The sequence below is a fragment of the Esox lucius genome, chromosome 22 (assembly GCF_011004845.1).
Source record: "Esox lucius isolate fEsoLuc1 chromosome 22, fEsoLuc1.pri, whole genome shotgun sequence".
In the NCBI taxonomy this organism is placed as follows: Eukaryota; Metazoa; Chordata; class Actinopteri; order Esociformes; family Esocidae; genus Esox; species Esox lucius.
In genome coordinates this window covers 16,286,318-16,350,440 of record NC_047590.1, presented here as the reverse complement: position 1 = coordinate 16,350,440, position 64,123 = coordinate 16,286,318, and the positions used below count along the sequence as shown (strand labels likewise).

The 64,123-nt window shown below is 44.8% G+C and overlaps 2 protein-coding genes across 5 annotated transcripts; both read right to left on the bottom strand.

The window, feature by feature from the left end:
• Positions 1-6,489: 6,489 nt before the first annotated feature.
• impg2b (interphotoreceptor matrix proteoglycan 2b) lies at positions 6,490-30,081 on the bottom strand. 2 transcript variants are annotated; one of them, XM_029116524.2, is made up of 21 exons: positions 29,781-30,081; positions 29,446-29,688; positions 27,846-28,012; positions 27,696-27,724; positions 27,406-27,438; positions 26,810-26,859; positions 23,521-26,405; positions 23,152-23,313; positions 22,218-22,276; positions 22,074-22,094; positions 20,247-20,503; positions 19,937-19,998; positions 17,023-17,224; positions 15,104-16,785; positions 14,545-14,764; positions 13,057-13,267; positions 12,227-12,415; positions 9,958-10,156; positions 9,144-9,223; positions 7,734-7,805; positions 6,490-7,612 (listed from the first exon to the last, which is right to left on the bottom strand). In XM_029116524.2, the coding sequence occupies exons 1-20, from the start codon at positions 29,851-29,853 to the stop codon at positions 7,772-7,774; spliced, it is 6,858 nt and encodes a 2,285-aa protein (XP_028972357.2). In that variant the 5' UTR covers positions 29,854-30,081; the 3' UTR covers positions 6,490-7,612; positions 7,734-7,771. The 2 variants fall into 2 exon arrangements, with proteins under 2 accessions (XP_028972357.2, XP_028972358.2); XM_029116525.2 differs by lacking the exon at positions 27,406-27,438.
• Positions 30,082-37,834: 7,753 nt separating this feature from the next.
• Positions 37,835-57,354, bottom strand: senp7b (SUMO specific peptidase 7b). Of its 3 annotated transcripts, none has more exons than XM_010900389.3 (22): positions 56,990-57,353; positions 56,580-56,687; positions 55,004-55,092; positions 53,598-53,909; positions 53,303-53,403; positions 52,405-52,589; positions 51,593-51,932; positions 49,318-49,442; positions 47,543-47,656; positions 45,447-45,480; positions 44,153-44,374; positions 43,425-43,663; positions 42,384-42,460; positions 42,150-42,266; positions 41,747-41,866; positions 41,300-41,392; positions 39,825-39,994; positions 39,043-39,107; positions 38,891-38,934; positions 38,738-38,806; positions 38,469-38,619; positions 37,835-38,236 (listed from the first exon to the last, which is right to left on the bottom strand). In XM_010900389.3, exons 2-22 carry the CDS (start codon positions 56,685-56,687, stop codon positions 38,093-38,095), a joined length of 2,919 nt encoding a protein of 972 aa, XP_010898691.2. In that variant the 5' UTR covers positions 56,990-57,353; the 3' UTR covers positions 37,835-38,092. The 3 variants fall into 3 exon arrangements, 2 of the variants coding, with proteins under 2 accessions (XP_010898691.2, XP_010898689.2); XM_010900387.3 differs by having other exon boundaries at positions 52,405-52,592; positions 56,990-57,352; XR_829345.3 differs by lacking the exons at positions 37,835-38,236; positions 39,043-39,107 and having other exon boundaries at positions 38,577-38,619; positions 52,405-52,592; positions 56,990-57,354.
• Between the last annotated feature and the right edge of the window lie 6,769 nt (positions 57,355-64,123).

Sequence of the window (64,123 nt, the reverse complement as noted above, 5' to 3'; positions counted from 1 at the left end):
CCAGTGACACTGAACATTTATTTTGAATATGTATGAATTAAGTGAAAACTGTTTTGGCATGTCTTGCCATTGTGCCAGATGACTGGGTTTTAGGCTAAGCTACGCAGGCCTGTATAATAAAATAAGACAAAATGGCAGTAGTTAATTCTGATTTGAATTGGCTCCTATAAAGCACTGTTAAATGCTTTTCAGGGCTACAGAAAGTAGCTTTCAGCCACAAGCCCTATCAATCTAATGTGTACCAGTCTCTTGGCAAATATGTTATAAGACTTGACATACCGCTAACTCAGGAAACTTTATCACAGTTATCCCAGTTCAAATTTTAGAGAATCTATGAATATTCATGACACTATCATAGAATTTCACTCTCAATCCAAATGAGGTATTAGTCAATAACACCCGACAATGAATATTCAAAGAAAGTATTAAAATTAGCACATATACACGTTCATCAAAAAAGAGTGTTAGATGAAGCTTGACAGTTCAGCCTTCTGTTTTTGAAGACAACAACCCCTATTCTTAGGGCAGTGAGTTCACTATCTCAACGTAGTATCTCTGGTTCAGTGATTGTCTAAATTCAATGCACCTGGTCTTCTAGGTCTGTTAAATTATAAACATGTTGTGTCCACAGGGTCACTGCAGGACCCGTATGCAATGGCTTAGATTAACGTACGGTATATGTAGTCATATGTATATGTAGTCATATGTATTACTTCTAGGTTTGCAAATGCTAAACAGCTCAAATGTAATAATGTGCAGCCATGTCATGACACGTGAGTTATTTCATTTAAACAATTCTAGGTGGCAAACCCGAAGTGGAGAAGCTGAGGACAAAAAAGCCAAATGGATTGTGAAAATGTGACCGTGGTAACTGGTACATGTGTTTTGCATTTCATTTGTCAGAGGGAGACTTTTTTAAAACCCTTTAGTCAGATCACTAACAAAACAATGAGAATGATGGGAATATTGGACCTGCAGAGAAGAAGTAATAGGAGGGATCTTTCTTCAGTGAACCAATCAAATGTATTTTATAAAGCCCTTTTCATACCAGCAGTTGCCACAAATTTCTAATAAGGTCATATACCCCAAAGAGCAGACAATAAGATGACAAGGCACAATGGGTAGGTGAAATGTCCTAGACTCTATATATAACACTGTATATGAAGCTTAGGGTTAAAGCCGTGGTCAAGTTAACATTAGTGACCGCTTTTTTAAACTAAACTACAGTTTTTCAATTTGAATTCTGAGCAACAAATACTATAATTGCCATCCCACCTTTTCATTGTCCAGTATTTCTAGGCTGGGCAATATTCTGATAGCCAGGAGTTGTGGTTTGGTCTTGTAACATGTAGTTAACTTGTTGTTGCCAAGTCTCTGTCACCGCAAAACAATATTTCACCTACAACGCAATCAGCAAAACAACAGTGAGCGATAATGTGTTAAAAATGCTGCATTAGGAGAAGGGCTAAATTATACAAAGGCATGCATAGGGCTATCTGTAGTCATTGATACTCTGTGATTAATCTTTGCCAAATGTCTGTCTTTGGCCAAAAAGGTGAGAACGGAGCAGCTATAGCATCCAGTGGACTTCCTACAAGCCACTGAACAGTGAGGAGGGAACTGGGCATGACGTTCCTCTGTCTGGTGAGATCCCCACTTCATGGCTGGCGGTTTGAGCGAGTGACAGTGCTCCACTCTCTAAAGGGGAGACTCAGGGTCTGCAGATGTTCTAGGTCTGAGAGTACTGAGGCAAACCAAATGAGGTATTTTGGGAAGTTGTGGAGGGGATTGAGAGGGTCGGCGTGGAGGTCAGTGTGATTGACGAGGCTCTGGGTCTGTGAACAGCTTAGGTGCGGTTTGGGTATAATTAACCTGCATGCCCCCCTATCTGAGGGAAGAAGTGGATCAGGGTGAGAGGATGTGTTTCTGGCCGTTCACCAGTCTGTGAGGTTCCTCAGGCTGCAGGTCTAGAGGAGCATCTGGATTCTCTCAGGGAAATGAAAGCTGGTATGCCGTCCGCTCTGGAAGTATCGGGCTGGTCTCCAAAGGCGACATCCTTAAGTATCCAGGCGAAGGTGAGGACTGTTCCTTGTTAGTGATGAACACTGCCATTAAGACAATCCAAGCTGAGATAATCCAACCATACACCAGATTCTGGGCCAAGAAAGGCTCGCATTTATTCTCCCCCGCAGGGTAGATGTCATAATTATGGCGTGGGGGGAAAATAGTGGACGCCCTTCGTAACAACACTCTTAGGTCTTTATGTTGCGTTGGAGTAGAGTAACTTTGCCACCTTTCTGTGGCGAATGGCAGCAGTGAAGGGGGAATATGTAGCGCGTGAGGTGGGTTGCAGGGTTGATTGGTTCGGTTATTCTTGGTCTGTACAGTATATCCTGATTCAGCTGTTGAAGGGCCCTATAAAATCTGTTTTTATTTTTGGCGTTATGTCATTAGATTTCTTTTCCAGAATTATTTATTTTGTTCCAGTTTGTTTGCATAGTTTTTTTTTCTCTAAATCAGATGTTTTATAGTATATTCAGAAAACACATTGCATACCCCACGCCATAACTTTTCGAGATCTGTAATTTTATTTTTGAAGAATTAGTTAACTTTTATTTTCAACTGTCTATCTAGCAAGTGGCAATGTTGTTCAGCAGTGTTTCTCTAGTGTACATGTGATAGGGTTTACAGAACAAATACCCAGTGGATTGAGGACATAATCACAACACAGTTCTGCCAGCTAAGCATTGGCTACGTTACGTAATTAACATTTAATCAAGGTTTTTGGAAACTGTGTTTCTGTCTCTGACTGTTTTCATTAGCACAGCTGTAGACGCGCGCGCACACACACACACACACACACACACAAAAAAGACAAAGACAGCGGCATGCGTTCAGTTCATGTTTTATAGCAAACTTTGGCAACTTAATTACTTTTGTTAATTAAGTTCAATATGTTTTAGGATATTGTGGAATTCTAAAGGAATGTCTGGATTCCGTAATTAGGTCCACATTTCTACAATCCCAATTTTTAGTATTCATTGACTCTTGTTAGGGTGGATGGCTAATGAAATCCTTCCTTAACTCATGTAGTTCCTTCATCAGCTCCTGCATGTGGCAGAGGTTAACAGTGGGGGACAGCCCCATTCTATGTCTGAACATCTTCATTGTTGTCCTCTGTTTTTTCATTAAATGTTTTCAAAGTTATAAACACTGTCCACAGACTCTTTCAGCGTCCAGGACGTTCTCTCCCTCCTTTTCAAGAGCTTTTAGTTTGTTTGTTTTCTAATCAAAAGACTAAACCGTCTATCCTTCTAAAATCCTCCAGAAATATTTTTCTGCTGATTTTGTCCTTATTCGTCTTATTGTCATTATTGCCTAATGGTCCCACCACATATTCTTGCTTTGTCTTGCCTGAAGATTGTGATGATTCAGTTGATAATCCATCTCATAATCTCTTCAAACTATTTCCCAGAAATCTTTTTCCCTGGAAACGTTTTGCCACCTTCTCCTATTTCCTCAGCCCTCCCCCTTCATCTTCCCTCTTCTGTTTACTGCTTTAAAGAAGATGAATTACATCCACACCTCGTTCACCTCCAATCTAATGATCCCTCACACGCAAAGCAGGTCTATGCACTGACCACTTTACCCATGCTCTCTCCACATTAAATCCCATTATGTCTTTTCTTTCCAAAACACCTAACAGTGCGTCCTCTGAGCAACTGTCCTGTTATCGCTCTTAGAACAGTCTCCTCAACCCTGCCAAGTCCAACGTCACGAATGGTCAGTTAACTAAGACCACTCTCTCCTGTTACAGTCGCAGAGGCTGTTTTGCACTGTCCTGACTGACTCTTTCTCCTCTGTTCCCATCCTCGTACATCTGTCCTCTGCCTTCAGCACAGTGAGCCGTCAGATCCTCCTTTCCACCCCATCAAGGCAGGGCGTCACAAGCTTCTCTGAACAGGTGGCATGGAGAGGATCTTTGACCTCTCCGCAGGTTCTCACTGGTGCTTCTCCCCAAGGACTCGGTTCTCAGCCCACTCCTCTGCTGCTTATAAACCAAGTCTCTTGGCTCTGTCATACATGCATTATCACATGCTCTGTCCTGTCATCGCTACGCAGAGGACACACCTATTCTCCTTCACCGCTTGTGATGCCCAGGTGGCGATGTATTTCTTCACGTCTGGTGGACATCTGTATTCATCTCTATTTACCTCAACAAGCCTGAGCTCCTCTTCCTCCATGAGGAAGGCTGTTCCGCTCCAAGACCTCTCGACTGCATTGCTCAACTTCACATTGTCACACTCCCAGAGTTCAAAGGCCAATGTCAAGGTGATGATTCACTCCTGCATTCGTAAAGTATGACCTTACCTCAAAGGGGAAGCAATTCAGGTTCTAATCCAGGCGCATGCCATCTCAAGCCTAGACTACAGCATCTCACTGTTGGTGGGTCTACCTGCTTCTGACACAAAAACTCTGCAAGTGATCCAGAATGATAGAGACCATCAGGTATTCAAAGCAAGTCCTCTCATGTAATATTTTTCTATGAACAATCCACTTCCTTCCTGTTAAAACCTGTATTCAGCACAAGAGCATGGTGCTTACTTATGGAGAAGCAAGACGAAATGACCTTCCTATGGTCACCTACATCCCTACTCAAGCATTTTATTCTCCCAGTCAAGGCTCTTCTCCATCCTGATCTTGTAAACAGCTATATCTAACAAGGCCTGTCCCTGGATCTTGGAAGTTTTTCGCCTGCAACTTTTTGAGCCTACTGCACAAACCCTATGAATTGTTCGACTTGCCAATATTACCAGCATCCGCATGAATAAACAGCCACTAGAGGTCGCTGTATATCTGACTTTCGAAAGTCCCAGGTCACGCTTAAAAGCGTGGTGATTTTCTTTCCCCAAAAAATCTGGGGATTGCATATACTGTAGAATATAGTAATATAGCTGGCATATAGTGGACGGTACTAAAAACTAACAAGGATGTGGAAGGAAAATAAATTGCCCTGGATATAAATATTTTTTTGAATAATCCCCATCCTAAAAAACACAAACAGTCCTTCCCAGAGCAAATAAGAAAATATATCACAAAGCAATTATTCCTACCTACAGTCCTCGATTACCCCCAGCAGTACACATTTTGTAAGGTAGTGACAGCCAAGAATACCTGATTCAACAAGTCAACTAATTATCAGGACCTCATTGAGTTGAAATGGGTGTGCTTGTCCGGGCTAATGACAACAGCAACAAACGTGTGCTGTTAGGGGTACTGGGGGACCCGAGTTGGGAACCGCTCTCTGCTTACTATTATTGGTTTCTGTTGTTGTCCAACCTAGCTATATTAACATGAATGCAGTAATTGTAAATTGTTCTGAGGAGAGATTAGAGTTTTCTAACATTACTACAATGCTAATGTATTTTCACAAAAATATCTTCTGATTACTCTGTGTGCTGAACGCACAAAATATATTTTCACTAATAATGAAATAATATAACTAAAATGTGTCACTAAAAGTGTGATTCTTTAAAAGGTCTAAAATAAATCTAAACTGTGTAAATTGTTGTGGACCTAAGTTCTTACAATTCTTGGACACAGGCCAAAAAAATTACCACTTTCTTTGTATCTTAAAACATTACATTAAAATAGTCATTAGTAATACATACATTATTATTGGAAATTGCATTTTAGGACATAAGATATACTCTAATTTATTTCAAATATACATTAGGTGCAACTTAATGTTTAAAGTTATACACTTTAAACAAAATACTGTTTTGGCTTTGGACTATGTCTAGTTTGCTAGTAATAACCAAAATGAAAGTCAGTCAGTCAAGGAAATTTAACAATTCCAAAAATGTGCATTAGATTATGATTATTTTTGCAAATGTTGAATGCAGCCCCTTTGGATCTGGTTTAAAGCCATATGCTTCCCTCTGTGCAAAATTACATTGACACCCCAGCTCCAGCTTCTCTCTATTTGCGTAACTCTGTCCTCTCACTAAGCTTTACAGGAGCCACAACATCAATCACAGCTCTGTTATGTCTTCATTCACATGTCCTCAATGCAATAAGCTTTTTTCCAGACATATGAAAACAAAAGTCTTTCTACCTCAGCAGTGACATGTTATGTCAAGAATACAAACAACTTGTAAGTCACTGTTGCTTTTAGTCATTGTAAGCCCTTTACTGAGCAAATAGCTTTCTTAATTGTGACCTTAGCTGTGTGGTAAGGTGACTTGTCATTCTGTATTTAAGTGAGCCACTGGCTCTATTCCAGCACAGGCAGACTGCCAATCTGAGAGATTACACAAATATCACCTTCATTCAGCATTGAGTGGTCTGTGTGCCTTGAAGTTTGAACTGCAAATATACGGAACAAACCTAAAGAAAATATATGACTGATGTTGAAATTGGCCAATTTACTTTCAGCCCTGAACAAACCAACACCATGCAAACCTTGATTAAATGACAAATGCATGATAATATTGTAAAAAATATTGTAATTTTATTATAAAAAGAACATTTGCAACTGTTTGTCTAAAATACACAAAACTGGGCATTACACTGCCCTGTTAATTTCCAATCTAAGAGAAAACATACAAAACACATAGAAAAACACACCAAAGACAAGATACACATTTAACCCCTTTTGGGTGGCGGAAAATTGGTTAATCAAAACACATGGATGAATACAGTTGACTCTTAGTACTTACAAAGGCTTGGTAATGGAGTATTTATGGCGTATACACAGAATATGTGGATAAACCCAAAGCGGCAGCTATCAGATCAGAGAAATTAGAAGACAGAGGAACATATCTTCATTGGGCATGTCCAAAAGGGGTTACTAACTATCACAATGCCAGTATATAAATTTATATTCATTTAAATTGTTAAATATAAATTTCTGTCTAGACAAATGATAATCTTAAATTTGTTTCCTTCAAATTATCATGTTTAAATAAATCTAGCAAACAGGATATTTGGTTTTCCAAATGTGGAAGTATTCGGTTTGCCTTTGAAACCCACTCAGGAGTTAGTTTACATTCGGGGTGGTGGCCTTCCAGTGACATCCGGTGCACCTTCAGGGTCCTGCCAGGAGCTGTTATGTTTCAGGACACAACACGAAACCCCGCAGTGCAAACTGAACCAAGTGAAGGCACTGACGAAGAAAAGAGAACAAAAGGGGAAGAGACCCACGCGTCCAAACTCGCTAAAAACACAACAGATGAAGACTGTCCTTTGTGTAAGAGGTGCAGAACAGTAAACCTCTTTGACTGTAACACTATCTAGATTTAATGGCTAGCTCAGCAGGAAGCTAGCTATTAGAATAAGGTGATGGCTGTGATGACAGAAGAAAAATAAATATAATGACAAGAATCATGCAAAAGTATTTACAGCACACTCTACCGTTTAGAAAAATATCAGGTAATAGGAATAGAATCAGTGAGACGTCGCAAGAGACCCCAACAAACCACCCCTCATAGAGAAGACTTTTTTTTTAAATAGCTATCCTCATCGTCTGATCATTCTGCAAAGCCCATTAGAAGCACCATGGCGACAGAAGACATGTTCCTCCTTCAAAGTCAAAGACAAAGGCATGTTTCTGAAAGGGAAGAGAACAGGGTGATTTCACATTGTGGCTTACTAACTTCTACAATAAACAGCTAAGAAGTCTTATGTAAAACGATTAAAGGCATTGCCAGTCCAGTCAAATCAAAAATTACCTTGAGTTTCACAGTGAGCAGCTAGCTCTGTGGTTTGTCTATGTATCGGACCTGGCACTTCTGTCGGTCGCTCTGTTTGTGTACACACAAACACACACACACACAGATTTGATTAGTTTAAGGCTTTTCACTATCACTGATATGACTCAAAATGGCACATAAACCATAGCACCCAACACGTAAACACTAGGAATGACTGCTGAGTTTATCGTAAAAAAAACAAACAACAAACGAAACAACAACAACTTAATAAAATAACGTCAACTTCTAATTTTTATTTTCTGCTGTTTCTTCTGCTCTTTGATGCAGCCCAGGGTCAGAAGGATGCCAAGCACTTGGATTATTAAGTAATTGAAAGGTTGCTAGATCAACTCAGTTAACCCCAAATGCTCCCCATTTCATTGCTGTAAATGAGTCTGTGTTCTCAGTCAACTTACCCAGTAAAATAAGGGTTAATATATTCACGTAATAAATGAACCATCTCCAACCAGCCCACCTCTTCATTCGTTTCCTTCCTTCTCTGGCTGGCAGTACACAGTTCCAAAGTATAACCTCGTTACTGAATTTCCTTTCGCGTACCTTTCACAAAGACTCTCTATTCTGTGTTCAACAGACCTTCATAGTATCACTGGATCAGAAGTGTACCTGGATCTACAGTCTTGTCCCCGTCCTAACCCACCTCTTCTCCTTTTCCACTGTTTACTGCTGGGAAGGAACTTAACCAGATTTGGACATCCTGTGTTTTTGTCTGGAATTCAATACCTGGAACAGGTGAATGAGCGACGCCCCCACGACAATTACTACTATGTCTGACAGTCTGACTTAGCGAGCACCTTTGGAGCTCCAACAGAAAGAGAAAGATCATGGCGACACCCGTAATGTGACCTTAATCCTTAAGTAGGGCGCTACATAGTGTGTAGGGGGTCATTTGGGCTCATGACTGAAGGAACACATGCCTGTGAAAAAGCCCTTCTACAGCTGAAGTTCTAAAGCATCCCCAGTGGGAACAGGCAGTCTACACAGGAGACGGGTTCCTCCAACTGTGTGTATCCTGTTCCAGAAACGCCACAGCCAGACAGACAGACCTTCTGTAGTCTGCTGCCTGCCTGTCACCGTCTCTAAGGTCTGGGGAACGTGACCGCACAGAGGACGTGTCCTGGCCTTTCAGCCCTGGGGTAATGAGAGATTTCAGAGTCTGAACCCTGGCTCAGTGCTCAGCCTAGCCAGTCAGCATTACGCCATCAGTAAAAGTACATAATCTTCAGCAGGGGTAGCTTTTGTGTGTCAAGAGAGCCAGGCTACTGTAGTCTGGCTGTACCAATGTGGATCCCGGAACCATGGACAGACTGATGGACGAAAGAACACGTAGACGGACCGACGGACCATATGAATACAGTGGCTGCAACTCACATTTGATGCTGCCGAATGAAGTCTGCAAACCGCAGGTCTTTGTTATAGAGCTGGAACATCCTCAGGCGCTCTTGAATTTGCTGTAGGGACGAAGGGAGAAAGAAAGAATGGCAGACCGTTCTATAATATTTGGGGTTAATGTAAGGGCAGATGGATTTGCGTGGGATTGCAGACCGGCCGCCTGCACCTGGTGTCTTGGCCAGCTCTTCTTTTATAACACTAAGCGCTACATACAAAGCTAAAGACTCAGGGTCAAAATAGAATCTTGTGAAGGACCTCTCACCTAATTCTCAGCTTAGTGAAAAACAATACGAGTACCCACACACTTTCGCGCTACCTTATATAGGCCTAAAGATGATTTTTTAAGGGCTCTGGTAATATGTTAATAACCAAATCCCGGCCTCCAGGATTAAATGACTGAGGGGGGCCTTTTTTATAAGTGAGGGGTCATATCTAATTCATATACCATTTGCAGTGTTTATCGGGAAACAAAACTGGGGGAGCACAGATTCTATCTGGAGGGGCAATGCCCCCTTTTACCCCTTCGTGGAGCTGGGCCTTGTGCTTGCAGGAACTATCATTAACATATAATATGCCATTAACTATAAACGGCTCAAGTACTTTACACTAACCTTCAAATATTAACTAGGAAAAGGCTATTAGAATGAGGGGGCGGATCTTTATTGGCGGATCTGAAATGATCAGCCAGTAAAGGAACCAGTCGTAATCAGTCTGATACCATCTCTCCGTCTCTCTCTCGCCATGATTTTTACAGTCTGTCTAGCAGTACACCACTCGGGGAGCCTTAATGTACCTCCGCGGTGAGCTCAGCGCTGTCGGAAATCTGGAGAATCTCGTCCCGGCTGACCTCCACAGAGATGTTGGCACTGCCCGCGCTGTGTTGAGGCACGCCGTTTTCATAGCGTCGGTAGCACTCAGTCATGGCAGAATCACTCTCATACATGGGGTTGAACTTGGTGGCTCTCTCTAATGAGGGCAAACTGTCCCCATCCCTGTATAATAGGGAAAGTGGATTATTTACATAGAAAAGTACATTTGTTGAATACAGTGGATGTCTGAACACTTAAATAAAACAGTGTTGTATCATTCGGTTTATTGTTTGAACATTTGCTAAGATGTGTACATCAATGCAAAGTATGTTTTTGATGCATATCAAATAGCCTCAAGGATTTGTTTTTGAGAAAAGCTAAATAAATTCCTGCATTTTATGCACTGGTTGCATATTCAACCATCTGCAATATTTCAGCATCAAAACAATTTACCCCACGCCACAATACAAAAAAGGACTCTCGATTTAATCTGCCACACATTTACTGCACAATATGGTTCAATCAAGCCACACGTCAACAAACATGATCCCTCGTCAGTTTATTTTCAGCTGCAAATTGGACAAAATCATTACCTTTTGCCGCAGCAAAATCAAGACTTTTGCCCCTCTGCCTTGTGGGGGTTGACACAATTAGTGATGGACCACACAAAATCCCGGCTTGTGTTTCCCATGCTAAGTTGTTGTCCGCATCAACTAATGGTTGCTTCCCATGTCATTGATTGTTTCAACTGACAGGTTTCTATAACAAAGGACTTAAAATGCTTATAAGGTCTGTTAGGCATCAGAACTGGGGTGAGCACTTTCTGAATCATTCAGTTGCACAACGGTGCAACTGAATGATTCCTCAACAGTGCCATATGACATTTCCCTACCTCTCCGTCTCTCTCTCTCACATTCCCAAAGATTAAGTCTCATTATGTTCCCTGCTGACCGTTGCTCAGTTCAATTGCTGCTTCAAATTTCTTACATATGAATGAACAACATCTGATAATCCACACTGTGCTGAATAGAACCCCATTGGCGAAAAACTTCAAGGAAATTTCCGTCTTTGAAACGTTTGGGCAACAACAATATAACCTAAAACTTTTGTAGAGGAAATATTGCAGACAGCGACTACGTCAAACGGTTTAAATACTAAACCGTATGCCATATGAGTTTAAACACAATACAGTATGCCATATAAGTTTAAACACAATACAGTATGCCATATGAGTTTAAACACAATAAAGTGTGCCATATGTTCTTGAGTTAAACAGTCATACGACAAACAAACTGAACTGGTCATGAATCCAGTCTAGGAGTCTGGGGACTGTTTATTGGTAATGTTGGGAAGCCACAGACCGGACCTTTAAGAAGGCCCCACAGTGCTAACATGGGCATCAGCCCAAGGTCTATCTGTCATAGCCGGCCGTGTGTTACTAGAAGCAGTCAGGCTAAATTCGGCGCAGCTGCTCAGGGAACACGCTTTTATATCGTTTCACGAAACAATCTTACGTCACACTCACATTCACGCAAAGCACACGTGCAAGTACACACAGACGTTGAACGTAGAACTCTCACGGCTTCTAAACACAATCAGCAGTGTTTTGATACTTCCCAGTAAACATGTCCTGATTGGTTATTTAGAGACAACATGGCTGCCAAGGAAGTCTGAGAATCTTTTCTCTGTCTCATGAGAGGGGTGCTCTTTCTGACGGATTCTGGGCCAAGTGCCCGGTTAACTATGCCCAAAGCTTCAGTTAACCAAAATATTTGAAGACAACCATTCACATTTGTATTTTTTTCCACGCACCAGTGTAGTATTGCTGGTTGTCTATTCTACCTGGTAATTCCTTGTATTGACATGGTGTCCTAGGTCTCTCTCAGTCCAAGATAAGTGGTCTAGAATGAAAACCAACAGTACTCTGGGTCCCTAGTTGAGAACCGTTGATGTATATGTTTCTTGACCCAATTTGGGTACTATGGAAGTACAATGGAAGTTCTCAAGGAGAATATGAACATACACATGAATCTTTCCTCACACATTTTCTCAAAATACAACACACTACAAGTATTTGTGCTGTTTCTGATAAAATCATTGTCCTACAAAATTATGATAATAATTGTAAAAGCCCTTTTGTAAAAGCACTTTGTGACAACTGCTGATGTAAAAAGGGCTTTGGAAATACATTTGATTGATTGAAATTGTATTTATTATAGCTACTATCTGAGGACGTATGAGTGTGATGCTAACCGTAGAGGGTCCTCTGAATCATCCTTGTCATAACCGTCTCTCAGCGTCCTGGCTAGGAAGAAGATCACTCCAGAGGCCACCAATAAGAAACCGGCTACCGACGCTATGGCAATGCCAACCACCAAAGGCTCCGAGACGTACTCCTCACAGTGTTCCCCGCGGAACCACCAGTTCTCCCCTACACGACATCTAGAACCGCACAGAAAATTATTATAACCTTGTGAGTATATTCCCAACATATACACAACCACACTTCAATTTACCATCTTTGTGAGGACCCAAAATAACATTCCTATTCGACTCCTATTTTTCCAAACCCATAAACCTAACCCTAGCCTTAAACTAAACCCCTAACTTAAACCTGACTCCTAACCCTAGCCTAAAACCAAACCCTTAACTTAAACCTGACTCCTAACCCTAGCCTAAAACCAAACCCTTAACTTAAACCTGACTCCTAACCCTAGCCTAAAACCAAACCCTTAACTTAAACCTGACTCCTAACCCTAGCCTAAAACCAAACCCTTAACTTAAACCTGACTCCTAACCCTAGCCTAAAACCAAACCCTTAACTTAAACCTATACTCCTAACCCTAGCCTTAAACCAAACCCTTAACTTAAACCTGACTCCTAACCCTAGCCTAAAACCAAACCCTTAACTTAAACCTATACTCCTAACCCTAGCCTTAAACCAAACATCTAACTTAAACCTGACTCCTAACCCTAGATGTACCCCAAACTGTATATTTACACTAAACCTAACCCCTGAGTCTCAAGCATAATAAAACAAGGGCAAACACAACTCTATAAAGTAATCTAAGTGTTAAACCCACCTGCAAATGGCCCCCTTGCCGGGGATGATGTCACACTTCCCATCGTTGAGACAGAAGTCCTCCTGCAGGTCACAGATGCTCTGGCACGGTAGTCCGTCCACACTAAAGTAGCCCGCATTACACACGCACTCCGCCTCCCCGGACCAGCGGTTCACTGTACACTTTGAATACTCATTACACGCCTGGAACTTGCAGGGGTCCGCCTGGTCGCCTAGAAACCACAGAGAGAAGAAAACAGTGTTTTGTGTCCATCCTGTGAACTCAGTTGTATCGTCTGAGAACCTGATGATTCAGGATCGGGTGCTGGGTGTGGTGGTGACGGTTAAAACCCACTTATTCTAAAAACAACACATACAAATATGCCACAAAAAATACATTAGAAGGTTTCTACCTGTAGTAGAAATTGGCAAATGATGAATTCCCCTGACGGCTTTGGTTCTCGCTATTGAATCACGCTAATAAGGACTTGATTGGAGTTTTGACTTTAATCAGAATGCTACGACTCTAACCTTAACCCTCACAAGCACCTTTGTCTTTCCTGATCAAGCCCCCTGTGGAGATCTTACAGTAATGGGTGATGCGATGATTAAGCGTCAATGTTTTACAGTAAATGATTGGCTCAGACAGATTGCTTATTATTAGTATAACACAGCTTATACTGTAATGGATTTATACCAAATGACTGACCCAAAACCATAATGCCACAATGACTCATCAGTACTGTCGCTGGACATGTTCTAGATCTGTCCAGACAGAAGTGTCAACCGCTTGCTGTTCCAGGGGGAATATTATCATAGCGGTTGACACTTTGAGAGCATAATGTTATTTTATTGGGCTGTTTTCTTGGGCTGGGAAAACAACATGATTCATGACTAGACAGTCATCAAATGGCGATGACTCACTAAAGCAATGTCCTGCCAATGTGGTAATGTGAGAGTTTTGGGTTAGAGTCAGTTTGGCAAAGGGGCTAACTAGACACCAAGCATGCCATTGCTTCTGTTGTCAACTTTTACAGCTTTCAAGATCCTATCATGAAGCCCATTGCTGGGTTGGACCTTATGTTATAAATGCAGAAGGCTGCATATGTATGTATTCATTTACAGACCCCTTTTGGGTAAACTCTTTACCTCTGTAGTCTGGTCTCCTTCACCATTAGCATTTACCAGACCCAGTCTGCTAGGTGGTTGCTACGTAGTCTCCAGGACATTTACAGTATTAGGGCTTTTAATCTTGTGCACCATAGTAAACAATCCATGATTAATCTAGATAAATTGCCAATTAATGTGCCAATTAATAATTTTAAACTTTGATGACAGACTGTTAAAGAGGAGTGTAGATGGTTTCTTTCGGCTAAATCTTGTTGAACTGTATTGTTGTACTTTTTATATTTAGATTGCTGTTGCCTTCTTGGACAGGTCTCCCTCGTAAAAGGGAGAAATAAAATACTTTATTTCTGGTGAAATAAAGTATTTTGCAGGTGAGGTTTACCTGATTCCACATCCAGTGAGTATTTGTCTATAGATAGGTTCATGGTCTGGAAAGCTGAATTAGCAAAGTCCTCTAGGATGAGATAGACTGTGTTGGTAACCCCCTGAGGGACTGGCTTCCCAAACTTCATTCTGCTATTCACCACAATGCTGCCGTTTCGGAAATTCAAGATCTCCAGATTTTGGAAGTTGCTAAGGTTAGATTGAAGGTAAGGGACAAGCTGTACGGGAGAAAGAGACATTACTTAAAATTTCACAAAAACATTGAGTTGCTGTATACTGTGTCCCATAGATATCGTGTAGCATTTTACATCTGTTACAATGGAAACATGTACAGATGTAAAATGCTATGAAGCGTGCTACAAATAAATACATTCATTTCATTACAGCCCATTGCATTTGTTATGATACAATGAATGAATGATACAATGAATGAGATTAGTATTACTTTAAAAAGGAATTATCATGAGTGGCCTTACTCTATGCATACTAAATTAGTAATTTTATAACGATGGCCCCACACCCCCATGTTATCTCAGTTAACCCCAGTGAGCCTTTACCAGTTCCAGGAACCTATGCTCCAGGGCTTTGTACTCTTTGGAGCTCTTGTTGAATAGGGTCTCAGAAAACATCATGTTGGTCACCCTCAGGCTGAAAAACACCATCAGATCTTTTCCGGGGCTGGTCGGCATGGCAATGGCACCCATGTTTGATGCATGGGCGGAGTAGCCGCTGCTGTCTCCGTCCATGCGACTTGACCCATCGTAGATGTCGAACGAGTCAATGGTCACGTCAGTGGACGTTACGGGCGTGTCTGTTCCGTTGTCTTCAAACTTGTGGATTGAAGGGTCAGCTTCCATTTCGTATGTGTAGTGATCTGGGGAAGTGGAGGTTAACTCGATGCTGACATCTACCTCTTCAGTCCTAATATCTGACTCTCCTGCTGCCTCAATCGTGTTTTCAGTAGATCTGAGTGTGGGTTGGAATGACGAAGGTAAGGTTGTTAGGACAATTTCAGGTTTCTCAGAGATTTCAGGTGTGTCACTTTCAACTTTGACGTCATTTGGTGAGATTTCCGTGGTGGGTGGATCATGTGTTGCTTCTTCTTCTGGTGCAGAGTCTGATATGCGTGTGAATGGAGACTCCTTCTCTGGGGATGAGATGCTTTGTGACTTGATCACTGGAGCTGCTGTAGCCAAATTTACAAGGATTTCATCTTGAGCTTGGTCCTCCTCTGAGATGTCAAGGACCGGGATTGCTGAGGTCAATGCCTCTGCCACTTCTGCCCTTTCATCCTCGAGGACCTTCACCAGTCTGTCTTCATCCTCAGGATTGGGAACGAAGAGTAAAGGCTTGTCTGTGTAGGCTTCGGCCTCTGGTCGTTCGGCTGTGATCATGTCGAAGATGGATTCCTTGATTGTGAATAACTCTGTGTCTACGAAGGCAGGTGACTCTGTGGTTGCGGGGACTTCCGAATTGTGTGGGCTGGTTGCCCTAGGCAGCTCTTCAATGGAACCATGGCTCTCAGTGGCTGACTCTGTCAACACCGAGGCCTCAGGGGTGTAATACTGAGGATAGGGATAATCGGTAACTTGTGGTAGGATGGTGAATGGTTCACTGGGGTAATAATCTTCATAAATCCCAGAGGCCCCCAGTGTCTGCATGGAGAGCTCCACGGTCAGGGTTTCTGCACTCCAAAACACAGGGGCTTCAGCGGTTGTTGTGTAGTCAGGGTGGGTACTAATGTCCTGGGTCACTGGCAGTCTGTCCAAGAAAACCTCTTCTGGCTCTTTCTCTGAGGCAGATTCTGCATGGGACTCAAAAGGCCCTAAATCTTCTGGAGATTCAGGCAGAACAGAATCTGTGATCTCTTCAGCCTTCTCCTCCTCTCTCTCTCCCTCAGTTGGTTCCACTTCTGGATCTAATAAATGCACCTCCCCCACCACAGAATCCCCCTCCTCCTGGTCCTCTTCCGCCTCAGAGTGCAAGGTCTCCTCAGTTTTCACAGGCATCCATGGTAAGACGTCAGTGCCTTGGTCATCCCCAGAGGAACTGGAGCCAGAGCCATCATCCAAATCATGGTCTGCTCTGGGAGGTGCTGGGACTGGGGGCTCTGTGGTTTGCGGCTGTGAAGGGAGGGGTGTGGAGGGGCCTTCTGCACCACTGTCCCCATTGGAAGCATCCGAGGTTTCCTGAGTGTTGCTGAGAAGAAGAAATCCCTCTTCTTCAATCTTTCCATTATCTATAAAACAGGAAAAACACATGTAGATGTTTACTGCTGGAACTGGAATCCCCCTCTCTTCAGGGAAGTGAAACAGAGTGAAAACACAGAATAGGGGAATATCCATGATGTAAACAATGGGTAATGGTTTCCAAATTGTTTTCTATGTGATAGTAATAGGTTTTTGGTTGTGTGGTAATATATGTTTGACTGTACACAAGGGGATGTGAACGCTGTGTTAGAAGCAGGACTGCTCACTCTCGGCAGGGCCAAACGTTGTGACCGGCGGCGAGGTGGTTTCATCTAGAATGATTACATCGTTTTCACTGGCCACCATATTCCCAGGCCCTTTCCACGGTTCCACAGGAAAGAGGAAATCATCCTTCTTTAGGATGATGTCATCAACATCCAAGTCCTGGCCTGGAGCATCAGGTGGTTTCTCTGCAGCAAGAGCGTTGTCCTGAAACACCATAAAGAAAACAGAGTGCAACATTTTTTCTTTAGATACATTTACATTAGCTCAGACTTTAATCAATGTTCATGTGCATTGTTGTACCTACTCTACATACTCTATAGATTAAAACGATAGACTGGCAGACATAGAGGATATCCAAAAGGCCAAGAATATACCTGGATTAGGCTGGTAAGAGACAAAATAATCCACAATCCTCTACACGAAATTGCCAGGAAGAGACATAAGAGGCGGATATGACCCAAGCTTGGACATTATGTAAACCTAGCTGCACCTACAATAATCATATACATAAATGCCTACAGTTTCCCATGCACAGATGAATAAGTGTACTCCGGGTGACATATATGCTCAGAGGTTATTTACACTGTTGCTATAGAAGTGAAGAAGTGGAACACATTCTCCTAAACATCTTAAATTAATCACAGCGGAGGAATTTTTATTGGCACACATCAGAAACATTTGCACACAAAGGCAGACCCTCTGTGCATGCCTAGCTGAAGCAGAAAGATAGAAGACCTTGATATGTGTTGATTCATATAGTAAATAATCCAAAACAAGAACCTTTAAATAAACAAATGGAGTAATAAAACATCAGTGAAATGTGTTTCTATCAATATGTGATTTAAGAATGAAAGCAACAGCACAGGGCATTTAATCTTATACTGAATGTACATATTAATATCCCCTACTTAAAGGAGCAATAGACATGTTACCATTCAAATATTCACACACACCTCATGTCCCATAATGAAAAAAGCCCCCCTGCAAACAGCCTTGAGACTCAGACCGGCAAATTGGGTTGTGTTCACAAGTAAAGCAGGCCATCCAAATGATCAGCGCTTTGTTGTCTTTCATCAGAAGATAAACATGTTCTGTTATGCCCTGAGGACAACCATAAAGTTCTGTTTTGTCAAAGTGGACCCATTTAATCACGAATGGACTTCAGATGTGCTTTTCTGTTACTACTAGTAACAGGCATGTGGCTGTCTGACAGACCTTAGTAAGAGGTTGCCATTACCTGAGAGTAAGAGAGAACACATGTTGCTGAAGATGAATTGGACAACACAATTCAGCCAAAACAAGATTGTAAATTAGTTTAATAAGGAACGATAAAATGTGCCAGTGTTGTCAAAGTGTGTGGGGGAAAACGGTGAGTAAATTCTGGACTAATTCCGCCATCGTTTCCAGTCAGATGTTTTTGTAATAACGTTACAGTCTTAAAGACATGAGGATCATAAATAAAGGTCCAAACCAGATTAAGCTCAATATTTCCTAATAATTAAAAACAACTACAATATTGTTAAAGGGGCAGTTCCCCTTGGGGCGACTTTTGGTGGTATGTATCATATCTAAGAGATTTCCAGGGGAAGGAGATTTGTTTCACACATAATTGGCCAGAAGTTGCACAAAATGGGATAACCTCAAAGGTATAAACTACTGTACATGGCATTCACAAAAAAATCTATGCTTATAGTCCAGTTGCGTACAGTATACAGCTCCGGAAAAAATTAAGAGACCACTGCACCTTTTTCTTTCCTTGTTGAAAAGGAAAGTTTTGAGTGAGGATTTTTTCCAGAGCTGTATGTAATCCGCTAGGTAAATGGTAAAAGAGCAAGAATGCCATTTTCAAAAGGAAATGATCAATGGAAAAAGTTATTTCTGGTAAATGTTTGTCAGTTTTTTTTTGTCATGGGTAGTCATGAATGGTTTGTTTACCCATAAGATCTTTTGTAGTTATGGTTGCATTAACATCACCAGGCAAACAGAAGGGTAAAGAGCACTTTCATATGTTCAACTGATTCGTAATGCCAGTCACATAAGACCAAATGGTTAAGATCAGTGTTGGTGTTTCAAAAATATCTATTGTTTTAAATGGTGTCTTAAAAATCATGATCGTATTCTCTGATCATAATTTTGTTAGGGAGTATTTATGTTTGCCATGAATTTATGGTATTTCATTAACAGACCAATACAAAGTAGATCCTTCTGCAAAATTCTAATTTGCTCATTCCAGATTGCGTTGAAGAGTTATTTTGTTTTTATGAGTACATTAGTACATTCATTAGTTGTGCTATGGTGAAATGACCCTTTAACGTGGCATGCTAATTTTCATCTTGAGTATAATTGTAGAAAATGGACATCAATATTTTGACACCTTTGCTGAACCATGGCAGCTGTTTATTAATTATATTTTTCAAAGCAGCTTTAACTAGGTGTTTAACTGCATGGATTTTAATGTAGCCTACACAAATTAGACAACACCATTCAGCCAAAGCAAGACCGTTAATTAGTTTAATAAGTAATGAGAAAAAGTGCTAGTATTGTCTGTGGGGGGGAATACAGAAGTCAAATCTGAGATTATTTATGCATTTGTTTATATGAAATGTCTTTCTAATTACAGTGTAGTCTGCAAGAAAAGACGATCATTCAGCAAAATACATTAATGCCCAAACCATTTGTATTTTCCATATTCTGTTGTGATTTAACACAACAACTGTGTTAAAACGTCATGTTAACATACTTTTCTTGCAGCCGTTTATGTAATTTTTCAAAACAAATTTAGCTAGTGACTTTTCTTATATTCAGTTTGACTCAGGTTACATACCATCACACAGAGACTTTGGAATTGTTTAATATATAGTACAACATAAACAACTCCTCACGATAATGTGGGGCAATCGACTCCCGCTCACTTACCATAAAGTCATTTGATTCTTCTGGTTTGGTGGTGGGTTTCCCTGCCAGCAACAATTCATCCACTGGAAAATACAAGTCATACAGAAATTAATTAGATTTGTAGAATTTGTTTTGCTCGTCACACAAATCACAAGACAGCAGAGGTCAGCTGCCCTGTTCCAAAGAGAGCACTATTCAAGCTTTTATTCCAGCCTGAACATAGTTTTACCAGATAAACCTATCCACTGAAACAAAAGCCTGAACATGACGTAAGTCCTTCTGGACCGTAGACGATGACTTGTCTTCTAGTTTTGACTGCCAACGGGCCTACCTGGCTGTATCTTCACAGAGGCAGGGTCCAGAGCCAGAGTGGTGTTGCTCATGAAGTTGTCCTTGTGCAGAGCTTCAGTGATGTAGTTTCTGAAATCAGTGATGGTGTAGATCACAGTGGGGTGTTCAATACCATCTCGGTAAGACTTCTCCACCATGTTGGACTGGAGGTTGATGTAGTCCATAGTCTCACTACTGATGCCTGTTCCATCCACCTCCAGAATCACAGCGTAGTGGACTACCACAGCCAAGATGCCCCTAAAGGAGGAAATGGGATAAGGAAAACATTGATTCGACGTAGTAATGTTGAGAGAGTGATACAAATTGAATTGCAGAAGATCTAAACTTAGAAAAAGAGGAGGGTGTTCTCATCTTCTATATGTCTGCTGGCAGTGGCTCGTGTGGAAATGATTGTAACACTTTACAGTACCTAAAGCAGTCGGCTATAAGGCAGTCATAACACAGTGTCAAACTTGACATGAGAGTCTGATGTAATATCCATTCATGCAGTTCACAAATATTTCCCAGTCAGTTAAAATGACAACATAAAGCAGGACATAATGCTCTGATCTGATAATTCAATGAAAAAGTGCAAAAACACTTTCATGGGAATTATGAAAAGTGTTGCAAAAGGATTGGTTAAAGTTCAATCGGTCCTAGCTTTGAGAAGTTACATACTTCCTCTCCTAGATATTGGTTTCTGAGGAATAATATTTAAACTACCTGCCTACAGCGTGAGATCCACCAGATCCACTTTCTTCCCCAACCCGACTGCCCCGTTCTCCATCAGCTCTAATTCCCTGGCAGCTTGGTTTAAACGCTCCGTTTTAACAGGGATTTATTTGACCTGCTGAACAAACTGCGGAGAGTCAAAGGTGGTTTTAAAGGCCTCGCTGTGCTCACACAATGTGTATTTACCCACAAGGCCAGTTCAGCGCTAAACCCATGGGAGGAATCTAGGCTGCAGCCTACACGGTGGTTGACAGTCAGCAGTGAAAAGTGATATTGTCATAAAGCTCTGCCCTTAATCTCATCATTGTGATTGGCAGGTGGCCAGTGGTGACGGGAGACTTGCAACGCGATTGACCATCGTAAGGGAATTATTGGTAAATTACAGCGAAGTCCATCACACAGCACTTGCATAATAGGAAGACACAGGAGTTTGTGATGGCATGGTGAAACTAATAAAAAACTTGTTCAAATGTGACATGTGGCCTAAAGGGATCCCACATGTTAAATCGTTGCTTAGTGCTCCTTGTGTTTGCGCTGGTGCCAGTGCATTGAGCCCTAATGATTGACAGGCGATGAAAGTATTCTTGCAACGCTCGGAAACACAGTGTAGAACACCTAATCTGAGGATGCTGCCAAGCATAAGAAATAAGTACAGTAGGTGAGATAGGCTTGGTTCTTTGGCCTAGCCAGACAGCCACACATTTGCAACTTTAGGTCCTTCAAAGTGTTATGTACAGTATACAATACACAAATCCCATGTATTGTTTTATTACTTGTTCTATTATTATTATAATTACACTTACACCAGTATTCTTTTAGTAGATGTAAAGGAGGGAAGGGGTTTTGGTTAGCTCAAGTGCACGTCGTAGTGTTTGGGAATCTGAGCGCTGCAATGAGATGGATTTACCATGCTACGTTGCACTCTCTCATAGGAATTCCACCTGTAATATCAACCCTTTTAAAGATATTGGGAACGGTTGTGTGTGTTACTTGTTGTTATCGGTTTGTGAAGATGTTTTGTGCGCCATAAGTCCTGACATGTTAATGCGATAACAGCAAGCAAGATATTTAGGTCAGAAACATAAAATATGCTTACCTTTGGAGGTCCTTCTGAGGCCTGGTTACATTTGGAGAACACAAAAGAAATATTAGAAATTGACAGTGAAATAGTATCTTGCTTGTTAAATGTAATAGTCTGATTTATTGGTAGTACATAAAAAATGGCAATAATGACGCTTACCTGAATTCAACCACAAATACCTTCTTGAATCCTGGTAACCGTCCCAGTGCATCTTCAATCTAGATGAGAAAGATGAAAATTAGAGTTGTTGTTTTTCTTAGGAGAATGAAAAAGTTTCAGTGTGTCAGATATCCCTCTGTCAATACCAGTGATAAACCTTGGTAGCAATGCAATTCTCAGTCCAGGTCCAAGCATTAAAATTCACTCAAGCAGATATTACGTCAATGTCTGTGTAAACGAAAGCTATTCTATGTGACCTATGGGGTCTTGAGTAGCCTACTTGGTAAAGCATGGTGCTTGCAACACCAGGGTTGTGGGTTTGATTCCCACGGGGGACCAATATGCAAAAAAATCTGCTCAGTTTAAGAGTGTCTGCTAAATAAATAAAATGTTAATCTCCGGAGAGAGTCATGGCGCCAATCTAAATCTGAGCCACCTTCTTCTCTTCCCTCTTGGCCAGAAGCAGCAAGGCTCCGTCCTGCTGTTTCTATTAGAATGGCTTATTCATTCCCTCTGCATGAATGCGTCCCAAATGGCATCCCAGTCCCTATTTAGTGCACTAACTTTGACCATGGCCTATGGGGCTTGTGTCAGGTCCTAATTAAAGTACTGGACTATGAAGGGACCAGTGTACAATTTGGGACAGTGCACTGAATAATGGCCTCGGCTCTCACATGAACTCTGGCTGTGCCACAGAAAAGCCCAAAATGTGGTGTGGCAAATTCCAGCGATGGGAATACCCTGTCAAGGCACTCTGTTTCCCGGTAGGTTTCTTTGGGTATGTTCTGTAGTGCTTACAGCATATAGTTGCAAGCCTGTCAATAGCAAAGTACTTTTGTTAGCTTTGACCGCATGTATTTTTCTATGGTCTTGTACCACTCAAGCCTGCGTAGGAACCATACAAGCCAGCATAGGGACTGTAATGGTAAGGTACCTTATCAGTGAAGTGTTTGGCCATGCGTTGGTAGTAGTGGCTAGAGGGGTCTCTCAGAGCATCTTTGTAGCTCTCTCCCTTCAGCTGAATGCTGAGCTCCACCACCTGCTCCTTCGTAGGTCTGGATGGCCTCTTCATGATGTCCTCAATCTCATTACCCAGCTGAACACAGGTCACGCAAACAGATGAGAAACACTGTGAAACTACTGTCAGTTAACTTAATATTGATGAATCAAACAAATGTCTTTAGTCTATAGCACTCTGGAATAGTTGTTGGAGTTCATACGACAGAATTCATGTTTTATTATTTTAAGAGCCAAATTAATTCTGTATTTCATAGTTTGTGATAACAACATAATCCTTGCTTACTGTGTTTTCCACCTCTTGTATGATATCTTGAATCCCTAAGAAGCCATTGTTTGTTTCATGAAGTTCTCCTGTGACCCTATAATGATCACCATTATTGTTCTCCTCCATGTTCCTATAACGATCACCATTGTTGTTCTCCTCTATGTCCGTCAAAACTGTGATGACCTCACGAGTAACCTCCACAGCTGCCTCCTTTGCAGCCTTTGGTGTGGACGTGGTCGCAGCCTCTGTAGTTATCCCATTAACAGTTTCTGGAGGAACCTCACTTGGAACCTCTGAAGGGATTTCCTCTGAAGCCTCTAGAATAGTATATTTTGTAGCTTTTGGAATTATTTCTTCAGAAGCCTCTGTTCCTTTTTCCTTTACAAAAATGATCGCTTCTGAAGCCTCTGGAGTTTCCTTCTCTGAAGGTTCTGTCGTTTCCTCTTTTGAAGCCCCTAGTGTTAACTCTTTTGAAGTCTCTAAAACCATTTCAGTTGTGTCTTTTACAACAGAAGCAGGAGTTATATCTTCAGTTTCTGGCTGAATTTTTTCGACAGCCTCTGGAGTGTCTTCAACTACAGTCATCAAAGGGTCCTTTTCCCCTTTCTGTGGAACTTCTTCAGGAGACTCTGGAGTTAACTCTACTTTAACTTTGATTTTGTCTGATTCTGACAGTTCCACTATATCCTCAGGAACAATCTGTACTTCAGCCTCTGGAGTGATCTCCACAGTAACTACCTCCATCTCTACTTCAGCTTCAGAAGTGACTTCAGCCTCAAATGTTATTTCTTCAGTGATCTGCCCTACACCCGCTGGATTGGCCTCTTCTAGTTTTCTACTTGTAAGGTCTTCCTCTGGACCAATCTCTATGACAACTTCATTGGTAGAAGTGGCCAAAGTATCCTCTAGTACAGTCTCTGGAGTTATCTCCTCACTACTTGCTATAATCAAATATGTTGTGGGATCTGGGATTACTTTGTCTAAAATGTCTTTAGTGTATTGTGGGGCAACATTCACTGTAGCATCTGAGGTGACATCTCCAACTGAATCCACTGAAGGGATTTCCGTTGTGGCTTCAGACATTACCACCAGCTCTGGCTCTGAGGTACTCTCTGCAGAAACTTCTGGAATCAACTCTGCTGCATCTTCCTCATCTGAAGGCTCTGAAGTGACCTCTAGAGAAACATCTGGAATCAGCTCTGTTTTAACTTCTTCATCTGTGATCTCTGAAGTGCCCTCTGGAGAAACATCTGGAATCAAATTTGCTTTACCTTCCTCATCTGTAGTTTCTGAATTTTCCTCTGGAGAAACATCTGGAATCAACTTTGATTCAGGTTCCTCAACTGTAGTTTCTGAAGTTCCCTCCAGAGAAACATCTGTTATCAACACTGCTGCATTTTCCTCATCTGTAGTCTCTGTAGTATCCTGTAGAGAAACATCTGGAATCAACGTTGATGCAGTTTCCTCAATTATAGTTTCTGAAGGTCCCGCCAGAGAAACTTCTGGTATCAACGCTGCTGCATCTTCTTCATCTGTAGTCTCTGTGGTCTCCTCTAAAGAAACATCAGGAATCAACTTGGATGCAGGTTCCTCAACTGTAGTTTCTGAAGTTCCCTCTGGAGATACTTCTGGAATCATCACTGCTGCATCTTCCTCAACTGTAGTCTCTGTGGTCTCCTCTAGAGAAACATCAGGAATCAACTTTGATGCAGGTTCCTCAACTGTAGTTTCTGAAGTTCCCTCTGGAGAAACTTGTGGAATCAATTCTGCTGGAACTTCCTCATCTGTAGTCTCTGTTGTATCCTCTAGAGAAACATCTGGAATCAACTTTGATGCAGGTTCCTCAATTGTGGTTTCTGTCGTTTCCTCTGGAGAAACTTCTGGAATCAACACTGCTGCATCTTCCTCATCTGTAGTCTCTGTGGTATCTTTTAGAGAAACACCTGGAATCCACATTGATGTAGGTTCCTCAATTATAGTTTCTGAAGTTCCCTCCGGAGAAAAATCTGGAATTAACACTGCTGCATTTTCCTCATCTGTAGTCTCTGTAGTATCCTCTAGAAAAACATCTGGAATCAGAGTAGATTCAGGTTTCTCATCTGTAGTCTCGGATGTGTCCTCTAGAGAACTATCTGGTATCAACTCTGCTGGAGCTGCTTCATCAGTAGTCTCTGAAGTCAGCTCTGTAGAAACTTCTAAAGTTATTTCAGCTGTATCCTCTTTGATATCCTCCTCATCTGCAGGATCTTCTGATGTTTCCTCAGTAGAAGCATTTGAAGTGTCTTCCAAAGTGACCTCTGCATCCGCATCCAAAGGGGCCTCCGAAATGCCTTCCAAAGATGATTCAGGGATCAATTCTCTTTCAGGTTCTGGTACTTCCTTGTCTGTGGCCTCTACAGTGATCTCAATGGCAGCCTCTGATGGGACCTCTACAGCGGCTTCTGCTGAATCCTCTACTTTATTGTCTTTAATATTTAAAATTGTTGTCTTTTCCATTTCCTCATCAACATCATCAATGGGCTGGTGGATGACAGTGACAATAGGTTTTAAAGTGATCTCTACAGTGTCGTTTGTGGTAGCACTGGATGGTTCATCAACAGGAGCCATATCAACCACTAGATCAGAATAATTTTTACTTGTGTCAGTGATGACTTCAACTGCAGTTTCGGGGATGATGCTGAAAGCAGCTTCGGTAGTGACATCCCTTCCAATCTCCTGAATTGTTTCATCAGTCATCTCTGAGGTGATGTTGTTTGCAGTGTCTTTGGTCACTTCATTAGGAATTTCTCTGTAAACCACCTCTGTGATCTTTTTAACTGGCTTGGCAGTAGTGTCAGGGATAATGTCAATGTCTCCTCGAATGGTTGGGAATGTGTTAAGTTGTGTGGCAATGACTTCATAATCTACCGAAGAAGATAAAGGCAACAGAAACAAAGAAACAAACAGATGTATAATACATTAAACATACTATAACAGTATAAAACACATTCTATATCACATGATTGATTTCCTACTGAACAAGGCAGTCATTTTATTAAAAAAAGTGGTGTTTTCTCACAACCGGTACTGCCAAGTGTAAAGGTGTGTTTGGATAAGCAGCATTGCCAATGATCCATCTGTTTAACACTACATTGATGATGTGTGTATGTTTGGGGGGAGGGGTCACTAAGAAGGATTAAAGGCCTATTCTGAGAGCACCGCGTGTCATGAACATCGTACAACAGCGCTATGCAGCACTGACAATGACCACAAGACCACAGCTATAATACTATAGATAGACAGATGAAAATGAATTAAAGAGGCAAACCTTTTCGGGTGGTGATCGATTCTTCTTCTGCTGGAGTTGCTTCCGTTGGACTGTGTGAGAGAAATAAAAGAACTGGTTCTTTAATGTGGTACAAAAGACTGGAGCTCCCATTTCACAGTAAGCACCCCCCTCATAACCGTGTAATAACATAGTTTTCACACAGGTATGTTGAGTGGCCTTACAAAATATGTCCACTTCATTACAGGCTACCTAAAAATGTACTGTATGTACCTGTTAGGTTAAAATAACTTTGATGAGGTGAAATCCTTGAAATGATGCAGGTCAAAACTAGGCTCAAAAGACGTGTGTAACTACATTGTAACGACACTACACATCACTACACTACGTAACTACCATATAATGAATTTTGCTGGCCTTTCTTCAGAGCCACTTCACTGGCATAGTCGACCATATATGGATCTAGCTCACAGAAACGGCCAGTAAAAAAGCAGTGACTAGGAGCACACAACACCAAAATTGTTTTATGAGGCCCGGGTGAAGCGAGTAGGCAGGTTAAGCAGTCTGCAGAGTACTTCTACAGAACTGTGCGTGCGCTAAGGTGGCAGGCCAAGCGTTAGCATCATGAACAGGCCTACCTGCACACTTTGGACCCTGAGCTGGTGGGCTCACTGATGTGGTTGGGAACGGGGATAAGGAGAACATGAGGAAATTGTGTTTTTTTTTTTTTAACAGGGTTTGTGTGGCGTTGAATGTTATGTGTGATGTTCAGTGAGGTGGAACCCTCTGAACTTCCTGTGTGTTCTGAGAGATTAAAGTTCTGTAACATTGCACCCTGCAGAATGTGTCCCAGGCATGTACTTATTTTGCATTGTCAAAGGCAAGTAATACTATATCATACATTAATATTGAATTTCTTGGAACCCACCTATTCGAAGCAGCAGTCATTGCCACTCTCTGAAAGACAGAATGGATTGAGTAAAGCTTATCAGTCACTTAGTTATATACTACACAGAAATATTTGCAAATGCATACACCTGTTGTTTTGCGTATCCCATTTTACAAGGTGTTTACTCACAGTCCTAACAAGAGAAATGTGTTCCTCTGATTGGCTGAAGTTCCTTCCGATCTCCATCACGCTAAATGTTCCATCCTGGCATATGTTAACCCAGGTCTGGTACTCATCTCTCTCAGGTAGACGGTCCCAAAAGATTTTGAATGCCTCCCACACTGTCTCCTGACACACTGGATGGCACATAGACAGAGGAATGGGTCAGAGACTAGCTTTGACACTTAATATTACTGTACTTTCTGATTGGACAGAACTGTATTGAACCCCACTCAGATTAATACAGATATAGGACAAACAAAGGCTGCACTCTGTGACACACATCAAGGCATCCAGGAAGACGACCAGCTTAATTCATAGGAAAACTCTAATTTAGAGTTAAACAAATATCTTTAGTGCATACACATGGCAACCAAAACAAACATTGCCATTCAGCTGAGAGCTAGCCAGCAATACTGACAGGAACAATCTCTCCAATGGACAGCCATGAAAAATGCAGGCAATCGCGGAAATCTGAGGTCATTGTTTGATCCATAAACACATATACTCTCACGTTCCAGACAGCATTGCAATTTCACCACCACCGCTGACATTGAAATTGCTATTCAGTTCTAGACATGTTGCACTGCACGTACTTTTCCCAATGTACCACTGCTCCCCCACCTTTTTTAAGTAGCCAACAAGCCCCTTTATTTCAATTTGTTGGGGCCACATCTGTAGGCTACATTTGGTTTCAAATCTGAGGACAACCAGAAAGCTCTTGGTAGGGGAGTTAGCAGGTCCTGGGCTGTAGGCTCTCATATTTTCCTGGCAGCAGGCTCAACTGATCAATGTCTAGACTCAAGAGGACTATTTCGGTAGCAAGGCAGAGTTCAGACAGAGGACTGGGGCTCTTTCCGAAAACTTCCCCAGGTGGAGCACCACATGCACAAGCTAAACCCACAGGTGGGCACTCTCATGCAAGGCTGTCGGGTGCCAGGTTCCATCTGGCCTCACCTGGAACCTGTCACTGAACCGTCTCAATCAGTTTACATCGAAACGGATTTAAAATTTATCAGCCTCCACTCAACAACTTCGATCTCCATAGGCTGCAAATTGTGATACGTTAATTACTGGTAGCTAATTACTGGTAGCTGGTTGATTGCGATGTCTCTCAAGTTCCAACGATGTTATGAACCAATGTTCCAAATCAATGACTGCCAGAGGACGGTAATACAGGACTTTAATGCAGAGCCAAGCACATGTACGAACATAGGACTAAAGAGCCTCAGAGGCTGTAATAGGTTTATTTAGGAGTTGACTAAAATGCCTTAAGCACACATTTAAATGTATGTACACCTGTCCATTCCCATATGGGGTAATCATGAAAACATCCATTCGCTTTGATGATTACACATCTGTTAAGGGGGATGTTAGAGCTATACATGCACATAAAATATGCTGTTTCGGTCACAAATGGCCATGTGCTGAAAGGGGTGTAGCCTGTTATTACATACACAAGATGGGAATTCAATTCATCTGGGTGAACTACAAAGCTTACAGGTGAATGGACTTACCAGATAAGAATGAATCTCTAGTTAAAGACAGGGATGTTGGTGAAAAAACGTACCTCGCTGGTGGAAGTACATCAGGTGGTTTTCTATTGCTTGATCCACCGTTTCTTGTGAACAAAGTTTCACTCCATTAAGAAAAAGAATATTCCGCTTTCTTCTAGAAATTGCACCATTTCCTTTGTATGACTTTTGGGCCAAAGTCTCCAGACTCTTATCGGCCACCAGCTGGCTTGAGATCCTTGGAAAAGTCACTTGTTTTACTACCAAGCCACTACTAATTGCAATCTCATGGGACGCCTCTGTAAAAGTAAATTAGAAAGTTCTGCATTGTAAATGTGTACTTGATGAGAAGCAAAAATATAATCATTACAAAATACAGCTTTATACATACCTGTGGCAATGTATCCTCTCAGAAGGAAGGCACTCACGACCCATAAGACACAGTTCCTTGATGGAGACGTCATTTTCAAACGATCCAAGACACAACCCCAGTCTAGATAGAATGTTCTATATACTTCTCAGTTCATCAGCGGGAAAGTTTTGTATACTCTCCATTCAATTGATAGCATGCTGCAAACAATAAAGCTATTCTCCCTGATAATTTATGCTGGGGCTAGGCTATCCCCCCCAGTGTATCGGGATGTGGTTGCAGTGCTGAAGACAGCTCCCTAGCTTGGCTCAGGTAAGCAGATGGGACTTTGGCTAGCTTTTTTTCCTGCTTCATAATCCTATTTGTTAGGCTTTAGCAGTGGCTCTGAAAGAACTTAGTCCAATAGTGTATGGTTGTTTAACTTGTGAAACGTCTGTTTAGGCCAAGGGGTGGTAGGGATAGTGATGGTAAAAATGTTTTAACCGTGGGTGTAGTTTATTGTAATTTCTATGTACATTATCGCTCACTGACGCTAAACTTATTCAACAGGGACACACGTGTAAGTATGATATGAAGGCATTGGACATCTTATTACTAATTCTTTACTCCAGTATATAACACAGACTTACAAAGTTAAATGGGATTCCAACATTGTCTTTATCTATATATTGGAATTTAATCTAGAGAGAATCTGTGAACTTATACTTGATCTGTCTTTATTTAAATATTTGCCCCATAAAAGGAACTGTCGAATGCCTCACACTGGGTCCAAAGTAGCGGATAAGATAGATGTCTCTCCTGGTGGATCTATGAGGTGTTTGTTTTGGCTCCTTTACTGTAGCACAACACAAACAGTCTCACCAGGAGGCTGATTTGATGGTGAGTAATGGACATTGTTGCCAATAAACTCTCCTGACCCGTAAGCGGGATGTTTCAGCTGATGCGGGAAAACCCAGGTAAGACAGACACTTAACCTTTCTGACCGAAACTGTCTGGGTGGCCGAACTGTCAATGTCGCCACCAACTCTCAAAAATTGAATTTTCTACTCTCGGTCTGTGTCTTTTATTTAGCCAATTATTTAATATACTGAACATCGTCAAAAACTGTGAAGACCGTCAAAAACTATGAATGTAGGGCAATCATAAATTCAACAGTTTCGATGCGTTTATTTTGTATACCAGAGGTCTACTGTTTTCGCAACATGTAACAGTGAGGCAGACAAATGACAGCTAGTTAATTAGACTTTAGTTAAAGGCAAGAGTTTGGAGTAAGGTATCATAGGTGCGTGTTTCAGGGCTTACAAATGGATTGACAACTGTCACACCCCGGCGCGTCTAGTCTTTATTGGATAACTAACCTTGCATGCCATCACAGAGAGGAGAGTGGTTGCTGCTGCCCAGGTGACTGAGATAACAAGGTAGCCAGGTGGTCTCTCTCCCTCTCTGCCCGGTGAGGCCCGATTGACGGCCCAAGGCTTATCTGGATGTTAGATCTAGGAGTACAAGCGATGTCTGAAAAGGTCAAAGGCTCAGAGTGTTGTGCCCTTTCTGACCTCAACTTTAACTGTCACTGAATCTCGCCCAAGAATCACACACACACACACACTCTCCCTCTTAGTATCTGCGGCACTCTCTGTCAAATCTCCTGGGTTGGCGGCTATAGGAAAGTCATTTTCATTGATTCAGTAGCTGTATTCCAGGGGTGAGGGTCAATGAAATGTCAATGACATTAGGCATTGACTTAAATCAGTGTGTTTGAATTGATTTAGTTTTCTCTAAGTACATCTGAGTGTGAAACTGCAAAATTAGATTCTTCCACTGAATTCAGGTGACACCCAATGATCAGGAATTACAGCTAAAACAGAGATAGTTAGCAAGCGAACACATAGTTAACAAACAGTATAGATAATAATTATAGAGAATACTCTATAGTGAAACCGTTATCTGAGGCTTTTCAGTGTTTTGAGTTGGACACTCACTCCGGGGCTGACCGGTGATGTTACGCCAACGGTGAATCACAGTGGTAGACATCGTTCATTGGATAATTTGATTAGCAGATGAGCCAGTGTCTCCATTTAGTCTGGGCACCGTCCAGCTAACAAGATAACGCCACTGTACTGCGAGACAAAACGTCGCCCTCTAAGAAAAAACATATAATTACCAAAATGAGACTTGCTAATGGAAGCCACTAAGGACAAACGTCAGCATGCTGGACTACAATACACTGCGGTCAGTATTCATAGTTCTGATCTAGGATCAGTTTTGCCATTTTCGATTATATTGAATGGACAGGGTGAACATCGGGGTCCTAGAGCAGCACTGAAAAAAGCTATGTCATTGTGTAAATACTGATTTTCTATTAAGAGATTACTCAAGTACAGGAGGGGGTCTCTAGAGAACCATCTTTGTCCAAAGCACTAAATCTGTCTAATCTTGCAGTCCGTCTCAGATTAGCTCTTCTGTGGCCCCTAGTGGAGCCTAGTTACCTCATCATGACTCCTCCAAAAGAGGCTTTGTCTCAAATCCCCAATCCAATATAGTGCACTACAATGTCAAAATAAGTGCTCTAGGAATGGAACAGTGTGCCATTTAGAATGTATTCAGGCAGTGAAGCCGGAACCAGAACCGAACCACCTATCAACAATGATTAGTGAAAAGCACCAAGCCCAGTCTGACCCCACGGCTTTTAGCCCCAAGATCCAACCTCAATTCCATTCTGTCCGTGAAAGTATAGAGTTGAGTTAAATGCACATACTCAACAATTCTGTCAATAATAGTTAAGTGATAATGCAGAAGCCGCGGTTTGCGTGCAATTAGACCTAGGGTAAAGTTGGGAACCTCAAATCAAACGGAGAATCTCAAATCCACACTTACATATCATATAAATCTCACTGATGCTAACGGGGAGCTCATGAACATCAAACAAAAACAGAATCCCATTTCTATTCTACTGTGAAATCATTTTAATGAAAACTATGAAAGCTTTCAGCACACGAACCTCACCAACCCACCAGGTAATGAAATGAGTTGCATTCTTATACAGGTAATGAGTTGTAATCAGGCTTGGCCCCAGCGGGGACCCTGCTAATTCCTTGGGGATTAATCTCTCCCTCAGCCTACGAATTTCAGCCGATGCCCTCCAATCAGAGAGTTCCAAATGGCACTCTATTCCCTATACAGTGGCCTACTTTTGACCAGCATCCATAGAGCTCTGGCTGAACGAGGGGCAACATTTAGGGGAAACGGTAACATTTGAGACGCCCCCTAAATGAACAAGTGCCGAAGCCAATAGCAGAGCTCCTCAGTTTTTAAATCCTCTTCCCATCAGAAGTCCACCCATATGCTCAATGTCCTGTGATTCCTGTCTTTGTGGACACGGCTGATTGGCTTCCGGGCTATTCCACCCACACAGTCCCGACCTTTGACCTCAAGAAAATAATAACAGCATATGGCGTCCTATAGGGTGGTTGAATGTTGTAAGCAGTTTATAAGCCATTGCTTCAGGTGTACACATACAGCTGTTGTTTGAATCCAGCCCGCTGGATCTGCAAAAACCCTAGATTGTCCTCATTTAATGAAGCATTTAAAAAGACCCCAAAAAAAACAGGTTTCAGTAAAATAAATATACCAAAAAAGTCATACAGTAGCTTATTTTAGACTAGTTTAATACTGTAGCGGGCTGTTTTCATAGGGATGTGTGCAGGGTGGAGAAGCAAGGCGGAGACCTGACTTGTTTTGCAGGAGTGTGGGGGTGACCCTTCCTTCCAACAGCCGTGTGGGTGGAGAAGGAGCCGTACTCTGTTATGTCTAAGGGGTTGTCTGGGTACCACATGCTGTGGATACCACAAGGCTGGTCCAAAGCCTTCAATTATCCAAAAAGACAATGTAACAACTCAACCCAATTAAGTACATCTGCTTAACTACACATACTATAAGACTAAGAGTTAAGAAAAAACTGGAACAGCTAAGAACTGTGGCCATGCATATATGTACAGTGGGGAGAACAAGTATTTGATAACCTGCAAAATCAGAAGTGTTTCCCACTTACAAAGCATGTAGAAGTCTGTAATTTTTATCATAGGTACTCTTCAACTGTGAGTGACGGAATCTAAAACAAAAATCCATGATTTTTAAGTAATTCATTTGCATTTTATTGCATGACATGTATTTGATACATCAGAAAAGCAGAACTTTTGTTTGCAGTTACAGAGATCATACGTTTCCTGTAGTTCTTGACCAGGTTTGCACACACTGCAGCAGGGATTTTGGCCCACTCCTCCATACAGACCTTCTCCAGATCCTTCAGGTTTCAGGGCTGTCGCTGGGCAATACAGACTTTCAGCTCCCTCCAAAGATTTTCTATTGGGTTCAGGTCTGGATACTGGCTAGGCCAATCCAGGACCTTGTGTTGCTTCTTACAGAGCCACTCCTTAGTTGCCCTGGCTGTGTGTTTCGGGTCGTTGTCATGCTGGAAGACCCAGCCACAACCCATCTTCAATGCTCTTACTGAGGGAAGGAGGTTGTTGGCCAAGATCATGCGATACATGGCCCCATCCATCCTCCCCTCATCCTGTCCCCTTTGCAGAAAAGCATGCCCAAAGAATGATGTTTCCACGGTTGGGATGGTGTTCTTGGGGTTGTACTCATCCTTCTTCTTCTTCCAAACACGGCGAGTGGTGTTTAGACCAAAAAGCTCTATTTTTGTCTCATCAGACCACATGACCTTCTCCCATTCCTCCTCTGGATTATCCAGATGGTCATTGGCAAACTTTAGATGGGCAGGGACATGCGCTGGCTTGAGCAGAGGGACCTTGCGTGCGCTGCAGGATTTTAATCCATGACGGTGTAGTGTGTTACTAATGGTTTTCTTTGAGACTGTGGTCCCAGCTCTCTTCAGGTCATTGACCAGGTCCTGCCGTGTAGTTCTGGGCTGATGCCTCACCTTCCTCACGATCATTGATGCCCCACAAGGTGAGATCTTGCATGGAGCCCCAGACCGAGGGAGATCATCTTGAACTTCTTCTATTTTCTAATAATTGCGACATCAGTTGTTGCCTTCTCACCAGGCTGCTTGCCTATTGTTCTGTAGCCCATCCCAGCCTTGTGCAGGTCTACAATTTTATCCCTGATGTCCTTACACAGCTCTCTGGTCTTTGCCATTGTGGAGAGGTTGGAGTCTGTTTGATTGATTGTGTGGACAGGTGTCTTTTATACAGGTAACAAGTTCAAACAGGTGCAGTTAATACAGGTAATGAGTGGAGAACAGGAGGGCTTCTTAAAGAAAAACTAACAGGTCTGTGAGAGCCAGAATTCATATTGGTTGGTAGGTGATCAAATACTTATTTCATGCCATAAAATCCAAATAAATTATTTTAAAATCATACAATGTGCTTTTCTGGATTTCTGCTTTGTAAGTAGGAAAACCTGCAAAATCGGCAGTGTATCAAATACTTGTTCTCCCCACTGTATCTGTACTGATCAGCCATAACATTATGACCATTATCAGTGTTATTCGCGTCCCCTGTCAATCTCGTTATCATGGCACCTGTCAGTGGGTGGGATATATTAGGCAGCAAGTGAACATTCTGTCCTCAAAGTTGATGTGTTACAAGCAGGGAAAATGGTCAAGCGTAAGGATCTGAGGGACTTTGACAAGGGCCAAATTGTGATGGCAAAACGACTGGGTCAGAGTATCTCCAAAACTGCAGCCCTTGTGGAGTGTTCCCAGTCTGCAGTGGTCTGTACTAGGGTTGCACAATTTCGATAAAATACTGAATTGGGATTTCTTTGACAAATATTGCAATTATGTTATGATTTGCGATTTCCAAGCATGGGTGTAAACAGCGTAGATAATCTCACTTAAAAACAGAGATCATACCCTACATAACGTACTATTAAACTCGATAGAAATAACGTTAAAGTTCAATGTTTTCTATTTTACACGTATTACCAATTGGAAGGTGCAGTCTGTCATACTATTCGTTTAACTGCTCATTTAATGCAATGGTGTTTGCAATGTTTGTGTCGTTGCCATAACTGGTTAGGTATATTTTCCCAACCCTTTAGGTATATTTTCCCCCATATTAAGTTTGTTTGTAGGCACCGTCATTGAAGCCGAAACTTTTAATAACCACGCCATATGTGGGACAATATCTTGGGGCCACTCGATCGCCAACTTGAAGCAGACGTCTTTGCTAGCAGTTGCTGTGTTAACTGAAACAAACATTGAAAAACCATCAAGTATTTGAACAAAATTAGTCCAGGTATTTAAGTAATCTACAAAAATACTTACAGCACTCACAAGAAAAACAATTACAGATGTACGATGCATGCCTGCTGCCTGGGGTGAAGCGCATATCATTCACCTTTTTTGGAGCTGAAAATCACGCAAGTTGGCAATTTGGATGTTGCACATTTCAATATCGCAATTTCAATTATATTTTATATTAATTGTGCAGCCCTAGTCAGTACCTATCAAAAGAGGTCCAAGGAAGGAAAGGCAGGGAACCGGCGACAGGGTCATGGGCGACCAAGGATCATTGATGCACGTGGGGAGCGAAGGCTGGCCCGTGTGGTCTGATCCATCAGACGAGCTACTGTAGCTCAAATGGCTGAAAAAGTTAATGATGTTACTGATAGAATGGTGTCAGAACACACAGTGCATCGCAGTTTGTGGTGTATAGCCGCAGACCAGTCATGGTGCCCATGCTGACCCCTGTGACCACTGCCAAAAGCACCTACACTGGGCACATGGGCATCAGAACTGGACCACAGAGCAATGGAAGGTGGCCTGGTCTGATGAATCACGTTTCCTTTTACATCAAAGCCGGGTGTTTCGCTTACCTGGAGAACACATGGCACCAGGATGCACTATGGGAAGAAGGCAAGCCGGTGGAGGCAGTGTGATGCTTTGGGCAATGTTCTGCGGGGAAACCTTGGGTCCTGACATTCATGTGGATGTTACTTTGATATGTACCACCTACCTAAGCATTGTTGCAGACCATGTACTCCCTTTCATGGCAACAGTATTCCCTGATTCCCTTTCAGCAGGATAATGCGCCTTCCCACAAAGCAAAAATGGTTCAGGAATGGTTTGAGGAACACAACGAGTTCAAGGTGTTGACTTGGCCTGTAAATTCCTGAGATCTCAATCCAATCGAATGTCTGTGGGATGTGGTGGACAAACATGTCCAATCCATGGAGGCCCCACCTCGCAACTCACAGGAATTAAAGGATCTGCTGCTAATGTCTTGGTACCAGTTACCACAGCACAACTTCAGAGGTGTAGTGGAGTCCATGCCTCGACGGGTCAGGGCTGTTTTGGCGGCAAAAGAGGGACTTAAACAATATTAGGCAGCTAGTCATCATGTTATGGCTGATCGGTGTACATACTAAATATTCATTTGGAACTATGTGATGGTGACAGAATTTTCTCTACCGTTGCTACAGTAGGTAGACTTCCATGCTGTCTGAAGACTGGGGGGGAAAAAAACACACTATAGCACATTACACATTAATAAACACATCAACAAATCAATATCCACACCATAAAATGTAACTCAAACATGTCTCTTTGTGATTTTTTTTTCTTACTTATTAGAAACTGTCCCTAGACTTTCATAAATCTCAAACCAAAGAAGAAATTTAGTTCAAGCATGTCTGTAAACGTAACTGGGAAGAGTGATTTTTTTCCTCATCAAATTAGAGGTAATTTTTCTAAGCTCATTTAGTGATCTACATTTTTTTTCTCATATGACCTAAATAGCTACAGCATGTAGAGGCCAAATAATATTTGCCAACTTTTTAACTTGTTTGTTGTGATGCCACTATTGTTTAGCAGCTGCAAACAATCAGAAGCATACAGGTCGTTTATGAGTGAGTAGAAAGAACATCCTGACATACTGAACAGGAATACATTAGTAATATTGTAGTGAATACTTATAGTGGTTTATGTGAGAAACAGAAGGACAAGAAAAACAGTTGTGTTCCACAGTTAACTCATTTTCAACAATCACTCATATCAACATATAACAAGATTTCTAAATGATAATAAAGAACATAATGAATAAAGAAAACATGATTAATGAAGAATTTTATTAAAGTAAAAATCCTATTATTTTGTGTATTCACATTATAAACCAGTTCAGAAACAACCTGTGACAAGTTATTCACATTTTAGAATATTTAAAACAAATACAGTTAAAATATACAGAAATAGTTTAAATATCTAATTTTTACACTTTATTTTTAAATGAAGGGTCTTCACAGTGTAGAGGTATCGTAGTAACAGTGCATAGCATTTCCAGGATGTGGAGGGAAGCTGGCTACCTTGGCTACAGCCCGCTGCTAGCCCCCTTGTCTTGGCGACTGTGGAGCTCCATCACCAGGTTTCGGATCTCCTCCCTTTTCCGCCACACCTGCTGCCGCGGAAACCAGTGCTCCAAGACAACAGGAAGGTCAAAGTGCACCACCGGGTTCTGAAAGCGGGTTAGCGAGCCAATCGGCGGTTTGGATTAGGACAGCATCATTACTTAAATCAAATTACATTTACAAGATTTCCCCAGGTAAGTTGAGCGATTGTTATCGTTCAGTATAGCAATCTCGCAAGCGTCTTAAATCTCGACGGACAGGAAACTGCAGACAGAATGGCTGGACGGGTTATGCTGGCTTGTTGTGAAGGGTGAGTGGATGGGAGTGGAGGGTCGGTACCTGCAGGAAGCTTTCCACGTATTGCAGGAGGTAGAGGCCGCAGTCGCTGCTGTTGTCCTGTAGGGGGACCCGACAGTGGGAACCCTTCATGCTATCCCCAGTGAAATCCCGAGGGGTCCGTCTACGCACCCGCCACTCTACGTGAAGATAACTGAGGAGGCCAGGCAGAAGAATCCAAATAATGTACGCTTCAATACACACACAGTCACTAGAGGGATTATTCGGTGGCTCTAAACAGACCCAGAGAAAACAAAAGCAGGAGTACTTACTCCCTCAACAGTTTGTATATGGGCTCGTGGTAAGAGAGCTTCAGGGAGTCCATGACGAGAATGCAGGGCCTAAAGAAGGACAAACCAATCCAGGGACATTAGAGTGGACAGAAAACAGAGTGAGTACGATTAATAAAGCCACAGTGAACTCACTTCTTAACAACGGTCTTCCTTCGACAACCTTCCTGGGTGCACTCCTACACAGTTGGAGGAAACACTTCAATGAGAATGTTGCAAGCAGAGAAAATAATGATTTCCAAACAGTATACCTTATTCTGAATCACTGAAAAGAGGGTGATATTTACCGGTGGGCTGTGACGCCTTAACTTAGGTTTCCTTTCGTCTTCTATCGCTCGACCTGAAGCTCGACCTAACCCACGCGCACGCACACAGCCACACCTCTTAATCAGCAACACATTCCTTGGGCTGGATTCGTATCATCTATTTCAATCTCTTTTTCTTACTTTTTTAATGCTGCACTGATGGAAAGATGAGCAAGCATTTCACTGTTAGTCAACACCTGTTGCTTATGAAGTGTGGGACATCATTTAATTGGATAATTAAACCTGATGAACGCGCGCACACACAACTTTTAATAAGCAGCAAATGTTCCCTGGTTAATTTTGTTCTATGGTGTTATGACCCAATATACATGCTCTGTTCAGTCCTGTTCCTTGGCTCGATACTTCCATTATACAGCCACGCCCCAGCCAATCAAATCCAGTTCTATCCACAGTTGGGAATCAATAACACACACATATACTATCCATGGCTTGAAAACACCTTAACCCCAAACAAATTCAGCCCCTATCAGAGTTTTAATGGGTACATATGGCCTGACATGGCAGATTTAAAAGCCCTCAAACTGCCTTCCAACAATATTGTGGCAAAATAAAAACACCTTTAACCAACAGTAATTGGATCATTAGAGTTAAACAAAACGTGTGAACACGACCCGGGCCGATTGGAAACACAAAATTACAAGGCCCTCGAGAGCCAAAGGAGATTCTGCCAAGATGGTTATTTAATGAGGAGCAAATTGGGTAAACATGGCGAGCACGTGATGCATCGGGGATGCCCAACACACCTGCTTCCTTCATTTTGGTGTGGCCGGCCTCCGGAGAAGGCCCGGCTGAAGCCTGGGACTCCCATTTCCTCTTCTCCCCACTGTTCTCCACCTCTACCGGGCCGGACCACTCCTCGTGCTGGGCCTGCTCCAGGCCAGGGAAACAGATCACCACCAGATACCAGTGCGCTCTGGGGAAATGGGTGTTTGGAACAGAGTCATGGACAGCGGGCCATTGCCTTCGCTGGAACAGCAACAACGCTGAGCAGCCTGTGTTTCTTGTCAGTGTCTTAAGAACTCGAGCAGCACGGTGGACTGGAAGACATTCGCGAGGCAGCTGTGTTCTGCACATGGCGGCTGTCCCCCCTTCTATTCTGGCCCGGGGAGATTCTCTTTTATATGAACATAATTTAACATACCGTGTCGTAATAGAAATCCATATCTGGAGCATGAAGCTTAGCTCATTTTCCAGCTACGCGTCAGCTAGCAAGCTATTATCATAGCAGCGTTGGTTTTTCTCTAACTCTCCCGCGCTGCTTATTGAAAAGATGTGTTAAACCAATGAAACGAAAAATGTCTGCCGTTTTGTATAATAATAGAAGACGACAGCAGGGGCTTCCATCCAAAGCGACCTACAGGCACGCGTGCAAGCCTGTGTATACACCCCCCCCCTCTCCGTTCTCAGCGGGAATCGAACCCACAACTCTTGGGACGCCGAGTGCCACGGCTCTACAGGCTGAGCCACGGGACCACAGGTAACTGGGTTTATCGTAACCCTGCTCGGGCCAGAAATCCAGCTGACGAGGGGCTATCTAAGCGTCGACTAGCACGCCACTCCTGTGGGCCTGAACGGCGGTGAGTAACCCAAGGGACTGAATCTGATGTTCCGCAGCCCTCCGTTCCGACAGTCGTCAATCCACACGGCCAGAACTCTGCCTGTACGAATTAAGGTAAACACATCCACCCTCGTCCCCTTCAGGCTGGACCCGGCAGACAGCGCAGCCTTGAACGGACAGACAGACGGTCAGACAGAGGCGTTCTGCTACACCCGCGACAACATCTGCTATAAAGTGCATGTGACTAATAAAACGCTCAAGCAGACAGCGAGAGAGCTCAGGCCGCGTCCATACGTCAGCGCCGCGCCCGGTGGCCAGAACCGCCTGTGGGTCCACGTTCTCCGCCCCGCTGCAACCCCCCCTCCCCGTTTTCATGCCTCATTGTCAGGCCCACGGGACGAGGAGGGAAGGCTGAAGTACGGAGCGCAATGTGGCAAAACGCAGGCAGCGACGGCCCGACACGGGCTATTTGGACACGGGAGGGGGGGGGGGGGGTTCTGGTACTTCTCAGGAGGAATCCGCTTTGATCGGCGGACAGAAGAGGTGCTGGTACGGGTCCATGTCTTGGCTCTGACCCGTGTTTGTGTAATCAAAGACACCATGCCATTGCATTATTGTGGCGCGCGTGCGTGCGTGCGCGTGCGTGATACTCTTACTCACTCGTGATTGACGGGCACAAACAGGTAGTCCTTGTCAAAGATGTCAACATTACGGGTCCACGTCCCCACTCTCTGGTGCCTCCTGTCCCTGGCCCTGAGGGGGGGGAGGACAAACACGTCAGTCTCCCTGACACCAGGGGAACACCCCAGAGCAATGCCAGAACTAGGCATCGCTAATAGCTACAACAGTGGTCATCAATCCTGGTTCTGGATTGCTACAGCAGTCTTTTAGTTCCAGCTCTGAAATTAAATGTCATTTCAACACACTGCACTGAGCTCCGTTTCATCGGAGCGCGGAGCGAAGCGGCTGGCGGGCTCCTCCGCGGATACTACCACTAGCGCCGTCTGAGCGCATGGCGGTAAGCCCCCCCCCACGGTTGCGCCGCGCCGCCAGCAGAGCGCCAGGGTGCCCTGTCGCCTCGGCTTAGCTGTTGAAAGAGCTCCTTACGGGACAGCGGCCGCCTCCTCCAGGAATGTGTCGCGGCGGGTCAGCTGCTTGTAGAAGAAGCTGCTGAAGACGTGACATCTCTCCGCCAGGGGGCCCGGAGCCCGCTCCAGGAGGAGGTACCTGAGGAGACGGGGAGATTCATCTGTAAAATAAATGTTCTGATGAAGCTGCAAACCGACACACAAGTTTCACACAGGGTTCATGTTAGGGGTACGGTAACGGCCCGCTTCAGGCTAGTCAACAGGACGCTGGTCACCCAAGTCCTTCTAGTCTGTCTCTATGCCACGCTCCATTGGGCTTAGTTGAACGGGCTTATTGGATATCCTGGGTCACGACCCGGCTTAGGCGTCCAAACGAAAGCAGGAAGAGACAAACAGCCCGAAGGCGGAGCGCCGGAACTCACTTGAGGTAGAAGTCGATGATGACATCATTGAGGAACTGGCCTCTGTCGAGGCAGTCGAGGTCCTCCGTTGTCACGGCAATGCGTCCTCTGGAGGGAAGCGGTGGGTACTGGATCAACCTGATGATGGCCAGACGGTATGGCTCATTTGGGAACATTACCAACGGACGACAGTAACGCGTTCTATGGTGAAAACCAAGGATGTAATGATAAGCAGCAATGTGTTAATACACACACCTGGTAGGTAGCAGTGTCTGGAGTCTAGAACCGCGCTCTAGGCTTCTGTGGTTCCCTCTGCTCCGAGTCGGGCTCCTCTGATTGAAACGAGAACAGAGCGGAAACGAATGACAGAATCAGTCTGCAAAACCAGCCCCCCCACTGAGAGACCTCAGACATTAACAAAAAAAAAAAAGATTTTCATCAAATGCCTTTTGCATAAGGGCAACGACTGATGAAATTCAGGTTATACAGTCAGGCCCTGATCTGATCATAAGGAGCAGAGAGGAAGAGGATAACACAATTCAATGTGTCTGTGTGTTTGTTTCTCAGTGTGTTGGACTGACTGTGAAGCTGCATTCACAGAGGAGGACTGAAAGCCAGCTCGTAAAGATCCCAACAATGTGTCCTACTTTTGTCTCTGCCAGCTGGCTCCAAAAACCCAGATGCCCCTGGGCCCTTGCTGAACCAGATACAACCGCACCCCCCCCAACACACACACACACACACACACACACACACACACACACACACACACACACACACACACACACACACACACACACACACACACACACACACACACACACACACACACACACACACACACACACACACACACACACACACACACACACACACACACACACACACACACACACACACACACACACACACACACCACCCTCCTAATTACCAGTTATTCCTCCACTCTTTTAGGACACGTAAGGGACCCGAGAGCAACCTCACTTCTGCAGATGTTCGGGCGGGATCCCAACCCCGCCTAAAGCGACACAACCCGCCACCCCGATCTCTCCCCATCCCCTCGCCGGAGACACTCACTTCATCAGAACGGAGTCGGCGGGCGGCTCGTGCCGCGTGCCTGCACGCGTGTCGGGTTCTGGCCTCCGCCGCAAAAGAACCACGACCTCACAGTGGATTAAATAACTCCAAAACGCCGTTTTATGACCTTCTACTGCTTCACCGCCGGGGGCGCAAGGACATGAACGCTGGGACAGACCCACAGTTAAGACCCACAGTCATCCGTAGGGCTGTACTGACCTTTGCTGCCCCAGGATCAGGGTCTGAAGCCAGGCTCTGTCCCAGCAGGCTGAGGAGGTGGGTGTCCTGAGGGCAACTGTGTATCAGGGCAACGCCCTCCGCCCAGGACAGGGGGCTCTTCAGGTCATGGGAGCGACCCTGGCGGAAGGCCTCTACGTCCAGCATGGAGGCCAGCAGAGCAGCCTGGAGATCACCCAGCTGTTCACAGAGGACCAGGAGGAGGAATGGACAGGCCTGACCTACATATCCACACAGATGGACAGACACACACACACACACACACTTTGGCAGGTGATAACACTATTCCCTTCAGATAATATGAAGGACCGACTGAGTTATAATTCAACAACTAATACTCAGTAATTGGCCTGCGTTACTGGGAAAAGCTTTACTTTTCCACGTCCCCGTTCTTTCTTTAGCTTTTGGAGGCGGAAACTTCGGATGTTTGTTTTCCCGTTGACCTTCACAGCTTGATTGAACCTTAAACTCAATTAATCCACCTCTGGACTGGACGCCACGCCGGTCCTAAATTGTCCAGCGTGCCTTTTTCCATGCAGCAAGTTCTCCCCATCTGTTTGATATTTTCTTCCTCACAATTCCCCTACAATTTCTTCTAATTTATTTATATATATTTATTTAGATCTGTGTGTTCAAGTGATGTCTTTCTAAGGTAGCCCAGTGCCTAGCCTGACGTGTTTGTTCCTGGTTTTTTTTTGTAGTATTCTCACCGGGAAGAGTGATGGGGTGGAGGACCGACAGCTCCGTCTGCACCAGGTTGGCCTGGGCGTCAGACACCCAGAGGAAGAGCAGGGAGGGGGCGGCTCGTCCGCCAAAGCCCTGGAAGAGGCTCCCGCCCTGGGCCAGGCCCCCGTCCCACACCCCGTACCCCCGGAGCTGGGATGCCACCAGGCTCAAGGACGTGCCCTCCCCTTCCGACGACACGCTGGAATCTGGTGGACAGAGAGGAGGGTGCGAGGCGATGACATCACAGTTCATGAGATCACAGTTCATGAGATCACAGTTCAGTGGATTTCTGTTTACACTCGCGTCTTGTCACGGATTATTTCTGTAATCGTCGAGGGGTCTTACGTCGGTGTTTTGGAAAACGCAGAAATCCTGTCTAACACATTGTCCGTCACGGGTTAAGAATAGAGACCAAAGACCCTGGTGTTACTAGCACGTCTTGCTCCCGCTAACTCAACGCCTCCTGCTCAACATAAGCGTCTTATCACACACTTGTAGGATCAACAGATTCACCCAGAGTCAAGCGGGGTGAAAAAGAGACGTGCGCCAACCGGTACGGCCTACTGTCACCGAGCATAAATAGAACGCCAAGCTGGGCCTTTTAGCCCTCATCCGGTCCGGGGACCCTCTCAGACAGCTGAATGAGGAGTTGGCAGCTCATTTGAAATAAACAAGTAGATCAGGGGAGAATTAGACTGGATGGGTCAACCTAAAGTAATATCAGGCTGGAATTAAATAATTGTAGATCATGGGTTTGAGCACAACAGATGTGACCTTACCTACCTCAAATCTCACTTTCCACATCTTCGCCATGACAATGACTGACAAGTCGGTGCCAACAAACTAGCCCAATTTTGTTTAGAAAAAGAAAAAGGTCAATTTAAATCAAAAAATTATAAAAAAAATACCTCTGCTTGCATGTGATTTAAAAAAAAAACGTAATTGTATCCTGTGCCTCGGGCTCTTACTCCACTCCCTAATCTCAAAGATCAAAGAGGCTGAGGGCACTGACCCCAGGTCACACAGCCACGTTAATGGATGAGGACATGGGGTCGTCATCAGTCCTCTGTTGTCCTGGGGGGCGGGCCCTGGGGGGCGGGCGGCCCATGGAGGTAATGGCGTCCATATGATGGCCCTGGGACGGACCCTTCGTGTGTTGATGTGAAGAAAATGCACAGACGCAATGACCTCACCCTTTTACTATACCATCATTAGATTCACACACAAACACACACAGTGTGCGAGAGACCACTGCAGCAACAGGTTTTCAGTGATTACCTTTCAGTGGTAAAGTGATGCCATCGTCTGTTACCTAGAAAACAAAAACAGGGAGATAAAAATGTATTAGCAGGGGAAACGCTGACAAGGTCTCGTTACAGGACAGAAATAAGAGGGGACGACAGGAGGAAGAAAGCTGCTGATTACAGAGGAAAAGAGAACAGGGTCGGACGCCAGAGGAGGGATATTACAGAACATATTCCTGCTGGGTTCAAAAGGTTAAGGAGGGGAGAATGACCCCTGACACAAAATGCCCCAACCTGAAACAGCCCATTAAGACCCTGAGCACAGACCCCGGGCCTTTTCAGAATCAAACCCACTATGCAAGAGTTGCCACATGCAGACATTTGACAAATGAAAGGAAACACTAAGAAAGTCTCAGTAAGGTTTTGGGCCATTACGAGCCGCCAGAACAGCTTTAATGTGCCTTGGAATAGGTTCTACGAGACTCCGGAACCCTACTGAAGGAATGGAACACCTTTCTTCCAAAAGATATTGCCTCATTAGGTGTTTTGGTGGTGGAGAGCACTGTCTAACATGCCGGTCCAAAACCTCCCAAGCGTGTTCAATTGGCTTGACATCTGGGGACTTGGAAGGCCATAGCGTACCATTCACATCATTTTCATGCTCATCAAACCATTCAGTGACCCCTCGTGCCCTGTGGATGGGGGCGCTGTCATCCTGGGAGAGACACAATAATGAACCCTCTTTCAAACGATCCTTTCCTCTTGCCATCTTGATCCAAAACCGAGGTAAACCCGGCCTGCTCAGCTTTTGTATATTGTACAACCCACAGAGCCTGACAGGACATAAATTGCTTAATGGTATCACGCGCAACACCTGTATGGAGGCATCTGCATTTGTTATGTTCCCCCACTTATTTATTCAGGTTTTTCCTTTAATTAGTCACTGTGTATATGTGTACCGGCGGCAGGGGCTTAGACCAGGGGACAACCCGTGGCCTCTAGACGTGCATTTTCGAGTTGTCGTTATTACTATGTTGATGATTATCTTATGCCTGGCGCGTACAGGGGAGGTGTGTGATGTCATTTCAAATCCCGGCTATTTTGTAACGCTACATTTCAAACAAACCGTTCGACGTGCTCCCGGCTGATCTGAAAGGATCGGTGAGTAGTCACAGAGGACGCATTTAGCGTGGTTGCCACGGTAACAATACAAATAAACGGAATAATAAATATCAGGTTTAAACGGGTTGTCAGCGACTAAGGGATCACAAGAATAAATAACAACAACGAGATACGCAACGGGGACTTCATTGTTCTCGTGCTGATCGCAGTGGAAAACCCCTGACAGTTTGACACAGTAACCCAAAGACAAGGCGAGCGCTCGCGACCGCGCTCGCCACGGTTTAATTCACTCCAGCACCCTGCCATCAGCACCATGCTATTTCTTAATTGCTCGTTAAAAGAGCAAGAAACAAACACAACGCGCTTTTAAAACTTTTAAACGCTTGCACGGCCCATTGAACAGATTTGATGGGATTTTGGAGAAGACCTGCAGATTTGTCAAACTGACGATGTTTTGCCAGTCATGGTCGTGGGTTTTCATTGTGTTGCTGCAGCGGGAGTCTGGTGTCCAGGTTTCTGAGAATCAACCAAAGGTACAAACTGTTTTCAAGAGCTTTAGGCCCCTGACAATCAAAGCAGTGACACATATTTGACTTTCTTCTGTTTTATTACAGTCCCCCCCCCCCCCCCATTCTTCACATCTGTGGGTCGATGTTCTATGTAAGTCCTGTTTGGTGAAGGGTGGCCCATTAAGATGTTGGAAAACACATGTCCTTAATTAAAATAAAAACCAGGAATAAAAACTAGCGACGTGCCAATCACATTAAGTGGGAACAAATCTGGAATAGGGCATGGAAAGAAAGGAGGAAACCGAGCTGGGTACATTCTGAAACCCGGGCAGCGGAGGGATAGCCGTGGATTTTTTCAGCATCCTCCTTTTCTGCTGCCTAGGCCAACGTGGCTTGCACAAGGACCCGGAGGTTTTGAGTGTAAAACGCAGGCACGCTACCGTGCGCACATGGACAAAACCAGTCTTTGGTACACACACACCTAGTCGGAGTCACTCACCACCAGGTTCCCATTGGCCTGCGCTTGGGCCTCGCCGGCGTGAAGTGTGCGGAAGGACAGCTCCATGATGCAGGGAAGCGGCTGTGACACCCCGGTTCTCTCTCCATCCACCACCTGCCCAGGTGGAAGACAGAGGGACACGCTGTAACCATTCACAGCATCGGGCGGACCGTCTCACATTGACCTCCGCCGCTCGAACGCCGGCTTCGGGAAAACGTAATAAAAACTAGTCGAGGGGTGTGACGTTGAAGTGAACCGTTGTGGCGTGCTACAAGTTACGGTTACGTTGCGCAGAAATCTGAGCTACACTATTTAAGGTGGAGGTTGTTCAGCTCGACTCCGCCATCTGTGGAAGTATCTAGTGTCTACCGAAGACCCAGAACGTGACGGGAAGCTGTGTTCAAGATGCTAAAAAATAGGGCGAGCACGTGTTCCTGGACCGAACCTGTGAAGTCAGTAAACAAACATGTTGGACAGTCTTAATGAGAGTTCTGTGTCTACTCAACCGTCCGCTGACATCAGGCTTTTAAATGCTTTATGTCTAACAGCACCAGACATGATTTTACAATGCCCACAGTCCACTAAACAGCTAAATGTTTTACAGACAGTCAATAAGCTGAAAAGAGCTGGAACTCCTCAACCGTGATCCAGAGGCTTGAACATTATCTCCTCTGGGTTTGAGTTCTCGGTCCGAGTTCATCAACCACCGTGAATCCTCACTAATCCTACAGGTTAATGCTGCATGTAAAATGGCCATGAAGATTTTTTCTGTGCCTGCCAAATGCTCAAATCCTGACAAATGTTCAATTCTTTTTCAAAACAACGTATTACTTCTCCAAGCAACCATCGAACTGTAGCTTTAGAATTCTATGCAACTCAAGCGAACAGGCCTGTGTCATCTGCACAGTTCCGTTATTATTGGAAAGAAATGACACTTCTAGAATGCATTGAAAATCACTGGGTGAAAATCACGGATGCATCTAAACTTCCTCAAGCTCAACAGCGCTAAAACGAAACTCCTACTCATAAGCACCAAATCCACCCTCACCGGAACGTCACACTTCACACGAACAGACACCACTCCCAACCTCGACCCCAGGCACACGCAACCTCGCGGTCATCCAGGACTCCGCCCCCTCCTTCGGTCACAGCATTACGCCACACTGTCAAATTCCTACACTCGCACCTCCGCCAAACCTACCTCCCCACTCCCGCTGCCCAAACCCTCTCTAATGTAACTCCACGCTCTTTTGCATTAACTCGACATCTCTCCAAAAGCTCCACGTTTCAGACCCCCGCAGCCGGCTTCTCGCATTAAGTCCCGGGCAGCACATCAGCTCTGTCCTCCAAGAACGCCACCGACTCACCGTCTCCTGACACATCGATTACAAGATCCTTCTGCTGACTTATAAATGTCCTCCACCACCTTGTCTCACCGCGTCTTTCCAACCTTAACACTCCCCCCCCCCCAGCCAACCCACAGCAGGCCACCACCCTATGGTCTAAACTCCAGAGCTTTGTCCGTAGGTCGCTCCAAGCCTCTGGCCTCCCTGCCCTCCACCACTGAGTCAATCACCACCTTTCCCTAAACCCCATCTCTAGGAAAAGGCCTATCCTTGGCCCCCTCCCTTCCTCGTTCGGTTGCATGTTTCCTCATGTTGTGCTGATTTAGCTTTGACTCCGGCGTTTCTGTTTCGTGTAACGCTAGCCGACATTGTAGAGTGACTTTGGGTTATTGAAAAGCCCCGTTGGGAATTTACATTCTAATCTCATACCTGTTTGGGGACCTGTCGCTCTGGGGTGGGTGGGCACTGCCTGGGTGGCGTCTTCAGCCCGGGACACTCCCGAGGGGGCACTTCTTCGTCATCCCGGCCCTCCTCATCTTCACTTGACAGCACAACTGAGATAGAGACGCCTTAGTTAGTGGGTCGGACTGGATGCACTGAGAATAACAAGCCTTCAGTAACAATTCTCTATCAATGGATGCGAGAGAAAGGAAGGTGTTCTCCTGGGTCATAAGGTGCCCACGCGCTGACAGTGATGCGTGCCAAAGCTAGGGTCGGTGTCCCCTGGGGGATAATACGCTTGACAGAGCGCGTCCAAGGGGCCCGCTACGGGGAGTAATCTGGAGCGTGATGTTCGGCTAGCCACGGGGAGCCGCCCGGGGAGTCCCGAACTGGGGCAGAAACTTGACGCGCCACGCCTCCCGTTGTGAAAGCCAATTCTGCTGCCTGCCGGGACTGGCGCTGCGCGTCGAACTGGGGGCACGCCGTCACTGTCACCCGGAGGCGAGGGGCTACTCGCGTCCCGCCACCTACCGAGGCTGTCACTTTCAAGCCATTTAACACGCGCCGCAAGTGATTCCGCCGGCGGGTACACATAAAAGCTGCTGTCACGCTAACGCTCGCCGGAGGATTTGTGGGAGACGGGAGTGCCGTCGAGTCGCGTGTTAGACGCTTCAGAGGGTATGTTCTCTAGGGGGGGGGGGATGAGGACGGCACGGGCCGCTGTCAGGATCTGCAACAATGCATTGCATGGATTATCAGGAAGTAATTAGCCTACATCCTGTCGTTCACAAATGCCGTCGGCGTTGCTCCAGGATTAGCATGCATTGTGCCGCGCGGAGCACAATGGATGGGATCCTGGATCAAGCTGGGAAGGGTTGTTAGCTCCTCAGAGCAAAGAACTAAGGTTACAGGGGGCGAGCCGTTCCGGGTAAGAGGGAGCCAGAGGAAGGGAAGTGGAAGGTGGAAAGGGAGACAGACATGGGACTAATAGGATTTATAGGGAGCTTTGCCTGTCCACACTAATCTGGGCGGCTAGGTGCTAACTGTCTCTCTTCCACCCCCTCACTTTTTCCCCTCGCTCCCTCCTCTCCCACCATCCTCCATCCATGTACAGTCACACGGACACCGAGGGACACAGGGACCAGGGAAAAGCCCCGTCTTCCAGGACTATGTCATACTTTTACTCGTTAACACAGTGTCAAATGTTGTCGACACGCTGGGAGCACGCAAAGACATCTTCAAAAGCGCACACATCCACAAACACAGGCTCAAACACACCATGTCCACACACACACACACACACACCACGAAAACATTCACGACCCCTTGACAGAGAAGTCCAAGTATTAATCTCGCTCTCAGCGCTGCTGACAACTGATAGCTCCCCAGAGAGTGCCTGGCCGCACTGAGAGCTTGTGACCATGTAACTCCGTCCCATTAGGAGAAAACAAATGCAGACCAGACGAGCCGGGCAGCCTTTGGCGTCTCCGACTCATCCACCTCGCGCCCCCAGCCCCCACGCTGATGAAAATATCTTATTACCATAAATATTGCCTGGGCCGAAGTTGACAAACCGCAGCTTGAGTTCCCTCTCCCTTCCAACTGATTCTTGGCGCTCCGACTCTCTGGGGCCTCGTCAATAAGGAGGTCCAGCGCTCGTTACTAACCTAATGACCCTAATAAGGGACGAGACTCAGAAAGCGGGAGACAGAGAGATCTTTGGCGCCTGCAAGAAAACATCCTTGTAAGGGTCGGCATTCGCCCACAAATCTGAATGCCGACGTGGGCGTGGCACCGTTAGGGCTGTTTCCAGGGTAACCCAAAGACAAGGCAAGGGCAGGGTTAGGCTCGGGCCCTGGCGGAGGACCCCTACTAACTCCGCTGAGAGGGAGTTTCCTTGGACACTGTCGTCAGGGTACCGGGCCAAGGGTCGTTTGGTAGCGGTTAGCAGCCAGACAACAATGGTCAAACGACGAGCCTGTGGCTCACCATGATGGATTGATCATTCACTGCGGTCAGACCGGCGGCTCTGCTCTCTACTAGCCAGCATGGGACATAACGGCTCTAACCCGACGATGACAGGTACAGCTTTACTCTGCCTATTCATCCATTTCAAGGAGATAATATTCGATATGGGTGCCCTCAGTTGCGCTGCACATTTTACCTGGTTATTTGTTTTTCCACAACAACGACACCATTAAAGACGGCGTTGTGAAATCGTCTACGCCGTATGGTCTGATCGTTCAACGGTGGTTCTACTCACTAGGTTCCGTGGACGGGGGCGCGGGTCTCCTCAGCCTGAGGTGGAGGGACAGAAACCTGGTCTGAGGCCTCCTCTCTCCGCCCCTGACGTTGGGGTTCGATCGAAGGGAAGGCCTGCCGAGGGACAGACGCTTCTCCTGGGCGGCCCGGGTCAGCGAGGGCCCAGCAGAATCGAGTGTGGGGGACGCACCTCTGTACCCTGAGGTCACGGGCCGGCCGTCACCATCTGAACTCAGGCTACAGTGACCTGGCGGGACACTCCCTCTGGGGCTTGGCCCAGGACTCCTCGTGACCCCGTTCAGCGATAATGTGACGCTCTTCGTCCTTAACGCCTTCTCCTCCTTGAGAAAGCACGAGACAGGCTAGTCACACAAGAAACCCTACTTCCAAATGCCTCCAGGGCAAGCAACTTAGCTAGTTTTATAGATGAATGGCCACATTTAAAGGAGTCAATGCTAGGCTAAAGACCAAGTCAACTGGGGTGTTACAGTTTAGCCAGGCATTGAGCTAACGTAGACTATTCCATTGTCATAATTTCCCTGTGAAGGATAAAACTAACAACAGAGAATTGGCCAAAAAAATTATAATAATAAAACACTAACCATACCTGAATGAGCTAGCGAAAATAAAACCTACCAAGCTATGAAGAATGGTTATGAGTTTACATAATATGCACTAAACCTGTATGTACAAGCACAGTTTTTTGTACTTTTTTGGTTGAATCCTGAGACCACTAAGATCAGTTTGCATCCCACATGGAGGCTGATTTCATATATTTGTACTATATAAGGAATATCCGGCAATTGTTTATACCTCAGTGTTTTTTGGTGGATGTCCATTCATCCCTGAGACATGTCGCCGCCATGTTGGTTCTCTCGGGGACGGAGAGTATCTGTCGCCTGACTTTGAGGATTGGTCCGCCTTTCTTTCTGGAGACGGTTTCGATTCAAATTCCTCATCAGACTCCACTGGGCTGCATCTCACAGTCAGTTCAGAATCTTCTGGGGGAAAAAAATTTAAAATTGAAAACAATATGTACAATTTTGCAGACAACAATGCTTTCCAAAGTGAAATCGCATATGGGTGGCCCCAGTGTGAATGGAATCCGCGGAAAAAGCAAGTAAAACATCCCATCATGCTGTCCCTTTCGGAAGGCGGTGTAATCTGGTGGTCCATGTGCAGTCAGCAACAGTCAGAAGACCTCAAGCACACGGATAAACGTGACGTTTGGTAAAAGAGAAAGAGTTAAACGAAATCAGGTCGGGGGGCAAGATAATGTTTACTGCAAGCATTTTTAACAGGGCCATTAAGTTAAGCATTTGTTTATCTAAGTCAGATATGCGGCCAGGAAAATGGTCAGGCTTGCCAACACAATGTAGGCCAGGGAGGCTGGGTTCAACACAGCAGCACCTGCTAAATATTAACCTCAATGCTCTGTGTAACACCCACAGAAGACTTTACAAGGAAAATTCATGATTACGCAAAACATGTTTTGATGAGTAAATATATAGCCTCGTCCGACTGGCCAGTTAAAGGAATTTGGTTTAATGTTTACGAACATTTGTGTAGCATTCACAGTTAAACAACATATTCTTAATCAGGCTCTCTTAGGCTGAGAACATTGTTCCGAGACTGTTTCCGTGACAGCTTCCATGGTAGGCTAGGATTTCACTGAAAATATGACATGTGTGTGTGTGTGTGTCACACTGACCACTGAACTCTGCACGGGACGTCTTGAATGGAGGCGACACACACCCAGCCTGCTGATTCTCATCCTGACACAGTGTGTCTGACGCTCTCTTAGGGCGCCATCTAGTGGAAACAATAAGTCAGTGCTATCGTCTCATCTAGTTCCTCACCTAATTAAGACAGTGACCGTTACCAAGGCAACAGTATGAACCAACCAAGCAGAATCCCATGTGGGTACACTTCATAAAATAAAATAGGTTATATTTCCTAGATTTAGGTTTTCATACAACAACTCACACTGAAGAATGAAGACGTACCTGAGTTGTGGCTCAGCTTTCTGGACTGACTGTGAGGTCACAGGGCTTGTCAACATATTAACAGGCCCTTTGCACGTAGGAGATTCTGTCGGTTTCTTCGACAATCCGTTGACTTTTGGCTGACAGCGGGGAGGTGAAGGCTTCAGGGTGTTGGAAAGGTGTGGTCCTCTCCACTGGTTGTGCTCTGAAGAAGGTCCTCGGAGGCTGGAGACTGGAGTCTGGCCTCGTCTCTGAAAGGCTGTTGACTGGCTTGAGTTCCCATTGCCTGGATGACCAGGCCCAAGCCGCACTTTACAGACATCTAGCAAAGCGCTGCAAACAAGCAGTTCTTGTATTTAAAGTCAAAGCAGCGTACCAAAACGTCACGTCAATGTGTGGTGTTACCACATAAATATGAAATCAAATTTGTCACAAAGTGCTTTCACAAAAAACCTGGCTTTAAACCCCAAGGAGCAAACAACAGTAGTGTTGATCTTCAGTGGCTAGGAAAAACTCCCTAAGGAGGCCGAAATATAGGAAGAAACCTAGAGAGGAACCAGTCTCAGAGGGGTGACCAGTCCTCTTCTGGCTGTGCAGGGTAAACATATTAAGTACAAATAATAATAATTAATAAATGCATGTGGGCTGAGTCCAGAGTCTATTTAAACCTAGTCCAGGTCAGAAGCATGACAAGAGGCACAAGGACAGGCAGGAAGCAAAAGCCGTAACACAGAAGAGTGAAAATTGAATATGATCCATTACGCTTTCAGTGAGATCTGTTAAAAAATAAAAACAGCTCTGATACAGGGTGTTATCAGGCTCAGCTGTAGTAGTATAAGCTCTGATACAGGGTGTCATCAGGTTCAGCTGTATAAGCTCTGATACAGGGTGTTATCAGGCTCAGCTGTATAAGTATAAGCTCTGACACAGGGTGTTATCAGGCTCAGCTGTAGAAACTCTGATACAGGGTGTCATCAGGTTCAGCTGCATAAGCTCTGATACAGGGTGTTATCAGGCTCAGCTGTAGAAGTATAAGCTCTGATACAGGGTGTCATCAGGCTCAGCTGTAGAAGTATAGGCTCTGATACAGGGTGTCATCAGGCTCAGCTGTAGAAGTATAGGCTCTGATACAGGGTGTCATCAGGCTCAGCTGTAGAAGTTCTGATACAGGGTGTCATCAGGTTCAGCTGTATAAGCTCTCATACAGGGTGTCATCAGGCTCAGCTGTAGAAGTATAGGCTCTGATACAGGGTGTCATCAGGCTCAGCTGTATAAGCTCTGATACAGGGTGTCATCAGGCTCAGCTGTAGAAGCTCTCATACAGGGTGTCATCAGGCTCAGCTGTAGAAGCTCTGATACAGGGTGTTATCAGACTCAGCTTTAGAAGTTTTCGGGACCAGAAGGATGCACAGACAATCTAGACATACCTGTCTTTCCCAGCTCTGGAGATGTGTCCATTCAGAGAGCCAAACTGTTCAGGCCTTGTTCCATTGGAAGACCGATTGTACCAGCTTGTCTGTTAAATCAGACCCAGTATAGTTTTAGCATACATGTAAAATCTTGGGCTGAGAAAGTACAAAGAAATACATATTGTAAAGACTGTCTTGAGATTGAAAGGTTTAACCCTAAACTTTGGGTCAAACTGACCCGTTTTAAGACTGATGTCTGAAATACCTTTTATGTTATTTTGATCTGGATGAAACTTGATGATATCCTCAACATTGTGTTTATGACCATATAAAACGAAAGGCAACAACATTGAACAGTTTCAAGGGCCTCTAAAAAAAATAGTTACATTCATAATGTTAGGGTCAAAATGACCCAGTGGTGGAGAATCGATGAAAATGCTTGTTAAAAATCCTGCTGAGTGCAGATACATGTAGAGTGGAAACTGTCGTACTACACCTCAAAACAGTTTGTCGCAGTACTTCTTTACCAGGTCATATGAGGTTAACAATTGTCCCATGTTAAGAGATATTTCACCCACTGAGACACTTTGTACACACAAAGTTAAATCGCCCCTCACCTTACCCAAACAATCTATTATTATCTTTGTTTTTATTGAAACTGAACTTTTCTTGAGGGAAAGGCTTTGTTGACTAGTGTGTGGGAGGACCCAGAAAGTACTGTTCATAACTTTCCTAAGGTGATATAACTTATAGGGCTTGCTAAGGACCCTGTCCATGTTACTTTGCAGACTACAAGTCCAAAAATGAATCCGCGGCTAATCAGTGGCGAGCTTGTGGGATACACAGACAGGGAGAGAGATATTCCATGCAACCTTGTCACCTGAATGATTTCATATATTCTCCAGAGTAGTCCATTTTGATAACTGTGACACAAAACTAGCACGTCATATGAGAGACAAACAGCATGTGGTGTGATAGCCTTCCCAGTAACCTAGCCTCTGTGGACATTGTCATCGCTTATTGTGCAGAGATGACCAGCCTTGCGTCATCTGATTCCTTAACTTTAGATTTGTGTGCATCTTGTTTTGACCCAAAACATTGATTTTGTTACTATGATCATGATATCAATACATATTATTAAGCAGAACATTAAAAAGTATTGGTTAATTTTATCCATCATAGCAAATAAAGATACATTTCTGTTTTGAGGATAAAAAAAACATTGTAACGTAAATGTAGTCTAAATGGACTATATAATAAAGTTAAACTAGCAAATGTTATAATTTATGAGTAATGAGTTGGTTATGCATGTCATACACATTTGTTGGGGGCAAAAATATCAGTATTGAATACTGGGTTGTGATTTAACATTCCGGGTCAATATACCCGCAAACATGAGTGTAACCAAGATGTTAACACAAGGTAGAGAACAGTCTAGGGGGGACTTATATGGCTCTGTGTTGTGTACAAATCCTTATGTGTGTGTATTATATATAAATAGGAGGATGTGGACTTTGACCAAAACAAAATATATCATAATCATCATGAAGGCCATACTGCAGTACATAATCAAATGTATACCAAACAGATATACCTTGAATGGGCCGATGGAATCCTGGACACGTGAAAGAGGTGACTGCATGTGCAAGCGGTCAGCTTTAGTTGGTTGTTTTCTCTTGGGAACTTTGAAGGGAGTTGCCATCTGAAATTAAGAAATGTTGTATTACAGAGCTACCAATAAAGCAGAGGTGCAGCTCGGTTCTAGCTGTTTCATTAAGGGCGCTAATGTTTATGAGGTAACACGTAGCTAGCTACGTTAATCAAGCGAATATCTGCATTGATAAACGTTTAGGCATACTAATTTTGGTTATGCTATGTTTTTAAGGACGATGTAAGACAACTGGTAAGGTAACTAGCTAGCTAAAAGCCAGTTGTTTAGCTAATAGCTAACTTTAGCTAGCTGGCTATCAAAGCTATATGCTACCTGGCAAACCATCAACTTACTTTGCTGTGTAAAGCCAAGGGAGCTGAATCAGACAGAAGTAGTACTTTCGATGTAAACTAAAACAATAAGTAGTTCATAGAAAAGTTGCCATTTGCAGCCACTACCACACACTCCGTTTTCATATTGTCTAGCAGGTCAAGGATGACTGCTTTCATTCAACAACAAACTGCTAGCAACCAACAAGACACTCTCTTGCGTATACAGGAAGTCTCTTGTCTTCTCTGATTCTGGCTGTTTGTACTCTTCTTTGGTACTGTCTGTCTCTTTTTCTGAATGTACTTTTCTTTGTTACTGTTAATGATTCTGTAATATTATTGTTCCTCTCGCCGGTGGGGTATGTCTGTAGTTTGCATGCTAAATGAATGGTTCATTACCGCCACCTACTTTACTGGAGGGTGGGTCAAACCGGGTGTAACACAGGAACTCCTCCAACATCATCCAGCTGCAGCAGTCTCTATCAAGAATAGTCCTTTCTTGAGAATATACTGCACTACTGGTCACAACTCTCTGTGTAAATATACTGTACATCTCTCAGGGTGTAGTGCATCTCTCTAAAGGAGACATGGGTGTTTATTAACAGTTCAAGCTTTAAACACCAAAACCATATTTACAATTTTAGGATATCCTAAAACTGATGCTGACAATTTTGTTTTGCTTATAACTACTTCTGGGGCTGTAAAACAGATAGCAAGTGTTGTTAAGTTAAGTTGACCATATCTAGAATGTTTTAAATCTTATTATGTTTGATTTTTTAAATATAATTATGTACAATGATGACAAGAATCCTGTCTGACAATTAGAGTATTGGCATTATTAGAAGATACACGTTGTAATTAGCATAGTTCTACCAGAACCAATTGAAGGCCTACATGTTTCTACTCAAGGGCAATCAATCAAATGTCAACCCAAAGAGTAAAGAAAAAACTTCCTAGTAGAGTCAGAACCTTGGAAGAAACCCAGAGAGAAGTTGGAATCTGAGGGGTGGACAGTTCTCTTCTGACTCTGCCGGGTGAACATTAGAAGACTACATGAAGGTCAAAATGTAAGTTCAGATGACCTGTGGGTCAAAACATACAATAATGGCTAGTCTCCGCCACCCTGGCCGAGACTAGCCAGGGTGGCGGAGCCGTCGGGACAGGCCGGGGAGGCAGAACCGGCCGAAGATCAGGAGCCGGCGGAGGGTCAGGGGCCGGGAGAGCCGACGGAGGGTCGGTAGCCGGCGGAGGGTCAGAGGCCGGGAGAGCCGTCAGAGGGTCGGTAGCCGGCGGAGGGTCAGAGGCCGGGAGAGCCGACGGAGGGTCGGTAGCCGGCGGAGGGTCAGAGGCCGGGAGAGCCGACGGAGGGTCGGTAGCCGGCGGAGGGTCAGAGGCCGGGAGAGCCGACGGAGGGTCGGTAGCCGGAAGAGCCGGCGGAGGGTCAGAGGCCGGAAGAGCCGACGGAGGGTCGGTAGCCGGAAGAGCCGACGGTGGGTCGGTAGCCGGAAGAGCCGACGGTGGGTCGGTAGCCGGAAGAGCCGACGGTGGGTCGGTAGCCGGAAGAGCCGACGGTGGGTCGGTAGCCGGAAGAGCCGACGGTGGGTCGGTAGCCGGAAGAGCCGAAGGAGGGTCGGTAGCCGGAAGAGCCGAAGGAGGGTCGGTAGCCGGAAGAGCCGAAGGAGGGTCGGTAGCCGGAAGAGCCGACGGAGGGTCGGTAGCCGGAAGAGCCGACGGAGGGTCGGTAGCCGGAAGAGCCGAAGGAGGGTCGGTAGCCGGAAGAGCCGAAGGAGGGTCGGTAGCCGGAAGAGCCGAAGGAGGGTCGGTAGCCGGAAGAGCCGACGGTGGGTCGGTAGCCGGAAGAGCCGACGGTGGGTCGGTAGCCGGAAGAGCCGACGGTGGGTCGGTAGCCGGAAGAGCCGACGGTGGGTCGGTAGCCGGAAGAGCCGACGGTGGGTCGGTAGCCGGAAGAGCCGACTGTGGGTCGGTAGCCGGAAGAGCCGAAGGAGGCGCCGGGGCGGCCGGGACAGGAGAGGGCGGTGGCAGCCAAACCCCGGCAAGCTCAGGCGGTGCAGGCCACTCCTCCTCGGCCTCAGGCGGTGCAGGCCACTCCTCCTCGGCCTCAGGCGGTGCAGGCCACTCCTCCTCGGCCTCAGGCGGTGCAGGCCACTCCTCCTCGGCCTCAGGCGGTGCAGGCCACTCCTCCTCGGCCTCAGGCGGTGCAGGCCACTCCTCCTCGGCCTCAGGCGGTGCAGGCTGCTGCCACTGGCAGGAAGGAGGCGCTGGCTGCTGCTCCAATGCAGCAGGGGGCGCTGACTGCCGCTGCTGGCAGGTAGGAGGCGCTGGCTGCTGCTCCAATGCAGCAGGGGGCGCTGACTGCCGCTGCTGGCAGGTAGGAGGCGCTGGCTGCTGCTCCAAAGCAGCAGGGGGCGCTGACTGCCGCTGCTGGCAGGTAGGAGGCGCTGGCTGCTGCTCCAATGCAGCAGGGGGCGCTGACTGCCGCTGCTGGCAGGTAGGAGGCGCTGGCTGCTGCTCCAATGCAGCAGGGGGCGCTGACTGCCGCTGCTGGCAGGTAGGAGGCGCTGGCTGCTGCTCCAATGCAGCAAGGGGCGCTGACTGCCGCTGCTGGCAGGTAGGAGGCGCTGGCTGCTGCTCCAAAGCAGCAGTGGGCAATCGGCGCCGTGGCGCAGGGACAGGGGCAGCGGAAGGCCGCGGAGCAGGAAGCGGTGTGCGCCTAATTGCCAGCCTACAGCCTGGCCAGCCTGCACGGGGTCGAGGAGGCACCGGACATAGAGGGGGCGCCGTCGGGACTTCCCCCGGGCACCCACTCAGCCCCCCCCTAAAATTTTCCTGGGGGGACCTCGGACCAAGCGTCGGGCACCTCGCCCTCTTCTTCCTCCGGCCTCGCCTGCGTCCTGTCCTTCCTGCCTCCTGCATGTCCTGCAGGAGACCCTTCACCAGCTCCCCTTGCTCTTTGGTGAGGGGCTTGACCACTCCATACTGGTCCATGCCCTACAGTGGCACCCCGAACCCGTCTTGGGGCAACCCCCAGCACTGCTCCCCAAGGGGATCCTCCTCCACTCTCTCATAGACCACTTCGTCGTCATCTGAGGAGAGGGAGTCAGACCCCCAATCGCCCCTCCAGGTATATACCCTCTCTGGAGGGACTGCCTGCTGGTTCCAGGTTTGGTGGCTCATTCTGTCACAAACAGGGTGGTGTAGTGCAGTGTTGCATGGACAAGGAACCAGGTGCAGGCAGGGGTAGTCGGTGTTGATACTTTAATTATAAGAAATAAACAAAACACCGAGCACAAAACACACAAAGCAAAGGGCTGACTAAAGCAGCAAAAACGACGATATGAAATGACACAAGTACTTACAATAACGGCAACACACACAACATCCAAACATGACAAGAACAATGAGCCACAATGTGGGGAGCAGAGGGAAAAACATGTGACAGTCCGGGATGTGTTCGTGAGAATATGGGAACTTGTGAAAATATGGCACGGTGGCACTGCTGCTCACCGCACCATGACATGGATATAATTGGAGTTTTGTTATTTTTGCTGATTACCAAAATATATTCAGGTTATAGTTAAATAATGAATATGGGCTTAAAATGCAGTCTCTCAGCTTTAATTTGAGATATTCACATCCAAATTGGAGGAAGGGTTTAGGAATTACAGCTTTTTAATATGTACAGTGAGGAGAACCAGTATTTGATACACTGCCGATTTTAAAGGTTTTCCCACTTACAAAGCATGTAGAAGTCTGTCATTTTTATCATAGGTACTCTTCAACTGTGAGTGACGGAATCGATAACAAAAATCCAGGAAATCACATTGTATGATTTTTAAGTAATTCATTTGCATTTTATTGCATGACATAAGTATTCGATACATCAGAAAAGCAGAACTTAATATTTGGTACAGAAGCCTTTGTTTGTAATTACAGATATCATATGTTTCCTGTAGTTCTTGACAAGGTTTTCACACACTGCAGCAGGGATTTTGGCCCACTCCTCCATACAGACCTTCTCCAGATCCTTCAGGTTTTGGGGCTGTTGCTGGGCAATACAGACTTTCAGTTCCCTCCAAAGATTTTCTATTGGGTTCAGGTCTGGAGACTGGCTAGGCAAATCCAGGACCTTGTGATGCTTCTTACACTCCTTAGTCTTACATTCCTTAGTTGCACTCCTTAGTTGCCCTGGCTGTGTGTTTTGGGTCGTTGTCATGCTGGAAGACCCAGCCATGACCAATCTTCAATGCTCTTACTGAGGGAAGGAGGTTGTTGGCCAAGATCTCGCGATACATGGCCCCATCCATCCTCCCCTCAATACAGTGCAGTCGTCCTGTCATCTTTCTTCTTCCTTCAAATATGGCGAGTGGAGTTTAGACCAAAAAGCTCTATTTTTGTCTGATCAGACCACATGACCTTCTCCCATTCCTCCTCTGGATCATCCAGATGGTCATTGGCAAACTTCAGACGGGCATGGACATGCGCTGGCTTGAGCAGGCGGACCGCTGCAGGATTTTAATCCATGACGGCGTAGTGTTACTAATGGTTTTCTTTGAGACTGTGGTCCCAGCTCTCTTCAGGTCATTGACCAGGTCCTGCCGTGTAGTTCTGGGCTGATCCCTCACCTTCCTCATGATCATTGATGCCCCACGAGGTGAGATCTTGCATGGAGTCCCAGACTGAGGGAGATTGACCGTCATCTTGAACTTCTTCCATTTTCTAATAATTGCGCCAACAGTTGTTGCCTTCTCACCAAGCTGAATGCCTATTTTCCTGTAGCCCATCCCAGCCTTGTGCAGGTCTACAATTTTATCCCTGATGTCCTTACACAGCTCTATGGTCTAGGCCATTGTGGAAAGGTTGGAGTCTGATTGAGGGTGTGGACAGGTGTCTTTTATACAGGTAACGGGTTCAAACAGGTGCAGTTAATACAGGTAAGGAGTGGAGAACAGGAGGGCTTCTTAAAGAAAAACTAACAGGTTTGTTAGAGCTGGAATTCTTACTGGTTGGTAGGTGATCAAATACTTATGTCATGCAATAAAATGCAAATTAATTATTTAAAAATCATACAATGTGATTTTCTGGATTTTTGTTTTAGATTCTGTCTCTCAAAGTTGAAGTGTACCTATGTACATGCTTTGTAAGTAGGAAAACCTGCAAAATCGGCGGTGTATCAAATACTTGTTCTCCCCACTGTAGTAGTGATGGCCATTCAACGCTTCATTACTGTACTGAGAATTTCTTTTTCAGATTAAAAGCCATCATTGAAATATATATCAGAATCAGCTTTATTCCCCAGTTATGTGTACACATAAAGGAATTTTACTCAGGATTATACAGGCTCATGATGTCCTTACTCATAAAAAACTTTAAAAAAGGACACTCAGACTGCAATATACAGTACACATAAATACACAAAATTAAATGAAAACAATAACATAGTAAGACTGATGAGAATTGTGCAATGACCAGGGTATAAAGGGTGCTGGAAATAAATATTTTTGTACAGGTATTATTATTTACATAATTACGGTGGATGTGTAATGGAGCAGAGTGCAAACGATGGATTTGCACAATTTTGACCAGAGGGGAGCCTACCAGAGGGGAGAGGCTGGAACAGGTTGTATCCGTGGTGTGATGGATCTGCAGTGATGTTTCCTGCACTTTTACTGACTCTGGTTTTGTCCTGGATGTCCTGGATGGAGGACATCCAGGATGTCCTGGATGGAGGACAGGTTGGCACCAATGATCTTTCCTGCAGTTCTGACTGTCTGTTGTAGTCTGTTCCTTTCCAGTTTTGTGGCAGATCCAAACCAAACAGTGATGGACGTGAAGAGAACAGACTGGATGATGGCTGTGTAAAAGTGGATCAATAGCGCCTTGGACGGGATAAGCTTCTTAAGCTGGCACAGGAAGTACATCCTCTGCTGGGCCTTTTTAGTGATGGCATCTGTGTTAGGCTCCAACTTTAGATCCTGGGAGATAGTGGATCCCAGAAATCTGAAGGGTTCCACTACAGACACTGGGCTGTTGAGAATGGTGATGGGGGGCATAGTTGAGGGGCTCCTCCTGAAGTCCAAATACATCTCCACAATTTTTAGCGTGTTAAGCTCCAGGTTGTTGTGACCACACCAGAGGACTGGCTGTAGGCAGACTCTTCGCTGTCCCGGATTAGGCCGATGACCGTAGTGTCGTCTGAGAACTTTAGCAGTTTGACAGATGCATCTCTTGAGGTCCAGTCGTTGGTGTAGAGGAAAAAGAGCACTGGGGAGAGCACACACCCCTGGGGGGTGCTGGTACTGATTGTTCAGGTGCTGGATGTGGTGTTCCCCAGCCTCACCTGCTGACTCCTGTTGGTCAACAAGTTTGTGATCCACTAACAGGTGGAGGCAGGCACATTGAGCTGGATGAGTTTGCTATTGCTTCATTGTCGTAGGATCCTTTCCATGGTAAAAACCCCTTCACAACATCTAGCCAAGTGAAGAACACTATCCAAGAGGTAGGCATATCATTATCCAAGTCAACCATATAGAAAATACTTAACGAGAGCAAATATAGAAGGTTCACCACAAGGTGTAAACCATTCATAAGCCTCAATAATAGGAAGGCCAGATTTCGCCAAAAAACATCTAAAAAAAGAGCCAGCCCAGTTCAGCAACAGCATTCTTAGGACAAATCTGTACCAGGAAGGATGGGAAGAAAAACGTATGGCTGAGAACAGCTCATGATCCAAAGCATACCACATCATCTGTAAAACACGGTGGATGCATTGTGATGGCATAGCCAAGCATGGCTTCCAATGGCACTGGGCCGCTAGTGTTATTGAAGATGTTACAGAAGACAGAAGCAGTCGGATGTATACTGAAGTGTATAGGGATATATTGTCTGGTCAGATTCAGCCAAATTCAGCTACGTTTATTGGACAGCGCTTCACTTTACAGATGGACATTGACCAAAAACACACTGCGAAATCAACCCAGGAGTTTTTTAAGGCAAAGAAGTGGAATATTCTGCAATGGCCGAGTAAATCACCTGATCTCAACCCAATAGATCATGCGCTTCATTTGCTGAAGACAAAACCTAAGGCAGAAAGACTCACAAACAAACAACAACTAAAGACAGCAGCAGTAAAGGCCTGGC

Coding starts and splice junctions, on each gene's coding strand:
- impg2b (XM_029116524.2), bottom strand. CDS start 29,853: ATGACGTCTCCATCAAGGAACTGTGTCTTATGGGTCGTGAGTGCCTTC. Junction 23,314..23,520: donor TACAAGAGGTGGAAAACACA/GTAAGCAAGGAT, acceptor ACCTGTGTTCAG/CTGGGTAATGAGATTGAGGA. Junction 22,095..22,217: donor GTATTTGTGGTTGAATTCAG/GTAAGCGTCATT, acceptor AAATGTAACCAG/GCCTCAGAAGGACCTCCAAA.
- senp7b (XM_010900387.3), bottom strand. CDS start 56,687: ATGGCAACTCCCTTCAAAGTTCCCAAGAGAAAACAACCAACTAAAGCT. Junction 43,664..44,152: donor CCACCCCATCACTCTTCCCG/GTGAGAATACTA, acceptor GTGGATATGTAG/GTCAGGCCTGTCCATTCCTC. Junction 38,620..38,737: donor ATATACAAACTGTTGAGGGA/GTAAGTACTCCT, acceptor TGGCCTCCTCAG/TTATCTTCACGTAGAGTGGC.